This window comes from Lathyrus oleraceus, chromosome 6, assembly GCF_024323335.1.
Source record: "Lathyrus oleraceus cultivar Zhongwan6 chromosome 6, CAAS_Psat_ZW6_1.0, whole genome shotgun sequence".
Lineage (NCBI taxonomy): Eukaryota > Viridiplantae > Streptophyta > Magnoliopsida > Fabales > Fabaceae > Lathyrus > Lathyrus oleraceus.
In genome coordinates, this window is record NC_066584.1 from 54,629,585 (window position 1) to 54,701,673 (window position 72,089).

General features: G+C 37.1%; 2 protein-coding genes and 1 non-coding gene across 3 annotated transcripts; 2 read left to right on the plus strand and 1 right to left on the minus strand.

Moving 5' to 3' along the window:
• Positions 1–11,545: 11,545 nt before the first annotated feature.
• On the minus strand, positions 11,546–13,539 carry LOC127097748 (glycerol-3-phosphate acyltransferase RAM2). The gene is made up of 2 exons (XM_051036240.1): positions 12,768–13,539; positions 11,546–12,634 (listed from the first exon to the last, which is right to left on the minus strand). The coding sequence occupies exons 1-2, from the start codon at positions 13,377–13,379 to the stop codon at positions 11,735–11,737; spliced, it is 1,512 nt and encodes a 503-aa protein (XP_050892197.1). The 5' UTR covers positions 13,380–13,539; the 3' UTR covers positions 11,546–11,734.
• Positions 13,540–27,733: 14,194 nt separating this feature from the next.
• Positions 27,734–29,580, plus strand: LOC127093979 (uncharacterized). Its single transcript, XM_051032864.1, has 3 exons — positions 27,734–27,890; positions 28,080–28,190; positions 28,274–29,580. The coding sequence occupies exons 1-3, from the start codon at positions 27,734–27,736 to the stop codon at positions 29,578–29,580; spliced, it is 1,575 nt and encodes a 524-aa protein (XP_050888821.1).
• A 25,988-nt stretch (positions 29,581–55,568) lies between these two features.
• Positions 55,569–55,675, plus strand: LOC127099203 (small nucleolar RNA R71). Its single transcript, XR_007793739.1, has one exon. It is a non-coding gene; the product is annotated as a small nucleolar RNA R71 (small nucleolar RNA).
• The last annotated feature ends 16,414 nt before the right edge of the window (positions 55,676–72,089 follow it).

Sequence of the window (72,089 nt, forward strand, 5' to 3'; positions counted from 1 at the left end):
GAAATATTGGATATAGTCCGTTGCAAGTCATTAACTTGTTGTCATAATTTCTTGTTTAATCGATTAGCTCTTCTCCAACCGATTGTCTTAATGCTCCAATTGATTGACTGTCTAAGAAATTTTTTGCCAGTCGATTGACACAACTAACCAATCATTTGGTTAGTTAAAAAAATAGTTTGGAAACAGTTTAGACATCTTTTTAATCACTAGGTTTGACTTAGAAAGTAATTTTCAAGATAAAAAAATTTGAAAAAATATTTTTAGACGTGTGTGAGAGTTTCCTTAATACTTCTAAGCTACTTCCTTACTTTACAATACTTAGATTACTCAGACAGACATACCAACATGACCTTCTGAGCTTTCACACTTTATTCAAGACTTCAAGATTATTTGCAAATTTGCTTCTGATCATATAAACACTTTGATATTGAGTATGCTTTTGTTGATAAGACATGGGATGTTTCTTTGGTTATATCACCATCATCAAGGTTGAAAGTTATTGCCACCGATTTTGATCATCGTTATCATCATCAAAACTTCAGATACATATTATGCGGGTTTTCCAACTTTATACTTAATTACAAGCACATAGATCCACATTTTATATATGGGACCACTGTAAGATATTAACACTAACAAGAAACATGAGACTTCATAGTGGTTCTTAAGGTTCCAATGCAAATGAAGTTGAAGAAGAATTTTCTAAATAGATTCTTCAATTAGGTGAGGGTAAACTTTTTGAACCTATTAACGATTATGCAAAAATAAAAATATTCCACAACTATTTATTCTCATGACATATCAACAAATTTTTGCAATCGTGCAAGTACATATCCGGATCTACTTCATACTTCCATAAATATAAAATTCCTTAAATCAAGAGCAATATTAGCTTTAACTATTGAGGCACTTGATGAAATCAATTAATATGTCTTAGCTCTTATCCCTTATATATATATATATATATATATATATATATATATATATATATATATATATATATATATATATATATATATATATATATGAATTTAGATTAGTTGATATCTGATGCAAGTTTAAAAGTCTTACACCAAATCTCAACCATTAATAGTAATAAATCAAACGGTCAGATAAATAAAATATTTTTTAAGAAGAAGATATGATCATATATATTTAATATTTTTTATTTCATTTAATATGACCTTTTCATTCAATTCTATTATTGATTGAAATTTGATGTAAAAGAATCTGGAAACTGGGGAGATATATATATATATATATATATATATATATATATATATATATATATATATATATATATATATATATATATATATATATATATATATATATATATTTGTTAGGAGTAAATGTATTGCTAGGAACCTTAAAGTTTTATTTGTTAAAAACCTGTGAGATATTGGATCGAACACTAGTATGGTCGAAGAGTAGCTTCTTGGTTCGACAATTCAACAGGACCTTAGCATGTCATTGAAGTCCGTTCACATGTATGTTGTAGTCGAAGTATGCTAGGATTATTAGCATGTCGAATTGGGTCTGTTTGTTACGCCCAATTGTTTAAGTTAATTTGTTCTCTAAGTTAACTTGTGTAATTGGCCTGTGTGTAAAAGCCCATTATTTTAGTATGTTAGTTTTCTTATAAATAATATACTAGTCTCTCATCAGAATAATGAAAATCCTAATTAGGGTGAAAGAGATTATTTTCTATTCTATAACACTTGTAATATTGTTTCAAAGAGAAAGTAAAGAATAGTAGTTTATAACCAATTTCATTGTGTTCTTATTATTTTCTTCTTTTCTACCCTTGTGGGATTCTTACCGATCAAGAAACCAATTATACTTTGTAATTCCGACATCATTTTCACAACAAATTGGTGCAGTGAGCATGGAGAAGATGGCGTCAATAAAGTTTGAGATTGAAAAGTTCACCAGAGTGAACATTTTCGATCTGTGGTGCTTTAAGATGAAAGCCCTACTGGTTCAACAAGGTTGCTTAAAAGCTTTGAAGGGAGCCACAACCATGGTTGTTGCGTTAAAGGATAAATAAAAATTGACTATGGTATAGAAAACCCACAACTCTATCATATTGAGCCTTGATGATAAGGTTCTTCGACAAATTTCGAAGGAGACGATGATGTCGGGTCTTTGCGAGAAACTCGAAAGTTTGTACATGAACAAATCATTGGTCAATCGCCTCTACCTAAAGCAAACTTTGTATTAATTTAAGATGAGTGAAGATAAAGTTATGGTTGAGCAGTTGGATATGTTCAACAAGTTGATTCTTGATCTTGAAAATATAGATGTAAAAATCGAGGATGAAGATTAAACGCTATTACTGTTGGTGCTTTGCCCAGAACACATGCTCACTTCAAGGAAACTCTTTTGTATGGAAGAAAGTCTCTGACCTTTGAAAAATTTCAATCAGCCTTGTACTATAAGGATTTGATCAAATGAAAGGAGCACAAGCCATCTTCGACTGGTGAAGGTCTGTCGATTAAGGTGAAATTCACAAAGAGAGATGGCAAGTTTGACAAGAAGAAGGGTAAAAGTTAGTAGAAGTCTTATAGTGGTGATGCATCTGGTATTCAATGTTATCATTGTAAGAAGGAGGCTCACAAGAAAAGTGTGCCCTGAACGCGTGAAAGATCATGGAGGTAAGGATAATGGCAACATAACCATTTTTCAAGATGATTTTGACTCATATGATGTTCTTGTAGTTTCAAGCGGCGACTCAAGTAAAGAGTGGATTATGGATTCAGGTTTCACTTGGCACATGACTCCAAACAAAGACTTGTTCGAGGAACTATGTGATCAAGATGGTGGATCTATATTGCTTGGAAACAATAAAGCTTGCAAGATTGCTAGGTGGTTAAATGTTAAATTAAATGGTAGTTATGAAGAATCAAGGGGTGAGCCATTAGTGCTTTGATTCCTCTCATCAATTCTCACATCTCGGTAACAAGAAATTCAAAGAAAAATTAGAGATGAAGAAATACCTCACTGGAGAAGAAGCTCAGAGTAATGTCTCAGGTAAGTTTTGACCTTCTTTCTCTCCCTCTCTCTACTATATTATTGTGAATTCCTTTTCCTCTTCTATTCCTTCTTCCTTCTTCTTGAAATCTTGAATGAAATCAATGAGCTGAAAGTGAGGATCTATGATGATGAATGAGAGGCTGAGGGATTGAAGGTGATTTTGAGAGATTCAAGAGGTTGCGATTGTTGAAGGTAAATGTTGAATTTGTGAGGTTTGTGGTTTGAGAAGAGTGACGATTTTGATATTGGCAATGATTAGTTTTGAGAAGAAATTCGTGATTTGGATGAGTGATTCAGAGAATGAAATGATTAGCTTGTGATTAGGAAATGATTAGGATTATATAATTGGTTAGGCTTTGGGATATGGGAGGATTCAGTTAGGACCAGTTAAACCGAAATTTATGAATTCGAGAGAGAAGTTTGTTATTTATGGTTTTGGTGATTTGTGGATATCGATACATAATTAGAGGGTTATTGAAATGTTAGTTAGAATCAATTTTGTGATGATGTGGAAATGTTAGTTTGGGTTCAATTAGTTAGTTCAATTTAGGAGATGGATATGGTCAAGTCAATTAATTGTTTTTGTTGGATGTTAGGTTAATAACTTGGCTCGATTTCTGCAGGATGATGCTTAGGTCTTGATTGTAAACTAATGTTGTTGTTTTTGCATATGGCTTATGGTGCAATGGCCGATGATTTTCTATAGATGGTTGCTTGGGTGAAGGTTATGCAAGGTCTGCTATAAGTATTACATGCTTGGCATTTGTTACAGACTGGTTGATCACTGTAGGTTTGCTGGTCTGTAGCAGGTTGTGCCAGGGTGTGAATTGTTGGTAAGGTCCATTATTGTAGGTCTTGTAAGGCGAGTTGCTTAGTTCAGACTGCATGAATGTAGGCCTGCTCATGCCATGATCTTGGTAAGTTGTAGGGTATGCACTTGTTTGTAATGTTTTGGTATCATGGTGTGACTTGCTGCAAGGGTTGTCGTGTTGGTTTGTTCATGATGGTTTTGCTGCGTGCAATTTGCTGTTAATATAAGCCATTTGATGTTTAAATGGTGATGCAAGTTGGGATTGATTTATGCCTTTGGTCATGTTTTCTAGGTTTGCACATGTTAGGCTTATGGCTTGTTGGATGATAGTTGCTTGGATTGTGTCATGAATGTGTATGCTTGGAAATGTTGGATTATTCGAATGGTTTGGATTATTTTAGTCATCTGTGTATTTGCTTGAACTTGTGAGATTGCCTTATTGGTTTTGTAGGGTGGCATGAACATGACATGGTCAATGTGACCTGTAAATGAAGAAATCATGGTAAAAGCAAGCAAACATGGATTTGGATGATGATCAAGACAAGATGAATTGGGTTAGGTCTTAGGGTGGTCAAGGGGGGTCAGTTAACTTTGGTCAACTAGTTGACCAAAAAGTCAATTGTTGACCAAAACTCAACTGTTGTAAAAAGCGGTCAAACTTGTAATTTTTTGTATGGACTTTGAATGATCAATGTATACATGGAATTTGATATTTGGTATTTGTTTATGAATGAATGGATTAAATTGATATTGTATGGAAATGTTGAATTGAATGGACTTGACATGAATTGTATGGGAACATGGACCAATGGAAATGAAATGAATTGTATGGAAATCCAATGATACAAGTGTAAGACCTAAGAACCCTAACACCTTGAATGGGGTAATGAAGTGAATTGAATGTCAAGATTTGAATGAACCAAAGACTAGTGGACAACCCATAATGACACAAATGAGCAATGAATAAAGGACTAATGTACGGGCAATGAGACTTGAATAAAGAATGGACACATGGAAAACCATGAGTGGACCAACCAAGAACTAGCAATGATCATATGAAAAGATCATATGAAATGATCATGAATGAGACAAAGGGAAGTTGTGATGCCATGAGAATGGGATTTGGACCAAAGTATGCCATTAATTAATAGATGAACATGTAAAGCCTTGAATTGAACTTAACCCAAATAATGAGGCCTCATAATGAACCAATAACAAATGACTTGAATGGAGCTTGACCAAGCAAGAGAGCAATGCACAAGGAATGATAGTGAACCATATGAAATTAGGGTTAGATGCATACCTTATGAAGGCTATCCATAATTAGGGTTTGGGCCATAAAGGTACAAATGAAACTCCAAAACAAAACACACACACACAAAGATCAAAAGAAAAAAAATAGGATTTAACTTGTTTGAGCAACTTCAAGTTGCTAGGAAACCATAACTTTCACTAGGTACACACAACAAGGATTTAAATCCAAGATACATGTCCTCTTGTCTTCAATAATGCTTATACATGTGAAATGATTGAATATGAAGATATGCATATAAATTAGGGTTAGAGACCTAGGTGAATATTGTGGAGGATAGGGTAAATTTTAGGGTATGACAATACTTCTCTCTTTTATTCACATCAACACTAAACAAATCATAAACCAACCATCAACTTCTTCACAAACATTGTCACGTATGAATCCAACCAAATAACCTCTTCAGTTTTTCTCATCTTTTTCCCATGAGGCATACAACATCGCACCTCCAACTTTCATTCCATTCTTCAACACTTCATTAAACACTATTTTTATTTTCACTACAACCAAAAGAAGAACCACGCGCACCCAACTAACACCACCACATATTTTCATAAATAGAAAATTCCTTAAATCAAGAGCAATATTAGCTTTAACTATTGACACACTTGATGAAATCAATCAATATGTCTTAGCTCTTATCCCTTATATATTTATATTCATAACAATTCTTTCAAATAACAATTATCATAATCAAACATTTCATCATCATCATCATCATATATTTATAACCCTAATAATTCTTTAAAAGTCTTACACCAAATCTCAACCGTTAATAGTAATAAATCAAATGGTCAGATAAATAACATAGTTTTTAAGAATAAGGAATGATCATATATATTTAATATTTTTTTAAATTTCATTTAATATGATCTTTTAATTCAATTCTATTAACGATTGATATTTGGTGTAAGAGTTTAGACTTCTCTCTCTCTCTCTCTCTCTCTCTCTCTATATATATATATATATATATATATATATATATATATATATATATATATATATATATATATATATATATATATATATATATATATATATATATATATATGCACGTGCATGCATGAGTAAATGTATTGCTAGGAACCTTAAAGTTTTATTTGTTAAAAACCTGTGAGATATTGGATCGAACTCTAGTATGGTCGAAGAGTAGCTTTTTGGTTTGACAATTCAACAGGACCTTAGCATGCCATCGAAGTCTGTTCACATGTTGTAGTTGAAGTATGCTAGGATTGTTAGCATATCGAATTGAGCCTATTTGTTATGCCCAATTGTTTAAGTTAGCTTGTTCTCTAAGTTAACTTGTGTAATGGGCCTGTGCGTAAAAACCCATTATTTTAGTATGTTAGTTTTCTTATAAATAACATACTAGTCTCTCATCATAATAATGCAAATCCTAATTAGGGGGAGAGAGGTTATTTGCTATTCTATAACACTTATAATATTGTTTTAAAGAGAAAGTAAAGAATGACAGTTTATAACCAATTTCATTGCGTTCTTATTATTTTCTTCTTTTCTACCCCTGTGGGTTTGTTACCGATCAAGTAACCAATTATACTTTGTAATTCATGCATCATTTTCACAACAAATTGGTGCGAAAATCATGGAGAAGATGTCGTCAACAAAGTTTGAGATTGAAAAGTTCACCAGAGTGGACGTTTTTGGTCTGTGGTGCTTTAAGATGAAAGCCCTACTGATTCAACAGAGTTGTTTAGAAGCGTTGAAGGGAGCCGCAACCATGGAGGTTGCATTAAAGGATAAATAAAAATTGACTATGGTAGAGAAAGCCCATAACGTCATCTTTATGAGCCTTGGTGATAAGGTTCATCGAAAAATTTCGAAGGAGACGACGACGTTCGGTCTCTGGGGAAACTTGAAAGTTTGTACATGAACAAATCATTGGTCAATCGCCTCTACCTGAAGTAAGCTCTGTATTCATTTAAGATAAGTGAAGACAAAGTTCTGGCTGAGCAATTGGATATGTTTAACAAGCTAATTCTTGATCTTGAAAATATCGATGTAAAAATCGAGGATGAAGATCAAGCATTGTTACTGTTGTGTACTTTGCCCAGAACACATGCTCAGTTCAAAGAAACTCTCTTGTATGGAAGAAAGTCTTTGATCTTTGAAGAAGTTCAATCAGCCTTGTACTATAAGGATTTGAACAAACAAAATGAGCACATGCCATCTTCGACTGGTTAAGGTCTATCGGTTAAGGCAAATTTCACAAAGAGAGATGGCAAGTTCGACAAGAAGAAGGGTAAAAGTCAGTAGAAGTCTTATAGTGGTGATGCATTTGGTATTCAATGTCATTACTGTAAGAAGACATGCCATACAAGAAAAGTGTGCCCTGAATGCCAGAAAGGTCATGAAGGTAAGGATAATGGTAACACAATCATTGTTCAAGATGATTTCGACTCATCTGATGTTCTTGTAGTTTCAAGCGACGACTCAAGTAAAGAGTGGATTATGGATTCAGGTTGCACTTGGCACATGACTCTAAACAAAGACTTGTTCGAGTAACTATGTGATCAAGATGGTGGATCTGTATTTCTTGGAACCAATAAAGCTTACAAGAGTGCAGGTGTTACAGCTGTGAGATTCAAGCTCCATGACGAATCAATAAGGTTGTTGACTGAAGTCAGGTATGTACCTGATTTGAAGAGAAATTTGATTTCTCTTAGTGAATTCGACAAGAAAAGATATGTTTTCTAAGGAGAGAAAGTATTCTAAAAGTGATGAAGGGGTCGAAGGAAGTCTTAAGAGGCGTGAAGAAACAAGGCTTGTATACCCTTGAGGCTAAAGTTTTCAGTGGTTCTGAAGATGTTGCATCCACGAAACCTTTGTCGAAGACAGAAGTTTGGCACATGAGATTGGGCCATGCCAGTGAAAAGGGTCTGGTCAAATTGGGGAAACAAAATCTACTTGGTGGTGACAAAATCGAAAAGTTGAAGTTTGTGAACCCTGTGTACTTGGAAAATCTTGCAGAGTGAAGTTAAATAAAGGAAAGCAAAGAACACACGGATCCCTTGATTACATCCATGCCGATATTTAGGGGCCTGCGAGGTGTCCATCAAATTTAGGAGTAATGTATTTTTTATCTATAGTCGATGATTATTCCATAAAATTATTGGTATTCATCCAGAAGACTAAGGATGAAAGTTTTGAGAACTTCAAAAGTTAGAAGACTCTGGTCAAAAATCAGACTGACAGGAAGGTCAAGAGGATGAGAATCGACAATGGCCTTGAATTTTGCAATGAGGTGTTCCACAATTTTTGTGCAGCCTCTGGTATTGCAAGACACATAACTACTACAAGTACTCCATAACAAAATGGCTTGGCTAAAAGGTTTAATTAAACCATTTTAGAAAGAGTTAGATGCATGTTGACTGGTGCTAGGTTAAAAAAGGTGTTTTGGGCAAAGGCTATTTCGACAACAACATATCTGATAAACATATGTCCTTCGAATGCATTAGATATGAAGACACCTGAAGGAATTTGGTCAGGACATCCACCAAATATCGAAAAACTTAGAGTATTTTCCTGCATAGCCTATGCTCACATTAGGCAGGACAAGGTCGAACCTAGAGCTCTGAGATGCATGTTCATGGGATACCCTGAAGGAGTCAAATCTTATAGGTTATGGTGCCTAGAAGCAGGCCACATAACGTATCACCAGTCGAGAAGTAACTTTCAATGAAGCTGAGATGGTTTTCAAGAAAATGTTGAAGTTAGTCGAAGTGAACAAATATATAAAGAAGAGATGGCACAAGAAGAGATTCCTGTTGAGGTGGAGCACATCGATGCAAATTGTGTATTCCAGATCAAGTTGAAGAAGAAGTAAAAGATGTTGGAGATACTGAGGAAGATGAGGAAACTATCGATGACTACCTATTGGTAAGACATAGTCCGAGAAGAGTCATCAAGAAACCTCAAAGACTTGGGTATGCAGATCGCATAGCTTATACCTTAATATCTGCAAGCGAGGTTCTAGATGAAGAACCCAAAGACTATAAGGAAGTTATGAGGAGTCTAAATAAGACTGAATGGATGAAGGCCATGGATGATAAGATGAAGTCTCTTCATGATAGTCATACTTGGGAACTGATCAAGAAACTTGTCGGAGCCAGGTTAGTCAATTGTAAGTGGATTTTCAAAGTTAAGGAAGGAGTTAAAGGGGTGACATCAAAAAGATAGAAGGCAAGATTGGTCACAAGGGGTTTCACTCAGAAAGAAGGTATCGACTCCAATGATGTGTTCTATTCTATTGTGAAGCACAAGTCCATTTGAATGTTACTTGTCATAGTGACACAATTCGACATAGAACTGGAACAAATGGATGTGAAAACTACTTTCTTGTATGGAGATATAGATGAAACAATCCTGATGAGGTAACTGAAGGGTATGCAGAAAAGGGTAAGGAAGATTATGTGTGCAAGCTGAATAGATCTTTATATGGACTGAAAAAATCTCCTCGATAGTGGAATAGGAGATTCGACAAGTTCATGGCATACATATGTTTCATTAGAAGTCTATTCGACCATTGTGTTTACTTCAAATTTCGAACTGGAAATTCATTTGTTATTTTGTTGCTTTATATGGATGATATTCCCATAGAAAGCAATAATGTCGAGGATGTAATGAAGGTAAAGGCTGATCTCAATAAGGAGTTCGATATCAAGGATCTGGGAGCAGCATTCAGGATTCTTGGGATTGACATCCGAAGAGATAGAAAACAGTCGAAATTATGCTTATCTCAAGAGACATACCTACGGAAGATTCTCGACAAGTTTGGTATGTTGAATTCAAAGCCTATTGTGACTCCGACAAACCCTCAATTCAAGCTATGTACAAATCATTATCCCAATACTGAGGTCGAAAGAGCTTATATGAATAACATTACATATGTTAACGTAGTATGTTCTTTGATGTATGTTATGGTCTGTACTAGACCCGACATAGCATATGCAGTAAGTCTTATAAGCAGGTACATGGAGATCCTAAAAAGACTCACTGGAAAGCATTGAAGTGGATTCTAAGGTACATAAATGAGTCTCTGAACAGAGTCCTAATTTATGGTGGAGCATGTGGTGAAAATAGTAAAGTAGAAATCGAAGGGTATGTCGACTATGATTATGAAGGTTGTATGGATTCCAGAAAATCTATTTCTGGATATGTGTTCACTATGTTTGGCACAACAATCAGTTGGAAAACAACACTTCAGAAGGTTGTTGCCTTATCAACCACTGAAGCGGAATATATCGCCCTCATTGAAGCTGTGAAGAAGCATTGTGGCTTGAAGGTTTTGCCAAGGAACTAAAACTTCAAGGTCGAGTAATCATTGTTAAATGTGATAGTCAAAGTGCTATACACCCGTCGAAGAATTCAGACTATCATGAGTGAACCAAGAACATCGATGTGAGGTTGCATTTCGTCAGAGGGGTAATCGAGCGTGGAGAAGTCCAAGTGCTTTCGACATATCACAATGTTGTTGATATGATCATCAAGACTTTACCAAGTTGCAAGTTTTCCCACTGTATGTAGTTGATAAAGCTGCATGAAGAAAGCTAGTTTGTTCCCTTGATGTTATAGAGTTTGTTCCAAGGTGGAGATTTGTGAGATATTAGATCAAACTCTAGTATGGTCGAAGGATAGGTTCTTGGTTCGACAATTCGACAAGACCTTAGCATGTCGTCGAAGTATGTTCATATGTTGTAGTCAAAGTATGTTAGGATTGTTAGCATGTCGAATTGAGCATGTTTATTATGCCCAATTGTTTAAGTTAACTTGTTCTCTAAGTTAACTTGTTTAATGGGTCTGTGTGTAAAAGCTCATTAGTTTAATATGTTAGTTTTTTTTTGTAAATAGCATACTAGTCTCTCATCATAATAATGCAAATCCTAGTTAGGGTGAAATATATTATTTACTATTCTATAACACTTGTAATCTTGTTTCAAAAAGAAAGTAAAGAATATCAGTTTATAACCAATTTCATTGTGTTTTTATTGTTTTTTTCTTTTCTACTCTTGTGAATTTTTTACCGATCAAAAAACGATTATACTTTATAATTCCGACATCGTTTCCACAACAGAATCCTTAAAATAAATCTATTGTTTGGAAGGTGAAAAACAAAGTCTAAAACATATAAAGCCTTATAAAAATATTAGACATCGGATGTAGATGATGCCTCATACAGTAATAATGGTAACTAAGATGATGCATGGTAATTGAAATATTGAACTTATCTTGAATTTCTTTTACTAATGTAAACAAAAATCAGTTAAAATACTATAAATTCTCTACAATATTTTTTGCGTAACCAAAACATACACTAGGAGTATCACCCTAAAATATCTAAACATAATGGCAAAGAAAAAACACACTAATAATCATAAAACTTCTCATTAACATAAAGAGATACACACCAAACCAATCTCATTATTTAAAACATCCATGTAACTTCATATTCTTTCAATTATTTCACTGTGTGCGTATATAAATTAAACTCCATCACTACTTTTACACTTTGAAATATGAAACTAAAATTTTCAAGAAATAGAACATACTGTAGTTATTCAGCAACCCATTACTTTGTTGGCTTTATTGGTCTTCTCCACCACAGTTCCATCATTACCAGCAAGTGCTCTATACTTATCCCTCCTAGTGAAGCTAGTACACTCATAAGACAAAGTTGAAGCTACCACCCTTTGTATATAATTCGCCACTTCATGGCTTGTCTTTCCTGAACCACAAGTTAACTCTTTAGGCAACTTTTTCAAAAATGTAACCTCATAAACTGGACTAGGGTTCATGAAGAAATAAAAAGGGTCCATTCCTTTCCACCCTGTCGCCGTGGTTCCATGAAACATACTCATTCGGTTAACCATAGCCACCGGAACAAGCTCATCGGTTAACTCGGCAAACAAGGCCGAAAACCTAAGAAGAAAAGGCTCTCTGCATGTTGTTCCTTCGGGGCATATAGCCAAGTCACCTTCTTGCAAGAGTTTCTTGATCATGGAAGCGTCTGTGGCGCGGTCGCGGCTTAGCCTGACTGTTTTAATTGGGGAGATGATCTCGGAGAGGCGGGAAACGGAGTAGGTAACGGCCGGAATAGCACGGCCGAGGGCGGTGGAGAGGAAGATAGGGTCTAGTAGGGTTCTGTGGGAGCAAATGAAGAGAACTCCAGATTGGTTGGTTTTGGATTTTTCAACTGGAGGTGGTGGTGTTCCTTTAACAATGACACGAACACCAAGTGCTTTGAAGGCATGATAAACGAATTTCATTGGTAGAAGTGATCCTGCAGCTATTCTTAAGCATGCTAAAGGAAAACCTATAGGGATCCATAGAATTATGAGTAAAGCCATTAATGGTGTTGGTTTTTGTACTAGCCTTCCATCATGAAAGATTATAGGTTTTGGAAGTTTGTCACTTGTAACTGTTGTTACCTTTGGCTTTGCTGGTACTATGTAACCCTCCTGCATGAAAAATAAAAATTGACTTATTAGAAACAAATTTTCTATCACGAACACCAGAAACCTGACACCGACACTACACTGATACTGATACCAGAAACCTGACACCAACACTAACATGTAGTTTAAAGGTTACCTTGCACAAAGCCATGAAGGGAGCATCAGTGACTCTATCACCAAGTCCAATATCAGGCTTTTCATCGCCAAAAGTTTTCTTAAGAACTTGAGCTTTCTTATCTCCAACAAGTATTCCAGGTTTGCAAATCAAACCAGTAGCTCTTCCTTTATAACTAGCAATCTCAGTCCCCAAAACCATATCAGCACCCAAAAACTCCTTCAGAAACGGTTCCACCATGATCCTCGGATTCGCAGTGAGAACACACCGCTTCCCGCACGACGAGAACACGCGCCAGCTCTCGGGGTGAAGATCAGCTGAATAGAATTTAGGAAGAACAGCTCTAGCTACTGATTCTATGCTTGATAGCTTCATTCCAGCCATTGACATGAAGACAAGAACTTGAATTCCGGCCGATTCGGAGATAAAGTAGTAGAGAAAAGCGGCAACCGGGGCAGATAACAGATACATTAAAAGTCTAAGAACACCACCAACTTCAAAGGCTATAAGAGCAAAATAAGGAAAGGAACTGCGACCTATTAGTAAAGTTCCATCCATGTCTGCTACAACTGTATGTTTTTCTCTACCAATTGAGGTGCATTTGTTCACTGTTGGAAAGGTTGAAGAAGCCATGGTAGTGATGATACTCTTCTCTTGTAGCACAAACACACTCTATCTGTTAAAACAGGTACAAGGATGCATGTTTGTGTGACAAGTTGTTGTGTATATATATCTATATATTTACACATGTATACAAGCAAGAAGAGTTATTGCAAAACTTATGTTTTCCTAAAAATTGTAGTCACAATCTTTGATAAATATTTTTATTAAAGAAGAGGAATAGACATATCGTGCAAGACAAATTAGAGTTTGGTACGAGAGAACGATGACATTAATGAATGGGTGGCTCGTTGATATCTAAAAGGGATTGATACCCAACGATGTAACCAATGCTCTATGTGGTGTTTTCATACAAGGTCCTCAATTATTCCATCAAGAATAAGAAATTAAGGTTCTCAATTTTGGTCTAGCTTTAGTATGCTCCGTCACAATTTATGATTACATCATCACCCACATATTTAGGAACCAAATGGATGCTTACCTATTTATTTTAAATAAGAAACTAAACTTCTACTTAAAATGCAGAATAAATGCATAAAATTTTGTCTTTTTGTTATCCTCTCTAAGAATGTTTCTTGAACATTGTACGGATGGAAGACAATTTAAATTCTAAAATTCAAACCTGATATAAATAATCATCATGCTGAAAATTAAAATTTAAAATAAAACTTTCGATATTCTAATATATTTTAGTAGTAAAAATATTTTGAGTATGACTTTTAAACTAAGTACAATGATATTGTTTGTGTCTATTTGTGTATGTCATTTATTTTCAACATATATACAAGTTATTTAATTCAATTGAATTTTTTATAATGTTAATTAAATATAATTTATTAATATATTATAGAAAATTTATATGTAAAAGATTATATATTGTAGCTGGAAAATGATTGTCTAATTTTTAATTTTTTTATAACATGTAATTGTAGATATAATTAAGAATTATATTTTAGAAAGAATTTGAAATATTTGTATGTCTATTTAAAAGTTATAATTAAACTTAAAAATATTGTATGACCATTTTATTTTAAGCATTGTCATAAGATTTTTTTACTATAATTTTAAAACGGTTAAATATGAATTATTATTCATTCACTTAAAAATTTATTTAAAATTTTAGTGGAATATAAAAATATAATTTTTTTATAGATTTTATGAATAGAACGTTACACATTATAGTGAAATAAATATTAAAAGTTTTATATGGTTATATTTTGAATAGTACCACATCATATTTTAATTGAAGTAGCAAGTAAGATGATGATTTGTCAATAAAATAAATTGTGGCTTAAATTTAATATATTTAATAAATTGTGACTTAGATTTAATATATTATAATAGATAATAGATGGTTAATGCAACTCAAATATATAGTTAAGAATAATGTTTTCAACATATTCTCTAACACCTATAATTTAACATTTATGATTTGACGAAATTAGTGAATGAATCACCAAGCTTAAAAGTTTGAGTATTTATTGAGGACCTTTTGGATCAGGAAGAAGGAGAGAAATTGCTTTCCATGTCTTCCCAACAGATATATGAGAGTAGGAAAAGACTCATTCTTCCTCAAGTCTTGAAGTAATGATTTTCCCATTAACTGCCATCACTTATATTATTATCCTTTGGACACCTCATATGTCACGTGTGATAAACAAATGGAATATGGATATGGGTTCGGGCTGGACTGGCCCAAGCCCAATCGAGCAACCCGGAGCGTGTTAGCCCGATAGTCAAACATTGCAAGTGGCTTGCTTTGCCATGGGCTGTCTCTTCAAGGACCTAATAAAATTATTTCAGTCCATAGTTCCTCAAGCACAATACTTGAGAAGGGCGGGGCGTTGACTTAAAATGGGCGACAATCTTAATGATGTGAATCTTTTAGGAATTGCTTTGGACAAATCCCTCAAAAATTGTTGGGGGTAAGTCCCTAAAGCGTTGATTTGGACGAGCCCCTCAAGCATTTCTAGGGACAAGTACCTTTAGCGCTGCTTGGGCGAGTCACTCATGCATTGTTTGAGGCATGTGCAAACATTACCAAGTCATTTTTCTTTATATTAACAAGGTTTTGTTTCTTTCTTCCTCACGTTACTCTTATGCTTCTTCTCAAATAGGAACTTTCCTTTAGAAATTTCTCTCAAGCAAGACCAAATTATCTTCAATCCTTCTTCCATTCAAACTCATGCATTACATGTTCCCCCTTTCCCTTTATCTTTTCCTTTTCTTTTAAGAAAATTATTAGGGATTTAGATTAGAGTAACAATGTGATTGAAATCTCCATTAGTAGATAACTTATGGAGATATGGGAATGTTTAGCTGATGGAACGATGGATTACATGATTTTCGAAATAGGGATGTTTGAAAGTTACAAAAGCACCTCGACTCTAGAACGAATCCATTTTCCTTTATTCATTCCAAGGAAAATTTGGTTGTTGATGGCTTACATGTCTTTCAAGATATTAGGGGTCAATGATTATGATATGGTGTATATAAAGAAAGGGAAGGTGGGCTCCTTTCGTAAGGGAATGAATTTGTCTAGCTTAGGAGATGATGAACACATTATCTTGGAGTCTTGTTCTAAAGGCGAAATGGCTCATATGACGCCCTTTGATGATTTAGAGGGTGACTTTTTCTACACACACCTTCTTATAGTCCAAGATTTAAAGGTGTTAACCTCCTTCATCATGTTTGAGTTTGAAGTACTCAAACACATCAACATCACCCCTTCTCAAATGACGCATAATGGACAAGCCTTTACGAAGGAGTTTGAGATTTTGTGTAGGAATTTGGAGGTATCTCCCACTGTGGGTTTATTCTTATCTTTCTACAACACCAAGACTGCTATCAAGGGCAGTTGGGGCACCTTAGGCACCCTATCCGAAAGGGTTCTCCTATGCCCATATTTTAACAATTATGAAAATTGGAAAGATAGGTTCGTGAGAGTGATAGGGAGAGATGACCAGTTTATGGCAATATTCGATAAGAACACCGAAAAATGGTTTCCATTTTATTGGACGGAAAAACTTGTGGCGCTAAATGGTTTCAATTATGAGTTCTTTACCGAGAGAGAGAGAGAGAGAGAGAGAGAGAGAGAGAGAGATATCTTTGGCATCTTGGACAAATTTCGTATAATGAGCTCTAGAGAGATGCTGGAGTTCGACAAGAGTGATAAAAACGACAGAGAGATTGGTGATTACTTGCGTAAGTCTTGTTATTTAGGTGTTTACCGCATACATATTGTCTTTGGCTAATATTTTTTCATTGTTTTAAGGATGTATGGATTCACTGACTATTGAATAGAAGATGGATCTTCATGCAAAGTAAATGGAAAAAGGAAGACGAGTAATATAGGAATTATCATTTCCACACTCTCTTTGAATATAGTGAAGTTTATTAAGACGGGCTCTGCTTCCCAAAGTATCCTTTCAACTAACGTGCAAATTGCATTCACCATAAACTTAGATGCAAAATGGAATCTGTCAATCTGGATAGAACGCCTAAGAACAAGAAATATTCCTCTACTCCCCTAAGGAACAATATGCAGTCCCTCAGGGACGAGGACTTTTACACCAGGGTATATGCAGTCCCTCAGGGACGAGGACCTTGTAGATTACCCTAATGATCATCGTATGGCGGCTCATATGGGAGTCAGGCAGATGTCAAAAGTCTAGGAGAACCATACGCTTAAGGGGGTTCCTACTGAAGCACATGATATTTAATGCTTACTCTCATCCTGAAAAGTTGGTTGTCAATCTAAAAGTCTAACTGAACACTCAGCTAGAGGTGGCGAATGAGGCTCGAGATTCTCTAAAGTTTATCACTAAAGAACATGACCGGTTGAAGGAATCAAAGAAAAACAAAAATGAGGAGGCCAAAAAGTTTAAGAAAGAGCTCGCGAGAGTAAGGACATAACTGGTAACGCTAAAGGAGTTTGCTAAGTTATAAACTCTCCTTAAAATAGGGCTGGAAAAAAAACTTGGTAGATGCCCAAAATGGAATCGTTACCTCCAAAGATAAAGGTTTTAAGAAAGAGAAAACCCATGTGGCTTTTATCTACCTTGGCCTGTTTCTCAATAAGCATGGCATTTTCAAGGTTATTAAGAATGCTCAACTGGTGGAAGAGAAAGATCCAGTGGATCAGGAGGCAACCCTTCTATTGAAAGGAGAGAGCTCCCCTGCTTTGAAGGCTAACCCTACACTAGGAGAGGAACAAGTTCTAGATGAACATGAACAAACCCAACCCTAGAATTAGGCTTCTTAATTGTCTTTTTTATCTTTTGACAATTGTATGGTGGCCATTGGTGCCCCCCTTCTATAATCACACCCTTCAGGCTTGTTAATGAAAATGTTCATACTTGGTGGTGATTTTCTTTATGTTAGTTTGATTTTTGCTCTAGTAAGTTTCCAATTGATTTCAAAGTCTTTCATGTCACTTTGTCTGACTAAGTTTCTTGCTTGGGGCGAGTCCACAAAGCATTGTGTAGGGTGAATCCCTCATGCATGTTTTTGGTGAGTTCCCTGGGGGCAAGTCCCTCAAGTTTTGCTTGGGGCTAGTCGAGTTTTGATTGGTGTGGATCCTTCAATGAAGGTCCAACATTCATATGCATGGTATGGAGACAATGATCCTTCAGTGAAGATCCAACATTCATATGCCTGATAAGGCGACAAAGATCCTTCAGTTAAGGTCTAGAATTCATATTCCTAATAAAACGACAAGGATATTTCAGTTAAAGTCTATTATTCATATGCTTGATAAGGTGGAAAGGATCCTTCAATAAAGGTCCAATATTGATAATTCTGATAAGGAGACAAGGATCTTTCAATGAAGGATAGGCATAGTAAGATAACCTATACCCCCAGGTACCCACCTGAATCCGCCCTAAATTTAACGTGGAAAACCCACTTTTGACTGGGTTTAGGTTTTCCCCGATTATAAAATATGGGGATGTATCGCGTACTAGGGACACTGGTACCCACCCCGAACCCATCCTCGAACCCGCCCTATTTATTTTATTATGTACTTTATTATTTTAATTTTGATAGTTTAGAATATTAAATATGGGACTAATATTTTGATATTTTGATTTGTATTTATTATTTAAAATACTTGGAATGCATGCATGAAATTTTTTTGAGATTTTTTTATTTTATTATCTGTAATGTAATTTGATTTTAGAAAAACAAATATTTTTTTTAAAAAAATTATTTCATGAAATAGATGGTGACGGGGCGTGGATAATCGAACCCAACCCGAACCCATTTGGAAAGGTTTTGGGTTTTAATTCTCTATCCTTGATCGAGATTAGGGCAGAGAATGAGGCTTGTTTTGGGAATCAAATTTGGTTTTGGGGAGGTAAAAACCGTCTCTGGCCCACTTTGTTGCCATGCCTAGTGAAGGCTCAATATTCATAAGTATGATAAGGCAGCAAGGATCCTTTAGTGAATGTCTTATATTTATATGCCTTATAAGGTGGAAAGGATCCTTCAGTGAAGGTCCAACATTCATATGTTTGATAAGGTGGTAAGGATCCTTTAGTGAAGATCCAACATTCATATGCATAATAAGGATGCATAAATCCTTTAGTGAAGGTCCAATATTTACCTGTATAATTTCATAAAAATCATGGCGCCAATACATAAGTTAAAGAAATAAGGCGCCTCATTAAAAAACAATGTCGTTGCAGAGGAAAAGAGTGTCACCTTATCTCCATCTTCATTAAAAAAAGTGATTGGTAGTTCATAAATTGGTAGAATAAAAGTCAGAGCCTTATTCAATTGAAAAAAACACACCGATTAATTATAAAAGCATCTAAAGTTTACTAAGTTCTAGGTTCTCGAAATGAGTTGTCTATCCAATTCCTCAAGCTCCTATGTGTTATGTGGAAACTTTTGGCGTATACGATATGGTCCTTGCCAATTGGGCAACAACTTCCCAATCTGACTAGGAGCCATAGCCTATTTAAGCATAAGATTTCCCTAATTCATCTCCCTCGGGACAACCCTGGAGTTGTACTGCCTGACACCTATTTGCTTTGCTGTAAACTCGTGGATATGGGCGACCTCTCTAGCTTTTTTGATTATGTTAAAAGTAACTATTGCCCTTGCTTTGTTCCCTTCCTTATTTAAAATCCCACAATGCCATGTGGGCATGTCAATCTCAATTGGAAACATGGCATTGACACTGTAAATCATTTTGAATGACGTTTGATTAGTGGTCGAGTGAGACGTTGTATGATACAACCATAAAAACTTTGTAGATGATATATTAAATATGATTGCACGCCTTGGGGAAAATGTTAGGTTAAATGGAACTAAAGAGAAAAAAATATGCCTTATGCAACTCTTCGGCCCATATACCCTTGACGTCATCCAACTTCTTCTTTAATCGATAAGTAATCTCCTTGTTGGTTGATTCTACCCATCCATTCGCCTACAGATGGATGACTAAAATGAACTTTGCATGAGTTCCAAGTTGATGACATACTTCTACCAGGATTGAGCTGGCGGACTAGGTTCTTTCATTTGAGACAATACTCCTCAGCAAACCAAACCAGGAGATGAGGTGCTTCTAATAGAAACATCACACTCTTTCTATTATGATCATGGGCACGTCTTCAACATCTATCTATTTCGTGAAGTAGTCCATCCCCCTGATAAGAAACTTCAATTGACCCCCCATTAAGGGGAAATGACCCATAATGTCGACGCCTCTCCGGTAAAAGGCCCAAAGGGACATGATAGAATGAAGAATCTCGATCATTGTGTGAAAAAGGTTGGAATGTCTCTAGCATTTATCACATTTTTGACAAACTCAGCATTGTATTTCATCAGGGTTGGCCAATAGTAAGCAGCCAATAGTAAGTAGCCAATAGTAAGTAGACCTCAGTAGCTTGTGGGTGAATGCTCGCCCACCAATGTGACTTCTACACACCCCTTTGTGGACCTTAGTGAGAATTAGGGCGATCTCATCCTCACTCAAACATCTCAGCATTTGAGAGACTCCTCCTATCTTGTACAACTTTCCTCCTACCATGGTATACTACACAACTAATCTCTTAATCTTCTTTGTTTTTACTTCTTATGAATAAAGATCTTTTGTTATCAAGTAGGAAACTATATGGTTCATCCAATTTTGGGCATTGTTAACTTTTTTGGTGTTGCCCTTGGTTTTGTAGCAGTAAATTCATGACCATCAAGCTATGGATAAGCTTAGCGTTAATAAAATCAGAGTCACCACCGTGCTTTTATTGTTTCCAAAAAAAAGGGGAAAAGTACGAACAAAACCCAAAGATAATAAGTTTTCAAATCAAAACTAATAAAACGCCAGAGATTATAGGTAAGGGGGTTGGTTACACAGAGGGAAGGTGTTAGCACCCAAAGTGTCCTAGGTACTCACTCCTAGGGAGCCCTTTTTTATGGGTGCATATGTGTTTGGTATAAAAGATGTTTGAGAAAAATAGAGTGTGGGGATGAGAAAAGAATTCATTGATTATTTTTTTATGTTTAACAAGACCTTTGGACTTATGCCTACGTACCAATATAAAAATGAGGGATCAAAATCCCGTAGTTCATGGTAACAATTTCAAAGTGAGTGAGTTGTTTTAAACAAAAGTTTAATAAGAAAGGCATAAAAGGCTGATCGCGACTTAGTAAGTCTATGTGAATCGTGACTACAATTGCGCAGTCCTATCGCGTAGTTTTAAAGATTATCGAACCCAGAAGGACTAACAATCGAACGTATCGTGATCTAATATTGCTATATAAATCTAAGGCTGATGATTGTTCTATGATTTGAGGGATGAAGGGAAATAATTATAACGTAAATAGAAATAAGATATAGATATAAGATATAGGGGATATCGGTATGTAATACATTAAACTTCGGGGATTCGATAGATAGTTGGTGTAATCTTATTGGTTAAAATATTCTTCAGTAGAAATTATTTATAGAAAGGACTTAGTCTCACACTCTCGTTTTTAATGACTCTGACCATACTCCTAAACCAGAATGCTTGGCTCTCGCAGTCTCATTTTGAATTTCAAAGTATATTTTGAATATAGATAAAGTCTAATTAATCCTAAAGCGCTCTCGCTGTGTTTAGGATTAATGCCTAGTTTCAGCTATCTCGTTAAAATCTCAAACTCTCGTTCTTGTTGACCGTAACCTTAGTTTGTTTTGTACTCTCGTACGAAAAACAGTTTGATTAAAATAAGAAACTAGAACAAAAAAAATAAGTTTTATAAAAACTAACACAAATTATTTATTGAATCTCGTCGTCTCAACAGTCTTTACATACTGATACCTAAGGTTTTAGCCGGACATAGATCCGGTAACATACATGGCAATATGGGAATTTAACATACAGTAAAGCATAAGTAAATAAAACAGTAATCAATAACAAATCTGGGTTGCAATTTAAGAACTGGAATTGAATCTTGAATCTTCGATTAAATAATTCTGGCAGGGTTTGACAATGAATACCTTACAATTGAATCCCAAATGCGTAAAAAAATAGTAAACTGTAATAGTCCCAGATGTGGAGAAACTATCACTTTTACAATGGTAAGAAACTGCCTAGAAACTAAAAGAAAAATAAAGCAGAACAAAAATTAATCGTAGACTGAAAACTGGAAGAAGAGAGAGAGAGCCCTCGTGCGAGTCTGAGAGGTCTTTTTTATATCCTTTCATGATGAGTGGCGAGTGCCACTCTTGTAGCAACCGTTTTCAACTTCTCAAGGGTTGGTGGCGGGCGCCATCTCCCTATTGGCCTAATGTGGCGGGCACCACACTCTTTGGATAATGGGCGCCACAAGCCCATTTGCTTTGGTGGCCCATTATCCCTTTGGAAACCTCATTTTCTTCTCTTTTCTTGCCTTTTTCTTTCCTTTTTGCTACTTTCCATTTTTCTTGCGGTAAACCTTTTAATTGATAAATACATGCAATAAGCATAAAATATTGTGTAATAATGAGTGTTAATCGAGTAAAAAGCAATGCATATGGAGCCAAAAATACGATACATTTTCGCGTTATCAAACTCCCCCATACTTAAACCTTTGCTTGTCCTCAAGCAAATGTCGCGTACATAAAAAGTTTTGTAAACTATTTGTAGCATACATTATCTAGACTCGTAGAAAACACAACTACATTCGGATACTCATTCTAGTCTATAAACTTTACTTTTGTTCAAGATTGTATTAACAGGTACTCACTTCCACACTAAGGGTATCATTAGAACACACAATCGCAATGTTACAATCATAAGTCTCCCTCCTATACAAACCAATCCGAATCATGTTGTCATGCCTAAGCCTACCTTACTAAACCTTCTTTTTATCCTTTTTCATTCTGGCACAATCACATTAAGCCTGTTATCCTTTCACATTCATAGCAAGATAGTCTGTTAGTGACTATGATCTCATCATTATTTATTTTTTTATTTTTCGCACTTTGGCTCAAATAACATTTGAAGATGGTTATATCGTTGTGCTAAATGACAGGGTGAGGATCACATAACTTAGAGGGAACAACGTTTTTCATACATTTTGTAATCTTTTCTTCTTTTAAGCCTGAAATCATACACTTATTTGCATCGGCTTCTTCCGTAGCGTGTGCTTAGGATGGTGTTGACTGCTAGATAAACTACTTAAGGAAATATTAAAGGATAGAATTTAAGGCTATGGCATGACAAGTACTCAAATCGATCTTATACTTGGGAGATTTAAGGTGTTAAAGCGATACCGATCTTATAAAGCTTTTCCAAATCTCTACAATGCAACCTCAGTTTGATTTATAGTTCAAAATTTTTAAAAGATGCACTGTATCTCTAAGTCTAGAATTTTGCAAAAATTTTGTATGGCTCAAGTAAACAGGAGAATCAGTAAATAACGGAAACCACGCATAAAGACTCGACAACACATTGATATTTAACTTGACTGACACTTTAACAAAAATTAAAATAACCATAAAAATTATAAAATAACAAAAAGAAATAACAATAATTTAAATCTAACTAGAAAGCGATAAATAAAAAGCGGTAAAGCTTCCTCCCCATACTTAAATCTTGCATTGTCCCTAATGCAATGATGTAAGATAGGAAAGAAAGGTAGAACCTGGTTATGCTGCTACTGACGCCTTCTGCCACGTGTACGTGGACGTCCACCGTTCCCTGGCTGGTGAGGTGGCATATAGTTCTGGAGATCTTCCATACGAATTGTCAGTGTTTCCATTTCATCGATCAAGCCAGACATGTTCTGTTCGATCCTGAAGGCATAGTCGTGCTGATCATGCTGTATTTGGAGAAGGATTTGCATCATATCAGTTTGATGAGCTCATGTGGTTTGGATCTGGAGGTCTCGCTGAGCGTCTAATTCTCTATGCCGCAACAGTTCAGCATAGATCTCATCAAGAATGGATGGTGTCACATTTCCTTTTGGTCTTTGACTGGAAGATGTACCCGCAACATTTTCAAATGAAGTGTGTGTGGTGTATGGGTCAGTAGCGGGAGCAGTTTGCTTCGGAATGTGATCCTCGTCGGTGTCCCCGCATGCAGCTACATTCTTAGGAATGTGCGCGGGGATTTGGTTACGCACCGGATCATTTGTATAACAATAACTATCCGGGTTGCGCACATCTGTGCGATTTGGATTTGGGAGGATAAATTCTTGTAACACATTATTAGCAATTATTAGATTAAATTTACCGTCAGTCCTTCGTTTTTTACTAGTTTCATTCTCCTTGCCATGTCAATGTCAATGGCATGATGCGGGAGCGGGGTTAGTTTGGAGAATATTTCTTTGAGTCCTAGGACTCTGGCTATGGAGGTTATTAAACCTCCAAAAGTAATTAGGCCTCGCTTCCCATTGACAATGGCCTGCATGTGAGATAGCATAAACGGGGCGGTATTCACCTTTTGTGGCAAAAATGTGGTGAACAAATAAAAGAGTTCTTTTTTGTTCACCTTGTTAGAATTTGCTCGTCCAAAAATGGTGTGCGCTAATATTTGGAGGAAATATCGAATAGCCGGACTTTGAATTAAAGTGGCTTTGTTTCCCTCAAAACTATGGGTTACTGTATCGATTATTGCCCTCCAAAATGGTTGGAAGGCGCGTTGCCAACCCTCAGTATTTGGGACCTCACTTACTACACCATCCCCATGGGGAAAATGTAGCAGGTCCACTAGTTGGGAAAATGTAAGGGCGTATTCAACGTTAATTAAACGAAACTGGACAGTCCCACTGGAGCAGTTTGTGTTGGGTGTGGGACTAAAAATTAATGAGCTTAGGAATTATAATGTTAGTTGATCATAGACAGGGTCTTTGAGAGAGAGAAAATAATTCAGATTTAAAATATCTAGCATATAGTTAACACTATCTTGAATTCCTAAGGCATATAAACAGTGTTCATCGGCGTACCTTGTCGATTCGATCTTTCTGGCGCTTAGAGACGTGTACGTCTCCTCCTGTAATTCGCCTGGCTCACCGTTTTTGAACACTATTTCGTATTCCCTCATCTGTGCCATAATGGATTTCACACTCCTTGTGTAATATAGTAAGAATAGAGCAAGAGAGGAGATAAATATGTAAATGAGAGTTGTGGTTTGTTGGGGTAATGTTGGTGGTCTATATAGAGGTGAAGGTGGTTGGAAAATTAATTGGTAAATAAATAGCATTTACCATAGTCAATGTCTTGGTCCAAGAGTTCTGAAATTGGTTGAATGACATTAAGGCATTGTATGCATGCAAGGAACATCACAATAAAGGTGAGTTGAATGGACCAAAGTACACAGTCTGCGCGTGCAGGCTTGTGTAGTGGCTTGCGCTACTTTTGGTGTTGGTGGCGGGCGCCACTAGGGCCCTGTGACGGGCGTCACAACCCTCACATGGGCGCCACAATTGTGTGTGGCAGGCGCCACATGCAGTGTGGTTTCCCATGCGTGTGCTTTTATTTTGCTTTGACCATGCAATTCTTAATTTACCAATAATATAGTGTATGAGAATAGTAAACATGAAACATTGGAATGGAATTTAATCGCAATATTGACGAATAAAAGAATCGGATAGACGGGAAAAGATGAAATAATCTGTCTACTGGAATAAAAGGTAATAAAGTAATTAAATAAATTCCAATGTGTAAAAGTAAACAACAATAAAAATCCCAATAAGAAAATAAAATAAAATAAAAGTCAGTAAATCGTTAATCACTATAATAAATCAGCCATTACGGCGACTACTGGAAGGAGGAACGAATGAGTAGAAGTGCTGGTAAATGTGATTCAGGTTCTCTGTCACTGATCGTTGTATTCGTAAGTGCACGGATCACGTCAGAGTAATATAAAAGAATATCGATCCCACAGAGACCAAATCGTCAATCTATCGATTACTATTGTTACGATGTTTGTCTAAGGCGGTACAAATGAGATAATGATGTCGCAAAATAACAGTAAATAAAGGAAATGATAAATACAGTGCAAATAAAGATAAGCTTGAATGTAATTCACGTCAATTAAACGATGTTTCAATTGTCTAAATAGAACTACTTATGGGGCAATATTTTCTACTCTTGAAAAGAATCCATTTAACAGGAACTGTCGCTTTCGCGTATTCAGAACCGAGTTTACCCTTAAATTAAGGCCTTTTATTGTCACTTATAAAAGGTGCGCAGAATGCTAAAGTAGTAAACTTATTTTTAAGAAATAAGACTCGTAAACTTAGTTGAAAAGTGATTTTGATTTGGAAAGTTTACCCAAGGAGTTTCCTGATTTTAAATCTATCAACGCGTCTGAAAACAGTTTCAAAAATTAATTTTTTTTAAAGTGGTAAAAAGTTCCTAGTTAACTAAGCCAGGGTGCTTTCGCACTCCTTAAGTAGTTAAAACTAACCAAGTTTGTTTCAGAAAACTCGAATTAAAAATCAAAACAGCCTTTAAAGCATTTCTACAGATTCAATATGTGAAAATCTCTTTAACCGCGATCCTTACATTCTAACCTTTGAAAGATTTAGCCAGACATGGTAATACAAACAAATACAACGATGTTGAACATGATGAAAAGAAGTTTAAAATGTAAGGCGTGAAGAACAAGTAAAGCGTGTAAAATGATTAAAACGAGTAATAAAGGTAATGGTGAGAAAATTAAATAATGTAAAGACGATGACAAAGAATTAAATAAAGTAGAGCATGGCAAGAAATCAAATAAAGTAAAGCGTGGCAAAAAATTAAATAAAGTAAAGCATGACAAGTAAAATAAATAAAAGCGATTAAATTAGAACCTACTCCAAACGGATCTTTAAATCTGGTACAAGGAAAATAAACCTTTGACTTTGAAGATAAAGACGACAGCAAAATCAAAGTGCTCCAACTCAATTACACTACGGTGCGATAACCCCTCGATGTGACAGATTACCGCTTTTACATATGATAATATATTCTTAGTGTTGTAAACTAAGTTGGATGATTTGGAAATGAACTAGAACGACCTATTTATAGAGGAACTCACCAGCATGCAAAGACCATGACGCCCTTCAACTTCTCCTTAGTGGAAACGCGAAATGCAAAGGTGGCACCCGCCACCCCTTCATGGCGCCCGCCATGTGTGTGAATGGGAAAGTTCATGGGATCGTGGTGGTTTCCTCCTGGTTGAGGGCTGATGTGTCATGGCTTCTCCTATAGCGGTTGTCATGCATAACGTCATGTGTACAATATTTGCCGAAAAACCCTAATTTTTGGTCTTTTTGCTTCGTTTCTTCTAAAAAGGTCCCGAAAGAGCTAAATACCTGAAAACAACATAAAAGAGAGCATAACACAAGCAAAATAATACTCCCTCTGTTTTTTTTATAAGTCATTTTAGACTTTTTACAGATACCAATGAAGTTATTAACTTTTGCTAATTTTGTAAATATATTATAGGATATTCCAATATTATCCTTTTTAAAAATACTCAAAATCACTTCTTTCAAAATATACCAGATTAATCATTATGGTTTGTTGATGGAATATCTAGATTGCATTTATTCCAATGTATTCCATGAATAAAACATTAAATTAATTAAATTTATACGTGTCTTTTTCTATCCTACACTAATTCCTTATTTTTCTCCCTCCCAAACTAAAATCCATCATTTTTCCATCACTCACCAAAAGGATACGCTAAAGCACTCTGGGAGAAAAAATTAAGAAATGTTTTTTTGTTAAAATTTTTCCTCCAAATTCTTATGGCTCTTCATTAATTTTTTTTTTCAAATTTCCCTCTAAATATTTCATTGTACTTCTTTTTTTTTATTATTCATTTTCTATAAATTTAGACTAACCCACCTTGTATTATGATATTAAAATAGCTTTAAATCACATTGATCTCAATATTATTGCAATGGAACAGGAAGAATATGTTCATCAGCAAAATGCAAATATAGTGCCTAATCTACCCGATTTAAATATCAACATTGTAGAAAGTATTGATCTTAACACCATTCCAAATATGCACATATCTCAGATATCTTTGGAAGAAGATACTCATGACCCCATTGGTAAGTAACAAAATTATCATGCTCTTTATACCTTATTTGTTTGTTTCTTCATGACCCTTAAAAAAAATCTCTAGAATTTAATTGGTTTATTTTTTTCTTACTTATCATGTGAGTTTTGTGTGTTTTTTCACCCTTTTCATTTTTTTTCTAATGGTATATGGCTTTTCTATTTTCTCTGTGTTATTATAGAAAACAACAACATACAAAATGCTGATGATGATGATGTGGAAAACAACAACGTACAAAATGAAGAAAATGATGTGGAAAATAACATTCATGTCAACATTGAATCTGAATTTGGTATCATAATTTCTCTTTTAATATTTTTAAATTTATTCTTTTTAATCAATGTAATTAATATGTTAGTTTTCTCATATGTACAGATTCAGAAGTAATCACACAGAGAAGGATGTTGTCGAATTCTGAGAGAAGGATTATATATGAGGCTTTATTAGAGAAAAATGTTGATGGAAAATTAAAAAAAGGGGTGACCAAATTAGTGTCTTCTCTATTTTCAGTTAATATACGCACAGTACAACGTATTTGGAAACTTGCTGAGAACAGAGGAGTGCATGCTGATGTGACTCATAAAAATGTAGGAAATTGTGGACGCAAAAGAGTCCATATAGACCTTAATCTAGTGCGTGACATTCCTTTAAAGCAAAGAACCTCTATTCGGTCTCTTTCTCACGCATTAGAAGTAAGTAGAAGCACATTGGTAAGATCTTTAAAGTTGAGAGAAATAAGAAGACATTCAAATTCTATCAAACCTTATTTAACAAAAGAAAATAAGAGAGCTAGATTACAGTTTTGCATTGATATGCTAGATAGTGATAGCATACATAATAATGATCCCAGTTTTAAAGGAATGTATAACATTGTTCACATTGACGAAAAATGGTTTTATATGAAAGAAAAGTCAAGAAATTTTTATTTGGTACAGGATGAAGAAGATCCCAATCGTACTTGTAAAAGTAAAAATTTTATACCAAAAGTTATGTTTCTAGTTGCCATAGCTAGGCCAAGATTTAATTTGCAACAAAACGTAACATTCAGCGGATTAATTGGTGTATATCCTTTTGTCATACAAGAGCCCGCTAGAAGATCTAGTGTAAATAGACCTGCAGGTACACTTGAGACCAAAGCAATGACGTCAATTACTAAAGATGTTATGAGAACATTTTTGATTCAGAAAGTGTTACCCGCTATTAAAGAAAAATGGCCAAGAGAAGAAATCGGTCATCCGATATTCATTCAGCAAGATAACGCAAGAACACACCTTCATTGTGAAGATGAAGAATTTCGTCTAGCAGCCACACAAGATGGATTTGACATTCGATTAATGTGTCAACCTCCAAATTCACCCGATTTAAATGTTTTAGATCTTGGTTTTTTCAGTTCAATACAAGCCTTACAACATAGAGAGTCTCCTAATTCTATTGATGAACTTGTGAGTGCAGTTGATAAGTCTTTTCAAGAATTTGAAGTTACCAAATCAAATCATATATTTTTAACACTTCAATCATGTATGATTGAAAATATGAAAGCAAGAGGTTTCCACAACTATAAAATTCCACATATGAAGAAAAAAATGTTGGAAGCTAGAAATCAATTGTCAACACGGTTAAAATGTGATAACCAATTGGTGCGAGATGTTATGGGATATTTAGATATTGTTGCTGATGATTAACCATTTTAAAATTTCTCTATTTGTAATGGGTTATTCAGAAAAAAGTAAGTAAAGGGTTATGTTCATTCCTTTTAAAATTGCTTTATAATGGGATATTTTAAACCAAACAGTAAATTATTACGTACTTCTAATTCACTTGATTAACTAAAACAATGGAATAAAGACTTACAGAAATGTAACTATAGTAAATAAGGATTTTAAAAATCTCTTCAAATGAAAATAATCATTTCAAATCAAAGGTAATTATAACAATATTAAATTTTAATAAAATTTTGAAAGATATATCTTGCGTAACTTCTTCCATTCTTCTTTGCGTTCTGCTTCATCTGAAGTTTCATCTTCCTCGCCTAGAAATTTATTTAAATCTATCAATCCATTATTCGGAAGGATATTTAAATCAATGGGATCTTCTTCGTCTTGTTCATCCTCGGAGTCTTGTATGATTTCTTGAAAAATTGGATCTTCATCATTTTCTTTATCGGTAACCTTATCAGAAACTATAAAATCTTCTACTATTTCTATCGATGGATTTTTGGAATATTCCATTGCCAATTTTTTTAAGGATTTTTTTGTTATGATAGGAAGAAGGATTAAAAAATGAAAAATATATAAAACTTGAGAATTCACGTTGAGGAGAGATATTTCTGAGTTTTATTTGGGAGTTATATTCTTAAGAGAGAGGAATTTTGAAAAAATCACAAATTAATAGAGTTTTATGAGAGGAAGACTTTTTCTATAAAAATTGGACTGATGCATTGAAAAACAATATTCATAATGTCACTCTGCATTGGAATACAAGGTTCACTGAATTATGAAAATTATAGAAAAAAGAGATGAATTAGGGGTATTTTAGGAAGAGAAAAATTAATTCTACATAGAAATTACAAAACGACTTATATTTTGGCACAATTTTTTTTCCAAAACGACATATAATTAAAAACGGAGGGAGTAATAAAGACCTAATAAAAATGTGAAATCTGAGTCAAAAACGCGGTGTAATTCAGTGTGATCAGTCACTACATCCATAAAGCCGTGGAATTCCACACGGAGGGTGCTCATCTCGCCTCTCAGATTGGCGACATCTGTCTTAATAGCTTCGATGGCAGCAGCATGATCGGTAAGAGGTGCAGCAGGTATAACTGGGGCATGTGATTCAGCATCAAAGAGATAATTGTCATGGTGATCATGGATTTGGGGTGGTGGTCCGTCCAAATCATAAAGCCAGTTGTTCCTATCATGTACACTCGTCCTAGGGTCTGGCAGGATAAACAGGTGTACTGATTGGCTGTTAATGAAGAATTCAAACACATTCGGGCCTAGGTTTCTAATGATACCGGTGTTGACACAAAATCGGATGTTCATAGGTCGTATAACCCTGACTACTGGGTAATGTAGTCCCATTGCATGCGCTATCATGGTCACTAAGCCTCCCACTAAGATTGGTCCATAGTCTTCCTGTGCTATACGGTATAGATTAGCTATCATGAATGTAGCCGCGTTAACAGGTTGGCCCTGTGATGCACAATACATTATAAATAGTTCATCTTTGGACACAAGGGTTCTGTTCTTTTCCTTTCCAAATAGGGTGTGGGCTAGGATCTTATGAAAGTAACGAATGGCAGGGTTATGGATGTTCTCTGATTGCATAAGGTCCGACTCGAGATGGTTGTTTCCAGTGATGCTACCCCAAAAGAGGTCTAATTGATTGTCCACAAGTATGTCCTCCTAGGTGATGGTAAAGGTATCAGGGCCATTAGGACATCCTAGGAGTTCAGTCATTTCTCTTTGGGTGTAGCAATAGTCTTTGTCAAACAACCTAAAGGTGATTAGGTCTTTGTTAAATCCCATACCATGGTTTGGTAGGTACACTAGGGAGCTTAGAAATTCTAGAGTCAACCTAGTGATGGAACTAAACTTTCTCTTGATAGCAAAGGTGTCCCAACCTAGTTGGTTATTTAGGAACATAACACTGTCTATTATACCTAATTTGGTCATGGTTGGTTCATCTGGGTATATGGTTATTTTCATTTCTCTCTGAAATAGAGTCTCAAAATGTCTCCTTTGAGCTCTGCCTCTGAAGACTATATCCATGTAATATACTTGCTGCATTGTGATAGTCAGTAGCTAGATAAAATCAAGTAGATAATAACATTAAGTTAGTAATGGTCAATAATACATAAATTTACTGATTAACTTTATGAAAGATAAATAAATAGAATAACAAAGAAATGAAAATTAAGCAATAGTAATAATTATAAAATTTATGATGAAATTAAATAGTTAAAGACAGAGTGTGGGTTGTCTCCCACCAAGCGCTTTATTTATTGTCGTAAGCTCGACAGAAATAGGATAGGTGTTATTCTTTCGAATGAGCCCGAGGCTCTGCAAGCTTAAGATTTGCAATGAAATCATTATTATCAATGTTGTGGTAATGTTTCAAACATTGGCCATTTACTATGAATGGTTCGCTCGTTTTTCCTTTTATCTGTATTGCTCCATTCGGAAAGATATTAGTAATTTCAAAGGACCAAACCATCTAGAATGAAGTTTTCGGGAAAGAGTCTGAGGCGGGAGTTAAACAGGAGTACTTTGTCTCCTTCCTTAAACTCTTTCCTTAATATGCGATTGTCGTGCCATTTTTTTGTTCTTTCTTTATAGATTCGGGCATTCTCATACGCGTCTAGCCTAAGTTCTTCTAGTTCGTGGATATCTAATATTCTTTTCTCGCCTGCGGCAGTATAATTGAGATTAAGGGTCTTAATGGCCCAGTATGCTTTATGTTCTAATTTTACCGGCAGGTGACATGATTTTCCATAAACTAGCTTAAAAGGCGTGGTTCCTATTGGGGTCTTATAATCTGTCCTATATGCCCACAAGGCTTCTGGTAATTTCGAGGACCAATCTTTCCTAGAGGTGGCAACTGTCTTTTCTAAGATTTGTTTAATTTCTCGGTTTGAGACTTTTACTTGCCCACTCGTCTGTGGGTGGTAGGGTGTTGCTACATGGTATCGGACTCCATATTTCAGTAATAGCTTTTCAAAAATCCTTGAAATAAAATGGGATCCACCATCACTGATGACAAGTCTCGACACTCCGAATCTAGGGATGATTATTCGCTTAAAGAGTCTAATTACCACACGTGTGTCGTTCGTTGGAGAGGCTATGGCCTCAATCCATTTTGATATGCAATCGACTGCAACAAGGATATACTTGTTACCAAAAGAAGATGGGAAAGGTCCCATAAAATCGATTCCCCAAACATCGAAGACTTCTACTTCCAAAATGCCTTTAAGCGGCATTTCGTCGCGTCTAGATATGTTGCCAGTGCGTTGACACCGGTCGTAGTTTGTGATTGCGATGTGGACATATTACCACAGAGTAGGACAAAAAAGTCCGGCTTGCAAGATCTTAGTGCAAGTCTTCGAGGTGCTTGCATGTCCTCCATAGGGAGCAGAATGACAGTGGGAAATCACGTTTTCTACCTCATCTTCTGGGACACATCGACGGAAAATGTCGTCGCCGCCTCTCTTGAAAAGTATAGGCTCATCCCAATAGTAGTGTTTAAGATCGTGGAATAATTTCTTCTTTTGTTGGTAGGTCAAGTCTGGCGGAAGCATCCTAGCTGCTAAGTAATTGACGAAGTCAGCGTACCATGGTAATGTGTGTCGCATTACGCGAAAAACCGGCAGGAAAATGAAACAACAGAGCCGCCACCGTGCGTTATTTATCCCAAAGGGGGGAAAGGAAACGCTCGAAGTAAACCTGGAAAAGACATGGTCTCGCGACCAGAGATAGATGGGATCGGGAGTCGGTTATGCGAAGGGAAGGTATTAGCACCCCTACGCATCCGTCGTACTCGACGGGATCCACGCACAAAAGGAAGAATAAAGGTTGCTAAAACTGCTCAAACATCACGCACCGGCTGAAAAGAGACACAGGAAAACAAGAGAAACTAACTCGGCAGGATATCGCATCCTGGGCCTACGTAGTCTGTCAGGCACAGACATCAGAGTCGACGTAGTTCGGGACGGGGGAAATGTGCTCGCTAGGATATCGCATCCTATGCATACGTATCTTCTCGGACTAAAGAAGAATCAGAGCACTCGTAGCTCGGCTAACGCACGCCAAACAAGACCACACAGGAAACCGACTGCCAATCGCTGGACTTATGTCAGACTCCACACAAACATCTAAACATGGAAACCGAAGGCCAATCGCTGGACTTACATCAGACTCCGAACCAACAAACACACACAGGAAACCAACTGCCAATCGCTGGACTTACGTCAGACTCCAACAAGCAAACAAGACACAGGAAACCAACTGCCGATCGCTGGACTTACGTCAGACTCCTACACACACAAAGGGGTTGAAAAAAAAAAGGGCGCCCAGAGAGATCAGCTCATCTCCTGCCTACGTACCTCATCTGGTATGAGGATCAGGGCGACGTAGTTCCCCTACGCAGGGACAAAGGACCTCTAACCTAACCAGAGACTGGGAAATGATATACTAGAAGGGAGACTAACTCGAGCCTAATAGTTATCATGCAAATTCACCATGGTCCTAGGTTAAGGTTTCTATCTAACTTGCACAGGGAGCAAGCTAAACCTAAACAGCACAAGCAAAGTAAACAATCACACAAATAGCACACACTATATACAAACAAAGTGGGCTCACACAAGGCTAGGATGTGAAACACAAGCCAACTGGAATCGGGTGTAGTTAGCTCTTAACCCTAACATTGAGAGTTAGGGTGAAGCAGATGAAATGGGAAGTGAGGGGTGTGCCTCACAGCTCTTATCCCTGGCTTGGGAGAGCTTGACTCAAATAGAAGGTGTGGGAGTTCAGAAAGCAAGAACTCTTCTATCCACATGTGACTGACTCAACAATGATCTTAGGTTAATATCCACAATGCATCAACATGTAATGTGAGCAAAGGGATGACACACTGACTAGCAGGAGATGGATTACACATCTCTTTTATCTGCCAATTGCCTTATCAAAGGTCTTTTCCTGCTTGGCACAAAGATAAACAAACACAAGCATTGCCTCTTAAGGAGGACTTCAGACAGGTGCCTGCCCAAGTAACAGGACATGTCTTCTAGACTACATGAAGTCAGTGAGTTATACCTTAATGCTTAAGCAACCAAGCAAAGCAAAAACAAGTTCACAATGAACTTAAGCAACTAGTGTACCTGAAAACAATCCAACTCAATCAGTATACAACTCAAAAAATCAAACAGACAGTTAATAGTCCACAGTCAACTGTACACAATCAAACAAGCAATGCAACAAGATGCAAGGCATAAGCTCAACTCAAATGAGCTAAGAGCCACCTACAAAACAAATCAAGATTAGTCAACATCAACCAAATAATCCAACTCAAGCAAATGAATCAATCCTCTTATGGCCATGTGCTTCTTAACCTGAAAACAAAACTCAAACATAAGCACAAACCACTAGGACAAGGCCTAGGGTCAAAGATGGAGAAATAATCCAAAATAGAACATGAAATTTGACATGAATCAAACTTCAATCAATTAAGAACATCATCCAAAAGGTCTCATGTCCATAGCATCAACCAAATTCATTTCACAAATCAATCATGGCAAGGCATGCAAATTGAAACCACATTGAGGCAACAAAATGAACAAATCCACATTAATTCCAAAATGATTCAATAAATCACAAGAAAAATCATGGCTAAACAGAACACATCACATGATCAACACACCAAAAATCAAGGCATTTGGACAAGTTTAAGCATGGCAATAAAATTCCATAAGGCAAGGCAAGCACAAACAAGCTCAATTGAGACACAAAATGCTACATCAACTTAGCACAAGCCTAAAACAGAATTGGTACATGGTAAAGACCTCAAACTAAAGCCACAATAAACTTCAATGTGTCTAGAAACAATGTGCAAAATTTCACATTCATAGGATACACAACCAGCATTTCACAAAGCATGAAAGTTCATGACTATTCAAAAGTCCACAAATGGCAATCCAGAAAGAGAAATCTCAAACAAATCAGAAATGAATCTAAAAATTCCACAAAAATTCATGATCATTCATAGCATGCATAGAAAGCATCATACAAAAAATCACATCATTTAGAGTTCATTTGGCAAGGCAAAGAAAATCATCAAATTGAGCAAGCAATGGTGTGACACACATTGTCACACCTACATTAACCAGATCATATCTCAACAACCATAAATGCTAAAAATGCAAACTCAACACTAAAATGACCAGCAAGATGTCTAATTTAAGCATACCAAATTTCACAATCATTGGACGAAAACTCATCATTTCACAAAGCATATGGCAAGGTAAGTCAAGAAAACACACATGTGAACAATCCCTAGGCCAAAACATTTTTCATCCAGGCACAAATTGTGTAAAAATAGTCAAAACAAAACTAGACATCATGAGGAGAACAATGCAAAAATTCCCATGCCATTTGGATCATCCATTATTTATTTATGAATTTTCAAAGTGAAGAAAAAAAATTAGAAACACATGAAATGGCATGTATGAACATGGATGAAGGAAATGAAATAAAAGGCAAGGCATATTTGGAAAAGTCACGAGCCAGGGATCGAACAGAGTTAACATTTGAAAGTGGCGCGTTTCCTAATGAAACGCACCGTTTCATTTAATCTGCGTGGCATGGTAAAGCAACGTGAACCTATCATTCTGCCATGTAACTGCCAGCGTGGACCAATGCATGCTCACTAACAACCAAACTCATGCAAACTGCGCCGGGAAAGATCTACAGCATTCTGGAAACAAAAGCCCTAGCTTCTTCATCAACATTCATCGTGTTCTTGAGCTCAAGAACACATGTGCACAGAAATTCAAACTACTTATATCATTGGACTCATCTTTCAACATACATCAACATGCCACACTTAATTTGTTCTAAATCAACATGTATCAAAAGATTCGAAGCCATACATTTTCATGTGTCAAACTTAGAATCAACATAACTACTTCATTTCTTCATGAAAATCATGGATCTAAAGCTCAGCATGCTCCACGTTCAAAGATATATCATAAGCACACAACAATTTCATGAATCATGACATTCGAATTCTAACCTTCAAAGAGATGCAGAAGTGAAATCAATGGATTCAGGTCTTCAAAGGCAGAAACAGTCGATCCTTAGCTCTTATATGATGGAATGGAGGAATGCTCGATGCTTAACCTTGCACGATTTGGCCAGAAACTCCAACTGCCATGGATGAGTTTGAACTTCAACAGCTTCGAATCTTGATGAAACTTGATGAATCTTGCTTCCAAAGTGCTCAATTATGCTTGTGTATGATGAACCAATCAAGAACAAAGCAATGTATGTGAAAGAAATTGATGAAAAGTGAGAGAAAAAGTTTGAAGAGATTTTTCAGATCTGGAAATTATGATGTGTTAATCTCATTTTCTGTTATGATTTTCCTTATATATCATCTGCTAATCAAGTTTGTTAATCACAATTAAGCAATGCAAATGGATTAGTGAAATTGAAGGTGTAATGCCAATTTGCAAATTCACCCCTTATGCATGCATGCCAATGGAACAGTGCACGATTCTGGTTTGAAAATCCTTTCAAATGTTGTTTTAGAGCCAAGGCAAGTGTTAAAATGTAAAAACAATGCACCATTTTCAAATTGGAAATTTCCCTCCAAAATTCAAATGAAAATGCAAAAAAATTTGTGATCAAAATGCATGGCTTATGATGCATGAATTGGATAGTTCATGTCAAGAGAGAAATGTTGCAAAAAGAACCATCTCATTTGGCCTTATGGTTTGAAAGTTATGCATTCTTGAAGTTCAAATTCCATTGACCATGATTGATCCATATCTTCTCAACCATACATGAGAAATTCATGTTCTTGGACTTTTTGGAAAGGGGAGAACAAGATATTCAACTTTAATGTTGGACAAAATTTCATTTGAAGCTTGCTTGATGATGTAATCTTGAGGAGAAAACCTTTCCATTTTTGGCAATTTCAAATTACAGGTCACTTACTATTTTTGGAAACTTTTCATCTGACCTCAAATTCTTCAATGTTGATGTTTGAAATGTCAAATGAGACTTGTATGGACATGAATGAGGCCTCTCTAACCATCTCCCACCTTCAAATCCATGATTGAATTGACAGTTGACTTTGGTTGACTTTCTAGGGTTTCAGATGAATTGCATCTTGACTGATGATCTCTGAACATCCAACCTTTGGCCAAACCACTTCAAAATGATCCCTAGGTCCCATGAACACAATATCCCAACCCTAGGGATTTGCTTCAATAGGAAATGCACTTGCTTGCTTGCACAACTGGATCTCCTGACCAGTCTTGACTGATGACTTGGTAGACTATGCAATGAACAATGCAAATGTTAATGACCTAAAATGAAAATGTATGTACAAAATGGGAGGTGAAAATTTGAGGTGCTACAGCTGCCCCTATTCAATCAACTGGGAACCCGAATGGATGAGAGCAACGGCTGTCAGACCTTCAGGGTAAACAGGGATTGAATACCAAAGAACCGTAGAAATTTGCACTCTGAGGGGATCCAAGAAAGTAAAATTCACCAACGGACGCTTCCACTGGGATCTGATGTTTATTACTGGGGATTTTGATTTTTCTCAAAGGTACAGTCACATCCAGACATCTAAAGACGATGAATGGGAATAGAAATCACAACTAGACGTCAACGGACGACCAGGAAAAACTCGACGTTTATCGAAACCAACGGAGAGGTAACAGACATCAACGGATGACTGGGGAAAATACATCTAAATGTCAACGGACAACTAGGAAAAACTCGATGTTTACCAAAACCAACGGAGAGGTGAACAGACATCAACGGATGAATGGAAAGAAAGGGATACAACCAGACGTCATTGGACGAAATGGGAAAAACTCAACGTTTATCGAAACCAACGGAGAGGTGAACAGACATCAACGGATGAATGGAAGACTCGACCAGACGTCAACGGACGAAAGGGAGAAGCTCGACGTTTATCGACACCAACGGAGAAGGAGAAGCTCGACGTTTATCGACACCAACGGAGAAGGAGAAGCTCGACGTTTATCTACACCAACGGAGAAGGAGACCAGACATCAACGGATGAATGGGAAAGACTCGACCAGACGTCAACGGACGAACGGGAGAAGCTCGACGTTTATCGACACCAACGGAGAAGGAGAAGCTCGACGTTTATCGACACCAACGGAGAAGGAGAAGCTCGACATTTATCGACACCAACGTAGAAGGAGACCAGACATCAACGGATGAATGGGAAAGACTCGACCAGACGTCAACGGACGAACGGGAGAAGCTCGACGTTTATCGACACCAACGGAGAAGGAGACCCTACTGGGGAAGATACAACTAGATGTCAACGGACAACTAGGAAAAACTCGACGTTTATCGAAACCAACGGAGAGGTAACCCTACTGGGGAGGGATAAGGGTATTACGAACATCGAAAGATGATGTTTACCGACATCAAAAGAAGACCACACATTTACCGATGACTGGGTGGGACTCGATTGTTTATCGCCACCGAAAGAATGGTGTTTACCGACACCAAAGAAATAACACACGCGGGTGCTGACATGACACTTACCAGTATCACAAGATGACATCTACATATGTCAAGACAAGGCTAAACTCTTGCTGGGGATCTCACTGGGGAGTCAAACTTTCCTTTCACTGTGGGAACGGAAATGAACTTCTCTGGGGGAAATATCAATCCTGAATGCTGTCAGAAGCAACTGTAGCAAACGTGTTGTACAGATGTTTGAACAACGACCTGCCTCTGCCAGGGATATGGTCTGATTGGGTTTCAACACATGAATGCATATGTTTGAATTTTCTATGGCGTAATGCTCCATATTGAATGGAAATGCTACGCGATTTGAGGATGCAATGATTACTACATGCCAAATGCAAAATGATGAACTCCGGCTGGGGAGCCAACTGATCATATACTACAACTCTGTGGGGAGACCCTGCTTGGGGAATGCTTTGCGGGGAGAGCACCGACTTCTCACTCAGCTGGAGAAATAAAACTGTTGCTGGGGACAGGATCCCAATCCACTCGGGGACTCCGCTCGGGGAACAAACAATGCGACTTTGCTGAGGAACTACACAAGGCGACTTCACTGGGGAGAGCTGCCAATCCACAGGTAGGATAAAACTCTGCTGGAGATAAATCATCGAACCTGATCCACTTGGGGAACCTGCTGGGGAAAACCATCAACACAAACCTCTGCTCGGGAGATCTTCTAGGGAAAAACTTCACAATCCTGACAGGGACAGGCATTCACTATTCTGCTGAGGAAAAATAAAACTCTGGTAGGGAAAGTAATATGTCATACCATACTGGATATAGACATCCATAACCCTGCTGGGGATAAGCACTCGCGACCACGCTGGGGATATCAATACTTCAAAACCAGACTGCTGGGGAATAGAGCGACTCCATTGATACCTCCGCTGGAGATACAACATCCTTCCGACTCAGTGGGGAACTCAACTGGGGAAACATCTGCTGGGGAATCCTCACAGATGACAACCTGCAAAACAGCACAACATACATGCCCCCAGGGGTTGCATGGACAAGATACGCTCAAGTGTCCTCAACATTCAAAATGATTTTCAAATGTTGTATCTTTCTGCACGTTATTGTTTAGCCTTCATGCTTTTATATGCAATGTTTATCAAAAATTCGGACGTTTTTGCCAACAAAACAGTAAAATAAAAACAAGAGAGCTATTTATCTGAATAACAACTTTTATTGATTGAAAATGGGCCTGAAAAGGCGAATACACGGGGAAGCAATTCCTAGAAAGAGGTAATTGCGCACAAAAGGAAAAATCTATCCTAATGGCAATGTGAACACGGCATCCATTATTTCCCAATTCTGTTATAACTCACAGATCATCAGTTTTCCTCCAAACTTCCTTGCTTTCTAAGAAGAATGACTGGACCGATCACATCTTTAGAGATGGCAGACGACGAAGCGCGGTGAAGTACAAATAACTCAGACTGTAGTCTTCGCTTTAATCCCTCTTTTGCCTGGATCGCCCTTTCGGGTTTTCAATCCACCGGGATACCCATTTTTGCCTAAGCCGCCCTTACGGGTTTTCGACTTACCGGGTGTACAAATTCTTTTCATTTTTTATCCCTAATTTTTGCCTGAACCTTTTCTTTCTGTTTTTTGGTTCGCCGGGATGCCCTTTTTTGCCTGGACTCTTTTATTCTTTTTGTCCAGCGGGTCAATTTACGCGAAGTATTTTTTGACTACATCTGAGTTAACAGGGGACGGAAAATCTTCACCATCCATAGTTGTAAGCATCAAGGCTCCACCGGAGAAGACCTTCTTCACAACATATGGACCTTCATAATTAGGGGTCCACTTGCCTCTGTTATCTGTACCGGGAGGAAGGATCCTCTTCAAAACTAGATCACCGATCTGATAGCTTTGAGGACGCACTTTCTGATCAAAGGCTCTCTTCATCCTTCTCTGATACAACTGCCCATGGCAAACAGCTGCTAGCCGTCTCTCTTCGATAAGGCTTAACTCGTTAAACCTTGTTCGAATCCACTCGGCTTCGTCAAGCTTGACATCTAACAAAACCCTCAGAGAAGGGATCTCCACTTCAACAGGTAGGACAGCTTCCATACCATACACGAGGGAGTACGGGGTTGCCCCGGTCGACGTACGTACCGAAGTACGGTACCCATGCAAAGCGAAAGGCAGCATCTCATGCCAATCTTTGTACGTCACGACCATCTTCTGCACAATCTTCTTGATATTCTTGTTTGCCGCCTCTACAGCACCATTCATCTTCGGTCTGTAAGGGGAAGAATTGTGATGTTCAATCTTGAAATCTTTACAAAGCTCTTTCATCATCTTGTTATTGAGATTCGAACCATTATCAGTGATGATTCTCTCAGGAACCCCATAACGACAGATGATTTCCTTCTTGATGAACCGGGCAACCACTTGTTTGGTCACGTTAGCATAGGAAGCTGCTTCCACCCACTTGGTGAAGTAGTCAATCGCAACCAGGATGAAGCGATGTCCATTGGAAGCGGTGGGCTCAATCTTCCCAATCATGTCAATGCCCCACATGGCAAACGGCCAAGGCGAGTTCATGACATTCAGAGGGCTTGGTGGTACATGCACCTTATCAGCATAGATCTGACACTTATGGCACTTCCGAGCGTACTTGAAACAATCGGATTCCATAGTCATCAAGTAATAACCGACTCTCAACAATTTCTTCGACATTGCATGACCACCAGCATGGGTACCAAACGAACCTTCATGCACTTCTTGCATCAACATGTCTGCTTCGTGTCTATCCACGCATCTGAGCAGAACCATGTCGAAATTCCTCTTATACAGCACATCATCCTGATTCAAATAAAAGCTTCCAGCTAGCCTTCTCAGGGTTTTCTTGTCATTCTTTGACGCACCTTCAGGATACTCCTGGCTCTTGTGGAAGTTCTTGATATCATAGTACCACGGCTTCTCATCAACAACAGACTCAGCTGCAAACACATACGCAGGCCTCTCGAGTCGATTCACCGCAACATGTGGCACATGATTCCACCAATGAACTTTGATCATAGACGACAAAGTAGCCAAAGCATCAGCCATTTGATTCTCATCCCGGGGGACATGATACAACTTCACCTTTTTGAAGAACGTCAGTATTCTTATGGTGTAATCTCTATACGGAATCAAATGCGGCTGGTTCGTATTCCAATCTCCATTGACCTGATTGATTACTAGAGCGGAATCTCCGAAAATGTCAAGCGTTTTGATCCTTAAATCAATGGCTTCTTCTATCCCCATGATACAAGCCTCATACTCAGCTTCGTTGTTGGTGACGTCAAAAGTCAATCTAGCAGAAAAAGGTATATGAGCCCCTTTTGGATTGATAAGCACTGCACCAACACCATTGCCATTCATATTCACAGCCCCATCAAACATCAGTGTCCATTTGTCATCAGGATCCGGTCCTTCCTCGACAAGAGGCTCTTCACAATCTTTCATCTTAAGATACATGATGTCTTCATCAGGGAATTCAAACATCATCGGCTGATAATCATCGATCGGTTGCTCGGCAAGGTAGTCTGACAGAATACTACCTTTGATGGCCTTCTGTGACGTGTACTGGATATCATACTCAGTTAAAATCATCTGCCAACGGGCAACACGTCCGGTGAGAGCCGGCTTCTCAAAGATGTATTTCACTGGATCCATCTTAGAAATCAACAAGGTAGTACGGTTCAACATATACTGCCTCAGTCGGCGAGCAGCCCAGGCCAAAGCACAGCAAGTTTTCTCAAGCTGTGAATATTTGATTTCACAGTCGGTAAACTTTTTGCTAAGGTAGTATATGGCATGCTCTTTTCGACCAGACTCGTCATGCTGTCCCAATACACACCCCATCGAATTCTCAGTCACTGACAGGTACATTATCAGTGGTCTCCCAGGAACTGGAGGAATAAGGATTGGAGGTTTCTGTAAGTACTCTTTTATCTTGTCAAAAGCTTTCTAACAGTCATCATTCCACCTGATTGCTTGGTTCTTTCTGAGCAATTTGAATATCGGTTCACACGTGGCAGTTAGGTGAGACACAAACCGTGCAATGTAGTTCAATCTCCCTAAAAACCCACGAACCTGCTTTTCTGTTTTCGGTTCAGGCATTTCTTGAATATCTTTGACTTTCGCTGGATCAACCTCAATCCCTTTCTCACTGACAATGAAGCCTAACAGCTTCCCAGATCTCACCCCAAACGTACACTTGTTCGGGTTCAGCCTCAGTTTAAACTTTCTCAACCTGTCAAACAACTTCTGCAAATTAACCAAGTGCTCCTCTTCTGTCTGCGACTTCGCAATCATATCATCCACGTACACTTCAATCTCTTTGTGCATCATGTCATGAAAGAGAGTCGTCATAGCCCTCTGATAGGTAGCATCGGCGTTCTTCAGCCCAAATAGCATCACCTTATAGCAGAACGTGCCCCAAGGTGTAATGAATGTCGTCTTTTCCATGTCCTCTGGCGCCATCTTAATCTGATTATAGCCCGAGAAACCATCCATGAAAGAGAAAACCGAGGATTGAGCCGTATTATCCACCAATACATCAATGTGAGGTAATGGGAAATCATCTTTTGGACTTGCTCTGTTCAAATCCCGGTAATCGACACACATTCTGACTTTGCCATCTTTCTTCGGCACGGGAACGATGTTGGCCACCCACGGGGGATAAGTCGTCACTGACAAGAAACCAGCATCGAATTGCTTCTGAACCTCTTCTTTGATCTTAACAGCCATATCGGGACTGGTTCTGCGAAGCTTCTGCTTGACCGAAGGACAATCTTCTCTGAGAGGTAGTCTATGCACCACAATATCAGTATCCAACCCAGGCATATCTTGATAAGACCAGGCGAATATCTCCACATACTCTCTCAGCATCTCAATCAACCTGCTCTTGACCTCTGTCTTCAAAGCAGACCCGATCTTGATATCTCTTCTGGCGTCCTCAGTACCAAGATTCACAATCTCCAACTCCTCCTGATGAGGTTGGATGACCCTTTCCTCTTGCTTCAGCAATCTAACCAATTCTTTAGGGAGTTCACAGTCTTCCTCACTCTCCTCTTCAGCTTGGTAGATGGGATTATTGAAATCATACTGAGCCATAACAGAACTGTTCATAGTGGATTCGGTGAGATCACTTCTGCATGTTTAATGCTTTGTTTTAGAAAAAGAGTTCAAGAAAGTCACAAAAAACAAAAACATTGCCATTTTTTATTTTTTTGAAAAATGAAAACAAAAATAGAAAGACAGGGATCACAAAATTGTTTGCAAAACGTCCTTTATTAATGATAATCATTGAAAAACACATGATGAGGCCCTACAATGAACCACTACGTCTTGGGCAGAACGTAGGGTTTTGTGCAGAATGAAAAAAACAAAAGAAAATTACTTTGTTTGAAGAGTAACTTGTGTAACACCCAAAAATTTGCCCTCCTCATTCATGCATTCATTTAGCATTTCATATTGCATTTCATCATGTCAATCAGAATTAGATCCGAAAAAAAAATTTTACAAAAAAAATAATAATAAAAATAAATAATAAAAAATCCTGGACTTGGACCTTTCTCAAAAGCCCACTAAGCTACCAATATTAGCCTATAAATACTAGAGTTTCATTGAAACAAAAGCCACACAGAGGAGGAGAAGAAGGAAGAGAAGCAAAATACTCTGAGGTTTCCTTGGAACAAAACCCTGAGGAAAAAGATAGTGAGAGAAGACCTAACGGAGTTCAGTGCAGCCTCCAAACCCCGAAGGGAACTCAACTACACAGAATCACCTCTGCCTCACATAAACCCTGAAGATTGTTTTGTAAACCTCACGGGTGCAACTCAATTTCAATCAAGCTCTCCAATCAGGTTTGCCTTTATTCCCATTACCTTTTGCTTTGAAGTTGAATACTCTGAATGTATGAGGTATGATGGATGAATTTCATTAGGTTTTTCGCCCATGGGTTTAATATGTATATGAATGTATAAACAATGCCTTGAATGTTTAACCTTTTAATTTTTGAGTGTATGCCACAGGGTTTGAGGTTTCTGAAACCATACTGTTATTCATGAAAAAAATGCTTATGGTGTTTCACTAACCCTTTTGTTGAGTTTTTGTGAGGGCTCACATGACTTTTGCAGGGATAACTTGCGCGGTTTCCCACTTTATTTGTGGGATAACCCCTGGAGGTTCATTCCGATTACCTGTAATGACTCACTTTTCTTTGATGGCATTAGCTTGGAAGGATCTCAGGGTTTCCCATTCCTCTAATTGCTGTTACTTCAGATCTTTATCCGCGTGGTATTTTTACATTTTTCCCGCATTTTACTACTTTCCTAGCTGGAAGACCTCGATAGGAGGCAATGTTTTGTGTTTACCTCAAGATACATGTTTTGTGTTTTGTGTTCGTATCCCTGCAGGTAGCGCGGTTCCTTCATCAAGAACTGCCTTTTTTCCCTCGAGCATCCCAAACCCTAAAACCCAAAGCAACACGTTAACTCCTTCTACTACAGGCGAGTAAGTCTCCAAAGGTCGAGCATCCGGTAGATTGCGTAGTGACGTCGTTCGTCCAAAACCCAATCCATAACCCCGTAGTTAGCCGAACTACGTTTTGCTCTGATTCTCAGGCCAGATGAGATACGTAGGCATAAGACGCGATGTCTTAGCGAGCACACATCCCCAACCCATAGGTCAGTCGAGCTACGAAGACTCTGATTCTCATATTCAGATGAGATACGTATGCAGTGGATGCGACATCCGTGCGAGTCATTTTCATTTAACCCTTTTTTTTGGCAAACAGCACAAGATAAACCCACACCCTTTAGACAAGAACTACAAAAGTGGATCCCGTAGAGTACTACGGATGCGTAGGGGTGCTAATACCTTCCCTTCGCATAACCGACTCCCGAACCCAAGATTTGGTTGCGAGACCCCGTCTTGTCCTTTCCTTTTTTCAGGTTTACTTCGAGCGTTTCCTTTCCCTCCTTTGGGATGAATAACGCACGGTGGCGACCCTTCTGTTTTTTTCTTTCGCCGGTTGTTTTTTTTCGCACCGTATTTTTCAGGTTGCGACAGCTGGCGACTCTGCTGGGGACTGAAAGAAGTTGACCTCTTGCTGGTCCATCTGCCCTAAGCGAGTCCCTCCTAGCTTTTGTAGTTTGTTTGTTTATTGGGTGTTCATGCTTTTGTGCAGTTATTTATTTACCTGCTTTACCTTATTGCATTGTGTATATATCATTGTTGTTTCTGTTGGCTGGCTGCTTGGTGATCTTTGTGAGATGAGTTCTATACCCGAGCTCGAGTGCACTTAGGATAGGAGAATGGCATAGTCCTGTCGACTTGTGTGGAGTTATTCCTTAACGAGTCGACTTGCAAGCCCATTCACTTGGTGGAGGTCATGTTGAGATCAATAATGTCACACAAGTAAGTTGTGGTTAGACATTACTTGTTCCAATATAGACCTAAGAAGCCGAGGACCTTAGTTTACCAAACCCATCTTGGCCTATTCGTAGGACGTAGTGCGAAAGTCGTTCAAGTGTGAGATTTGATACGATTGTTACGCGATACTACACTCATAAGAGTCTCTCTTGAGAATATTGTTGGAATACGAGTAGTCGTTCCTCTGATAATATTCGAAAGATGGGATTATGACTATGGGAACCTTTTGTAGAACATGTTTGGCAGGTTTAAACCTTAGTACACTCCTTTTGGGTGGTTCTTAACCTAAACTCCATGCTCGTGACTTGCAACAAACCCTTGATTCATGGTTAATCCGATCAGGTATCCTTAATATCAATGAAACTCGGGTGTTGATAAGGTGTAAACCATAATCCACCAAAATGGGTGGTTGATATTAAGGATAACATGATCCATCCCATGACCTTTGTTTGGTGTGCTCTTAATTTCTCTCCAGGCAGTGCAACCTGACAGATGTTCAAGCGGATCCATCAATTCTGATTGACATGCCTTTGCATTGCATAACATCATTTGCATATTTGCATCCAACATCTCATGCTTATTCATTTGCAGGGTATTCCCTTTCAAAACGGGGGTGCCTTAAAACTGAACAAGTAGTGCATCGCATACCATGCATATTAACCCTTGTCTGTTTTGCAGGTGTCACCGCAGTGTCTAATGTTTGTTCCCTGTATCAGGCAGTTATTGGTCCCAAGCGAGTTCACAGATACCCGACAAAGGAAAACCGTCCACGACTAGCGATGGACCAAGTACAGAAAGAGCTGGCTGATATGCGTGAAAGGATGGATCAGTTCATGACATTGATGACTGGTATGGCAGCAGGCCAAGAAAAGCTGAGGGAATTGGTTGAGCAACCGAGGCCCGATCCAGAGGTGGAAATACCAAGTGCTAAGGGGAACCCTGGTAACCCTGGGAACGCTGATAACCCTGTGAACACTGGAAACGCGGGTAACGCAAATGTTGATGGAAACCCGGGTAATGTTGGCAACACAGGGAATGTTGGAAATGGTATTGGCGGAAGGTACAATGTGAATCAAGGAATTCAGATTAACGGACACCCCGTTACTGAAGATTATCAGTGTGATCAATTTTCTTTGCACGACGAGGCCCTCGAGACCACTCGCCGTATGGATGAGCTTGCTGAGAAGCTCAAATCTTTGGAGTCTCAAAATTCCTTAGGCTTTGATGTCACAAATCTTGGTCTGGTTCAGGGAGTAAGGATTCCTCACAAGTTCAAACCCCCTACTTTTGAGAAATACAACGGGGCTTCTTGCCCACGCACTCATCTCCAATCTTATCTGGGAAGGTTGGGAGCTCACACGGAAGATGAAAAGCTGTGGATGTACTATTTTGAAGACAGTCTAACTGGAGCTTCTCGTGAATGGTATTCTCATTTGTCTCGTACTACCATCAAGAGCTGGAAAGACTTGGCAGAGGCTTTTATCAAGCAATATCAATACAACTTGGACATGGCTCCAAATCGGACCTTGTTGCAAGGTATGTCTCAGACTGCCAAGGAAACCTTTAGAGAGTATGCTCAGCGTTGGAGACAGATTGCTGCGTCCGTCCAACCCCCTATGTCTGAAAGGGAGATGGCGAACATGTTCATGAACACTCTTCAAGGCAATTATATTGAGAGATTGGCTGATTGCCCGTCAATCAGCTTTGCAGAGATAGTAATTGCTGGAGAAAGAATCGAGAGTCTGTTGAAGATGGGCCGAATTCAAGACAATAGTGCTTCTAAGAAACCGTTTGCTGGTAACGGTCAGCGAAGAAAAGAAGGCGAGACAAGCGTTGTGTATGCCAGCAAAGGCAGGGGCAGAGGACGCCCTAATTACTATCAAGATCAAGTGGCCGCAGTCACCATTCCAACACCTGTTCCTCAACCGTAATATCATCCGCAACAACAACCCAGGTACAACAATCAACAACAAGGAGGTAATCCGGGTCAGCAGAGACATTATCAACAACGTCCAAGGCAGACGGACCGGGTCATCGAGCCAATCCCAATGCCTTATTCAGTATTACTTCCCAAGCTGATTGACATGAATCTGGTTACATTGAGAACTCTGGCCCCACCAATCGATCCCAATAATTTTCCTAGAGGTTATGATGTCAACGCTAGATGTGCTTTTCACTCCAACGCACTTGGCCATACTACAGATAATTGCAAGGCTCTCCAGTTAAAGGTACAAGATTTGAGAGATGCCCAGGCTATCAATTTTGCTCCGGTGCCTAATGTTATCCAGAACCCGATGCCGGCTCACGACGGACAGGGGATTAATGCTGTCGAAGTGGTTGAAGCTGGTAATGCCCAAGGCCGGGGCAAATTTGTGGAGCCAGTCATCAAAGAAGACAAGTTTGGATTGGGGTATGCTCCGGGATCTCAGAAGAATGAAACTGGTACTCTCTCCAGCGGGGGTTTGGTTTCTCCCCACATCGTCAATGCTGTAGATGAAGACAAGGCTGACAGCGACTGTGACTTAGATAGCTGGATTCGCCCGTGTGTCCCGGGAGAAAAGCTCGACAATTGGTCGTCTGAAAAAACCGTCCGGGTTACTCTGCTGAAAGAGTGATTTTTATTATTTTCCTTTATTACATGCATAATAAAGTCTTACACTTTGCCCAAGGTGTAACGGCTCATTTGTAGGGCCATCCATTTAGTTACGTTTCGCAATTATTTTTATCATCAATAAAGGACGGCTTTTGCAAACAATTTTGTGTTCTCTTTCTTTCAGTTTTTTTACTTTTACAAAAAAAATGGCAATGTTTCTTTTTTCGTTTTTCCTTTCTTTCAAAAAAAATCTCTCTCATTCTAAGGTAAAGCATGATCCTCCATCATGCAAAGTCGACCACTCGGATCTCACTGCTAATGACACTGCTATGGCCAAGTATGACTTCGACAATCCTATCTATCAAGCCGAAGAAGGGGCTGAGGAAGTTTGTGAATTGCCTGAAGGGTTAGCCAGATTCCAAAAAAATTCATGATCATTCACAACATGCATAGAAAGCATCATACAAAAAATCACATCATTTAGAGTTCATTTGGCAAGGCAAAGAAAATCATCAAATTGAGCAAACAATGGTGTGACACACATTGTCACACCTACATTAACCAGATCATATCTCAACAACTATAAATGCTAAAAATGCAAACTCAACACTAAAATGACCAGCAAGATGTCTAGTTTAAGCATACCAAATTTCACAATCATTGGACGAAAACGCATCATTTCACAAAGCATATGGCAAGGTAAGTCAAGAAAACACACATGTGAACAATCCCTAGGCCAAAACATTTTTCATCCAGGCACAAATTGTGTAAAAATAGTAAAAACAAACTAGACATCATGAGGAGAACAATGCAAAAATTCCCATGCCATTTGGATCATCCATTATTTATTTATGAATTTTCAAAGTGAAGAAAAAAATTAAAAACACATGAAATGGCATGTATGAACATGGATGAAGGAAATGAAATAAAAGGCAAGGCATATTTGGAAAAGTCACGAGCCAGGGATCGAACAGAGTTAACATTTGAAAGTGGCGTGTTTCCTAATGAAACGCACCGTTTCATTTAATCTGCGTGGCACGGCAAAGCAACGTGAACCTATCATTCTGCCATGTAACTGCCAGCGTGGACCAATGCATGCTCACTAACAACCAAACTCATGCAAACTGCGCTGGGAAAGATCTACAGCATTCTGGAAACAAAAGCCCTAGCTTCTTCATCAACATTCATCGTGTTCTTGAGCTCAAGAACACATGTGCACAGAAATTCAAACTACTTATATCATTGGACTCATCTTTCAACATACATCAACATGCCACGCTTAATTTGTTCTAAATCAACATGTATCAAAAGATTCGAAGCCATACATTTTCATGTGTCAAACTTAGAATCAACATAACTACTTCATTTCTTCATGAAAATCATGGATCTAAAGCTCAGCATGCTCCACGTTCAAAGATCTATCATAAGCACACAACAATTTCATGAATCATGACATTCGAATTCTAACCTTCAAAGAGATGCAGAAGTGAAATCAATGGATTCAGGTCTTCAAAGGCAGAAACAGTCGATCCTTAGCTCTTATATGATGGAATGGAGGAATGCTCGATGCTTAACCTTGCACGATTTGGCCAGAAACTCCAACTGCCATGGATGAGTTTGAACTTCAACAGCTTCGAATCTTGATGAAACTTGATGAATCTTGCTTCCAAAGTGCTCAATTATGCTTGTGTATGATGAACCAATCAAGAACAAAGCAATGTATGTGAAAGAAATTGATGAAAAGTGAGAGAAAAAGTTTGAAGAGATTTTTCAGATCTCGAAATTATGATGTGTTAATCTCATTTTCTGTTATGATTTTCCTTATATATCATCTGCTAATCAAGTTTGTTAATCACAATTAAGCAATGCAAATGGATTAGTGAAATTGAAGGTGTAATGCCAATTTGCAAATTCACCCCTTATGCATGCATGCCAATGGAACAGTGCACGATTCTGGTTTGAAAATCCTTTCAAATGTTGTTTTAGAGCCAAGGCAAGTGTTAAAATGTAAAAACAATGCACCATTTTCAAATTGGAAATTTCCCTCCAAAATTCAAATGAAAATGCAAAAAAAATTGTGATCAAAATGCATGGCTTATGATGCATGAATCGGATAGTGCATGTCAAGAGATAAATGTTGCAAAAAGAACCATCTCATTTGGCCTTATGGTTTAAAAGTTATGCATTCTTGAAGTTCAAATTCCATTGACCATGATTGATCCATATCTTCTCAACCATACATGAGAAATTCATGTTCTTGGACTTTTTGGAAAGGGGAGAACAAGATCTTCAACTTTAATGTTGGACAAAATTTCATTTGAAGCTTGCTTGATGATGTAATATTGAGGAGAAAACCTTTCCATTTTTGGCAATTTCAAATTACAGGTCACTTACTATTTTTGGAAACTTTTCATCTGACCTCAAATTCTTCAATGTTGATGTTTGAAATGTCAAATGAGACTTGTATGGACATGAATGAGGCCTCTCTAACCATCTCCCACCTTCAAATCCATGATTGAATTGACAGTTGACTTTGGTTGACTTTCTAGGGTTTCAGATGAATTGCATCTTGACTGATGATCTCTGAACATCCAACCTTTGGCCAAACCACTTCAAAATGATCCCTAGGTCCCATGAACACAATATCCCAACCCTAGGGCTTTGCTTCAATAGGAAATGCACTTGCTTGCTTGCACAACTGGATCTCCTGACCAGTCTTGACTGATGACTTGGTAGACTATGCAATGAACAATGCAAATGTTAATGACCTAAAATGAAAATGTATGTACAAAATGGGAGGTGCAAATTTGAGGTGCTACAATGTGGTTTGGGTGTAAATTGCTTCCACTACTTCGTTTGTTTTAGTATCCTTATGGGTTAACGCATATTTAGATGTATTGCTTTCCAATTGGGCTATGAGTCTTTCGTACGGAAAATCATCGTTTATAGGCACTTTTTCAGGTTCAATACCTTCCATTCTTGACAAGTGATCGACCACGACGTTTTTCGTGCCTCTTTTATGCTTGATTTCTAGGTCAAACTCTTGTAATAGTAAGATCCACCTTAGGAGTCTTGGTTTGGCGTCTTTTTTGTTTAACAGGTACCTAATTGCAGCATGATCGGTATAGATAATTATCTTTGCTCTTACTAGGTAGGAAAAGAATTTATCCAGAGCAAACACTACGGCTAAAAGTTCCTTTTCTGTGGTGGCGTAGTTCATCTGTGTAGGGTCTAGGGTTCTACTTGCATAGTATATTGCATGAAGTTTCTTGTCCCTTCTTTGTCCTAAGACTGCGCCTACATCATAGTCACTAGCATCACACATGATTTCAAAAGGTAATCTCCAATCGGGTGGTTGCATGATAGGCGCGGTAATAAAAGAGTTGTTTTCAGTTGTTCAAACGTCGCTAGGAATTCATCGTTAAAGATGAATTTGGCGTCTTTAATCAATAAACCAGTCAGTGGTTTTGTGATTTTTGAGAAATCTTCAATGAATCGCCGGTAGAAACCGGCGTGTCCTAAGAAGCTTCGTATTTCTCTTACGGTTTTCGGAGGCTGGAGGTTTTCTATAACTTCTATTTTGGCCTTGTCGACTTCAATCCCCTTGTTGGATACTATGTGTCAAAGCACGATTCCTTGTCGGACCATGAAATGTCATTTTTCCCAGTTTAGCACCAGGTTCACTTTTACGCATCTCTTTAGTACCATTTCAAGATTCGATAAGCAGCCTTCAAAGCTCTATCCGCATACAGAGAAATCGTCCATGAAGACTTCCATGATGTCATTTATGAAATCTGCGAAAATTGCCATCATGCATCTTTGGAATGTTGCGGGAGCGTTACACAGTCTGAATGACATTCGTCGGTAGGCGAATGTACCATAGAGGCATGTGAAGGTCGTTTTCTCTTGGTCGTCGGGATGAATAGGAATTTGGAAAAATCCTGAATAACCGTGTAGGTAGCGGAAGTGAGAATGCTTAGCCAATCTTTCAAGCATTTGATCGATAAACGACAAAGGAAAATGATCCTTCCGAGTGGCTTTGTTTAATTTTCTATAATCAATACACATTCTACTTCTAGTAACTACTCTTTGTGCTATTGATTCTCCTTTTTCATTGTTAACAACTGTGACGCCTCCCTTCTTTGGTACGACATGTACTGGGCTAACCCATTGACTATCGGATATCAGGTAGATAATACCTGCTTCTAACAGCTTTTGCACTTCTTTCTTTACCATATCACTCAGAATGGGATTTATCCTTCTTTGATGTTCTCTAGAGGTCATACTTTCTTCCTCTAGCATTGTGCGATGCATGCATATGGAAGGGCTTATTCCTTTTAGGTCTGAGATATTGTAGCCTAAAGCAGTGGTATTTTCCCAAAACATGTAGAAGCTTTTCGGTTTCTATCTGACCTAAGTCTGCATTTACGATTACGGGTCGCTCAAGTTCGGTGTCTAGGAATTCGTACCTTAGATTTTTGGGTAACGTCTAAAGTTCTAGGGCTGGTTTCTTTGGGCAAGGCATATGATCAGGCGTTAGTGCTAGATATTCGCTTAGGTTGTCATCTCGGTATTCCTTACTCAAATTTTCATCTTCAATAGTAGGAGGCCTTGGAATTTTCAGTATTTCGGAGTATGATGCTTGTTCATTCTCCATTTCTCTTATGCATTCTCGATGACATCTTGGAGACAACAGGTGTCATCTATAGCTGGTGCCTTTAGGAATTGCGTCAAAATGAATTTGACTTTTTCCTCACCAACTTCGAAGGTTAGCTTGCCTTTCTTAACATCTATGATAGCTCCGGCTGTGGCTAGGAATGGTCTTCCTAATATGATAGGGATGTTGGAATCCTCTTTTATATCCATGATTATAAAATCAGTAGGAATATAGAATTGTCATATGCGCACCGAAATGTTTTCTAGCATACCTACGGGAAATTTAACAGAACGATCTACAAGTTGTACATACATCCTCGTAGGTCTTAGTTCTCCCATTTTTAGCCTTTCGCATATGGAAAAGAGCACTAAACTAATACTGGCTCCTAAGTCGCATAGTGCTTTGTCGATGACAAACTTTCTGATTACGCAGGGTATGGAGAAACTATTTGGGTCTTTCAGCTTAGGAGGCATATTGTTTTGTATTATGGCGCTACACTCAGCAATAAGTGTAACAGTTTCGTTATCCTCTATCTTCTTCTTGTTAGATGAGATTTCTTTGAGAAACTTAGCATATGAGGGCATCTGAGTTATGGCTTCTGTAAAGGGTATTGTGATATTCAATTGTTTTAGAAGCTCTACGAATTTTTTAAACTGCCCTACACTTTTAGATTTAACAAGTCTTTGAGGATAAGGGATAGGGGGTTTATATGGTGGTGGAGGCACGTATGGTTCTTCTTTCTCTATGGCCTCTTCGTCTTTATCTTCCTCTTTTTCACCTTCCTTCTCAGTTACCTTACCTGGGTCTTGATGTATGAATGGGTTTTGAGTTCTAGGATCGGCCGGTCTGTCTAGTTCTGTCCCATTTCGTAGTATAATAGCATTTGCATGACCTTTCGGGTTTGGTTGTGGCTATCCAGGAAATGTGCCTGCAGGAGCAGCAGTAGGTGCTTGTTGTTGAGCCACTTGTGAGATTTGTGTTTCCAACATTTTATTGTGGGTGGCTAATGCGTCTACCTTGTTTGCTAACTGCTTGATTTGCTCACTAGTGTGTATGTTTTGATTTAAGAAATCTTTATTTTTTTGGGCTTGGGCAGCTATAAAGTTTTCCATCATTATTTCTAAGTTTGATTTCCTAGGAGCATTTTGAGTGTTTGTGGCATCTTTTTGATATCCTGGTGGTACAACAGGTGCTTGATTAGGTGCATACAATGCATTATTGTTTTTGTATGAGAAGTTAGGATGGTTCTTCCAACCTGGGTTATAGGTATTTGAGTAGGGGTTTCCTTGAGCATAGTTCACCTGGTCTGTGGAAGTTCCTGTCAAGAGTTGACATTCTGGGGCAATATGCCCTTGAACTCCACATATCTCGCAGTTTGGTGCTACGGAAGCCACGGTGGCTACTGGTGTTATGGTCAAGTTGTCTATCTTATGAGTCAGGGCATCTACCTTGGCGTTGACATGGTCAAGACTGCTCAATTCGTACGTGCCGCCCTTCGGTTGAGGTTTTCCTACAGAGGTTCTTTCGCTTCCCCATTGTTAATGATTTTGGGCCATACTTTCAATGAGTTGATAGGCCTCGTTGTATGGTTTATCCATCAATGCGCCGCCTGTGGCGGCGTCTATGGTCAATCTTGTATTGTACAAGAGACCATTATAAAAGGTGTGGATTATCATCCATTCTTATAGACTGTAATGCGGACATAGCCTCATTATGTCTTTGTATCTCTCCCAAGCTTTAAAAAGTGATTCATTATCCTTTTGTTTAAACCCGTTTATTTGGGCTCTTAGCATAGCCGTCTTGTTAGGTGGGAAATATCAGGCTAAGAAGACTTCCTTCAACTCGTTCCACGTAGTGACAGAGTTGGATGGTAGAGACTGGAGCCAAGCTCTAGCTCTATCTCTTAATGAAAATGGGAAAAGACAGAGTCTTATAGCTTCTGGGCTGACACCATTCGCTTTCACCGTGTCTGCGTACTGCAAAAATACTGACAAGTGTAGGTTTGGGTCCTCAGTGGGACTACCTGAAAACTGGTTTTGTTGTACGACTAACAACAATGAGGGTTTTAGCTCGAAATTGTTGGCTTTGATCAAAGGGGCAGCGATAATGTTATGTGGTTCATCCTGTGAAGGGATTGCATAATACTTAAGAGGACGGTTTTGCACTGGTTCGACCATCTCTAGTTGAACAACTGATTCAGAAGTAGGAATGTTAAGGTCAGGAAGATTTAGCTTGATACGATGTTCCCGTATCAAGTCTCGTATCCGGCGTTCTAATCTAAGATAACGCTTGGGTTTGTCGAATTGTAGCTTTAATATCTCGCCTTGAGAGCGAGTACTTGGCATACACACGACAAATTTAGAAAAGGAAAAAAGAATTGTTTGCCTTAGTCTATACTGGGTAACGCTAGAGTTACGATATCGACTAAATTAATCCCCGACAACGGCGCCAAAAACTTGATCACGACTTAGTAAGTCTATGTGAATCGTGACTGCAAGTGCACAGTCCTATCACGTAGTTTTAAAGATTATCGAACCCACAAGGATTAATAATCGAACGTATCATGGTCTAATGTTGCTATGTAAATCTAAGGCTGGTGATTGTTCTATGATTGGAGGGATGAAGGGAAATAATTATAACGTAAATAGAAATAAGATATAAATATAAGAAATATGGGATATCGATATGTAATACATCAAACTTCGGGGATTCGATAGATAGTTGGTGTAATCTTATTGGTTAAAATATTCTTCAATAGAAATTATTTATAGAAAGGACTTAGTCTCACATTCTCGTTTTTATTGACTCTGACCATACTCCTAAACCAGAATGCTTGGCTCTCGCGGTCTCATTTTGAATTTAAAAGTATTCTTTGAATATAGATAAAGTCTAATTAATCCTAAAGCGCTCTCGCTGTGTTTAGGATTAATGCCTAGTTTCAGCTATCTGGTTAAAATCTCAAACTCTCGTTCTTGTTGACCGTAACCTTAGTTTTTTTTGTACTCTCGTATGAAAAACAGTTTGATTAAAATAAGAAACTAAAACCGAAAAAATAAGTTTTATAAAAACTAACACCAATTATTTATTGAATCTCGTCATTTCGACGGTCTTTACATACCGATACCTAAGGTTTTAGCCGGACATAGATTCGGTAACAGACATGGAAATTATGGAATTAAACATACAGTAAGGCATAAATAAATAAAATAGTAATCAATAATAAACCTGGATTGCAATTTAAGAACTGGAATTGAATCTTGAATCTTCGATTAAATAATTCCGACAAACTTTGTCAATGAATACCTTACAATAGAATCCCAAATGCGTAAAAAAATAGTAAACCGTAATAGTCCTCGATGTGGAGAAACTATCACTTTTACAGTGGTAAGAAACTGCCTAGAAACTAAAAGAAAAATAAAGCAGAACAAAAATTAATCGTAGACTGAAAACTGGAAGAAGAGAGAGAAAGCCCTCGTGCGAGTCTGAGAGGTCTTTTTTATATCCTTTCTATATTCCTAATGTGTAGCAAAAGTAGTGGAAATCGTGGCTAAAAAATGGAGGAAAAATAGGAAGACTAGGTTGTGGCGGTTGCCACAACCCTAGCTTTATGATGAGTGGCGAGCGCCACTCTTGTAGCAATCGTTTTCCACTTCTCAAGGGTTGGTGGCGGACACCACCTCCCTCTTGGCCCAATGTGGCGGGCGCCACACTCTTTGGATAATGGGCTCCACAAGCCCATTTGCTTTGGTGGCCCATTATCCCTTTGGAAACCTCGTTTTCTTCTCTTTTCTTGCCTTTTTCTTTCCTTTTTGCTATTTTCCATTTTTCTTGCTGTAAACCTTTTAATCGATAAATACCTGCAATAAACATAAAATATTGTGTAATAATGAGTGTTAATCGAGTAAAAAGTAATGCATATGGAGCCAAAAATACGATACGTATTCGCGTTATCAAAGGCCAAAATTTGGAATGAAGTTTGTTAGTTCTTTTTGGCTTTTTAAATTTTAAGTCAATATGATTAGATTTATTTAGAAGTTTGATTTAAGAAAAAGGAGTTTGAAAATTCAATGGCATAAGGTCAAAGTTTCTACTTGAAATAAGGTCTAAGTTTGAAATCGCAAGCAAAGAAAAGTTTTTGAAAAGGGGAACATATTCTGAAATTTAAGAACTGGGAGGAGATGAAGAGACTAATCCTAAGCATAAAGTTAAAAGTTAAGAGTTGAAAAGATCTGACCAATGGGATGCAATTTAGCAGACAAGAATGTCATATAGAAAACCCATTTTCCCTTTGGACTTTGAATCAAGCAATAATCAGTAAGCAATTAGCAATATCAGACATCATGAAGATCAAGACATCAAATAAATATGGCCACATCCAAGCAAGCAAACCCATAGTTAACAATCCTTTTTGTCTTCCAATGTATCAGATGAAATGCTCCTTGGTCAACTCAGAATAAAGCATTAGGCACAAGATCAAAATAACAGTTTGCATCAAGACAATGTAGCAGATGAGTTCAAATGAATCCCAAGACTTGCATCAGATGAAGGCTCAACTCACAATAACTTGATCTTAGAATGTTGGCATTGGCCAAGTCCTTTTTGCACAGGGAATGTTGCCTAGTTCTAAGTCCAAAAGTTCAGATCAAGATCAACAGTCCATCAAACATCTTTTTGGGTTTTTGTTGTTTATTAATTATTTTAAGGTCCTAAGAACACAAACACAATCAAAATAGACAAATAAATATATACAATCATAATATATGGCTCAAATGAGCAAAGTGAAAATGGCATAAGCATAAACAATTTAAATGAGATGTAATTGGCAATGAATGATAAATGACTGAAAATTAAATTGCATAAAGTAAATGACTTGAAAGTAAAATAATGTTAATAAGAGTTAGTCAAGTGTTAGTCAAAGTTAATTGAATGTTAGTGGTGTTTTTCTTATTAATTGATTAAGTCATTCTTTGGAGAACACTCAACCATCTATTCACAAGCATGAATCCTTGAACCAAGACATCTATGCCAAGTTTCCACACAATACCATGAAAGATGGGAGACTTGCAATCATACTTACTAGAATGCTATGCCTTTTAGGGTCAAATTTAGCTATATGTTAAGCAATCGTAATTGGACTTATGTAGAAGTCACAACTATCTGAGGTCGGGCAATAAAAATTTAGGTGTTAAGGCATGTTAGAGATTTGGTATGATGAACCAAACTCCTAAAACATACCACACACTAAAAGAAAAGATCAAAAAGGATAGACCAATCTCATCCATACTTGTATTCGTTCATCTGACACAAGGTCGTTGATGAACCAATTAGCAAATGAAAGGACTTGCCAACGCACCACCGGAGCCCTAGCTCCGGTCATCTTCTTCGGTGATCACCACCGGACTGGTCCAGCCTCAACTTCATGAAAAATGAAAAACAAGGACACTATTCAAAGAGAAAATGCTCAGGAGCTCGAATCTGGCCTAAATTTTCTCTAATCCCAAGTATATAAAAATATACATGGATTTGAATTTTGAGGATCGTGAACTGAGTTGCTTCGATTTGACCTCAAAGCAACTCAATCTTGTTGCCTACATTGATAGGACTTCAGCCAACCAAAAATCACAAAGAATAGTGAAGAATTGAGAGAGAATCAAAGAGATGAAGTTTCTGAAATTTCACCTTCGAGTAGCTTCAATTCAGCATGATCTTGATCTGGATTTGCTTGATTCTTTCTCCTCTTGCTTGCAGTGATTAATTGAGATGAAAAAGGCAATGATATCTTGGAGTTTGAACTTCAGAACAGAAGGTGAAATTCAAACTCGATTTCAATGAAATCCTCAATAAATTCTATGGTGTGAGGGTTTGAATTCTCTTGGCAAAGCTTGGGCAAGGTGTTGATGTCATTTCTGAAGCCATGAGCTTGTTTAAATAGGCAATGTAATTGAATTTTGCACCAATTGAAATTTTGCCAAAATTGGAAACCAAGTTGCATGGATGCATTGGCAATGATTTGAGCCTAAGGAATGATGCAATCCATCTCTGATTCTTGTGGAATTGATGCTAAAGTCATTACACGGAAGCATGCAAAAAGGAATGATCACTTGAATTCAAAACTTGCCAAAACAAATCCCACAATGGAGCCATGTGAAAGTACCTCAATTTTGATCCAAATAAGATGATCTTGGACTTTTAGGAAAGGTGAGATCAAGGGGAACAACTTTCATGTTGAACACTTTTCATTTGAAGCTTAGAGCATGATGAATTTTGAGGTGGAAGTTTAGGAAATCAAATATAATTGAAAAAAATTCTAAGTACCAAGTCAAATGTTCATTTCTTCCACCTTGAATAACTTTTAATATGGGTTTCAAATAGAAAAAGTTCCTTCATCGAAGTTGTATCTCTTTCAAACCTCTTCAATTTGGTAAAAAAAATTTACCTCATTTGGATTTGGCATGAAGAAGTTATGCATTTTAGAAGTTGAGGAAAATCACTTGTTCAATGGTAATGGCCCAAAATGACCTATAACGTTTCCTCTTGGCACATGCATTTTCAAGTTGAATTTGAACTTCTTCCAAAAATAAAAGTTGAAAAGGGGATATTTATTTTGATCATGGAACTTAAATGGCTTTCATATTATAAAAATGGAGCAAGTTATGGTCCTTGGAAGATGACCTCCTAACTAGGATTCAGACAAAATGACCTATAATCTTTCCCTATAAAAATGAATTTAAAAGCAAAACTAACTCTTGACTTCAACATGAAAGTTGTTTGGAATGTCATAAGGAGTAACGTTTCTCTTAGAATCATTTTCATATTACACAAATCGTAGGAGGTAGGGTCTAGGGAACCCCAGTTTTGACAAGTTGACTTTTGTGGTCAACTTCCTTGAACCAACTTGCATACTTGAAGTTCCTTTGCTCTTAGAAAATCATGGAGGATTGTATATGTGTAAGATGATATAATATGAATTATCCCTTGAAGTATTTGATCAAATGATGAATTAGGGCTTCCAAGGAAAACAAGCTTCAAACTCTTGATGATTTCTTGATTAAAATGATATGTGAAAGCCATGGGGATCCATATATGATGTTTAGAGCCAATGTGAACCATCTCTTGATTGATCTCCTTGCCTTGAGGGTCTTAAACCCTATATATGAGCTTGATGGACATGGGTGAACACACACACTACCTACAAAAGTTACAAACTATACATAGACCTATTTTTGGCATTTTGGTTAGTAAATAATGAAAAACAAAGTATGATACAATCAAATGTGCTTGGTGATCTCTCCCAATGCAAACCCAATGAATGAGGGGTAAGGAGGATGTCAAGGTGTTATCCCAAAGACAATTCATATTATAAGATAGCATGAGGGATCTTAGGGTCAAAATTAAGGTCTTACAGCTGCCCCTATTTAATAACATTCTAACTGAGGACTCCGTTGAGTACAACGAACGCGATGGGTCTTAACACCTCCCCCTTGCGTAATCGACTCCCGGACCCAAATTTGGTTGCGAAGATCATATTTATTTTCTTTTTAAGAGTTTTATTGATATTTTATCTTTCCTTCTTTTAGAATAAATAAAGTTCGGTGACGACTCTGTTCGATATCATTTTTCGCGAGCGCGTGAACACTTTACGAATGATCGTATTTTTCAAGATGTGACGTTAGCTTTGCTAAAATATTTTTTTGTAACTTATAATTCATTATTTCCTCAAATTATAATTAATTATTTCTTCAAATTTTTTCAAATTAATTCATACCGCATAATGCCTAAAACGTCAGTCGAAATAAATTTTCAGATCTACAGGCAAACTGGTTGAATCAATTATCAAATGTGTGTCAAAACAGCGGATGAAAAATTTCAAAGTCAAGCTTGCAGACATCAATATTTTTATTTTACGTTTCACGTAGTTTAACCTGGTGCGTTCGATTTATTTTTCGGCTAAACTTTCGGTCACACACACACACACACACACACACACACACACACACACACACACATATATATATATATATATATATATATACATATATATATATATATATATATATATATATATATATATATATATATATATATATATATATATATATATTCATTTTTTAAACTCTATTTCGATTCCGTAACAATGTGGGTTCATTGCAGATAACACGTGCGTGTTGTGTTTAATTTTTTAATTATTTTGAGTTGATGTAAAAAATTGTAACACTGTTATAATAATGTTTTGTTTGTTGCCTCGATTTCATTGTGATGCGACCTCGAAGTTAAAATCCAATTTAGCTTCTGAAAATCGTTTGAACGCATAGATTATTGCTCGACTTCTTATAGAGTGATTCTTACATTAATCCACTCTAAATTAGCTTAGAGCTAAATTCAGTTGACTTTCAATTTCGGTTGGGTTTTGGTCCCGTGACTTACTCTTAGGTCTTCTTACAATGAGCTATTGATCAATATCGAGATAGTTTTCAAAGAAATTCAAACTATTTTTAAAACCATTTTCAAAACCAAATCAAACATAATATTAAAAAAAAATCTAAATAAACCCGAAAGAAAATGACTGTTGGAATCTAGCACTCCGACAAGAATCCTCGAATGATCGGTCCCGAGTGTAAGACCCCAATTTTGACCCTAAGATCCTTCATGCTATCAACATCATATGCATTGGCATTGGGATCACACCTTGGCATCCTCTTTACCCCTCATTCATTGGGTTTGTATTGGGAGAGATCACTAAGCACTATTGGATTGTATCATACTTTGTATTTCATCACTTTTACTAACCAAAATATCAAAAATATGTCTTTACATTTGTCTAACTCTTTTATAGGTAGGGCACATGCTCACCTTTGATATATCAAGTTGATATCTAGGGTTTAAGACCCTTATTGCTAAGAGCTCAATCAAGAATGATCTATAATGGCTATAGGCATCATATATGGATCCCCATGATCTCCACATGTTATTTTGATCAAGAATTCATCAAGAGTTTGGAATTGGTTTGTCTTGGAAACCCTAGTTCATCTGGGTATCTTGTGTAACTTCTTCAACAAGCTTCTTCAAATATTGATCAAATATTTCAAGGTATACTTAAAATTTCATCATCTTATGCATATATGATCTCCCATGAGTCCCAAAAGTCAAGAGAATTGCAAGCTAGCAAGTTGGTTGATGGTGGTTGACCAGAGGAATTCATCTGATCAAAACTGGGGTTCCCTAGACCTTATATCCTACAATTTTTGTCATATGAGAATGATTCCAAGAGAAACGTTTCTCTAAATTACATTCCAAACAACTTTCATGTTGAGGCCTAGAGCTAGTTTTGCTTTGAAAGTCACTTTTTATGGTGAACGATTATAGGTCATTTTGTTTAAACCCTAATTTGAAGTTCAACTTCCCAAGACCATAACTTTCTCAATTTTTATGAGATGAAGTATTTCCAAGTTGCACAATCAAATTCAAGATGTCTAATTCAACTTTTATGTTTGGAGTAAGATCTAATTCAACTTTTATGAGCATGTGATATGAGGATATATTATAGGTCATTTTGGACCAATGCCATTGAATAAGTGATTTTCCTCAACTTCAAAAATGCATAACTCCTTCATATTAAATCCAAATGAGGTCAAATTTGTGACTATTTTGAAGGACTTTGATATATCTACAACTTTAATGAGGGAAATTTTCTCATTTGAAGCTCACATAAAAAGTTAGCCAATGTGGAATAAGTTAACATATGGCTTGACACTTAGAATTTTTTTTTGACATGTTTGATTTTTCAAACTTCCACCTCAAAATTGACCATGATACAAGCTTTAAATTAAAAATTGTTCAAGATGAAAGTTGTTCCTCTTGATCTAACCTTTCTAAAAAGTCCAATTTCATTCATTTTGAACAAGATTTGAATAGGCTGCGCATGGCTTGAACATTGCATCATCATTTGGCAATATTGAACTTCAAACTTCCGTGCACATTAGCCTAGCATTCCAACATGGCCTCGGCCTTGCTTCTACTCAATTATGGATCAGATGAAGTGATTTTATGGGCTTGTACATGCCCATGCACCCATGCATCAGACATTGCTATTTTTGGATTCCATGTTCAAGTGTGCAAATATCAATTGAATTGGTTATAAATAGAGACCTCTAGGCTTAGAACAAAGGACCCTGTGCGCCAGCTTTGAATCCACACCTTCAAACTCTTCCATTTGAGAGGACAACCTAGATAATTTCCATTGGAAATTGAGTTTGAATCTCACTGTTTTGATATTCAAATCTCCAAGGATCCAAAGCCTTTTGATCATTCTATTCTACTCCTGCAAGCATCCTGAGCAAGATCAAGCACAAGCAAAAGCAAGAACAATCAAATTCAGACCTGTATTGAAGGTATTTTCCAGAAATTTTCATCTCTTCGATTCTCACTCAATTCTCCATAATTCTCTTGGATCTTTGGTTGTCTGAAGTCCTACCAATGTAGGCAAAAAGATTGAGTTGCTTTGAGGTTAAATCGAAGCAACTTATATCGTGAACCTCAAATTTCAACTTCTTGTATCTCTCAATATACTTGGAGTTATGATGAATTGAGGCCATATTCGAGCTCAGTGCCATTTTTACTTTAAAATCATGTCCTTATTTTTAATTTTAGTGATGGTTGTGACTAAACCGGTCCGGTGAGGCTCACCGGAGAAAGAGACCGGAGCTTTGGCTCCGGTGGTGAGTTGGCAGTCATCAGAGCCACATGATCCTTTTGAAATGTTCTAATCTCGCGCGTTGGTTTAAATTACCATGGTTGTGGTGCGCTGACTTAAGTCCATTGTGGATTGCGCGCTTGTGATCACTTGATCTGCCACCTCAATTAATGAGGGAGATCAAGTGGTCCACGTTTTTTTCTCTTTTTCTGATTTTTACTTTATTTATTTTATTTTCATTAATTCATATTAATTTTAACATTGATCCAAAAAATATGAGAGTTTCACCAAAAAAAAAAATCCTCTTTCATTTTCTGAATTAAAATTATTTTTTTGATCATTATTAATATTTTTCATGATTTAAGTGATTTTGTGAATATTTTTAATTGTTTAAAAATAGTTTTAAGTTTCCAAAAATTATGATTTTTTTTCTCCAAGGTACTTTGACCTTGTTTGACCTATGATAAATCTCATGGCCATTTATTTGGTGTTTTGACGAGGTTTTAGGAATTTGAAAAACCATAATTTAATTTAATATATATATTAGTTGATTTAAATTATTTAAATGCCAAATAAATTGTGTGGAGATTCTAGTATTGACTTGTTGAGTTTAACTTGTGTTGTTGGGGCTTGGTCAAGGTTGATTTGACTTTATTGAGTTAAGATCATTGGATTTAGGGGATTGATGAAATGTACATTTCATCTCCCAAAATGAATGAATGATCTTAATTTGGTAAAAGTCCTCCTTTGACCAATTTGTGTTGATTCTATTTCCCCTCCCTCTTCATCTCATTCCCATTCTTCATTCATTCATGTCATGAACCTATGATATCTCTATATCCTAAGGCTACTTGATTGCAAAATCAACATGAGTATGGATGAGATTAGGTCCACACTTTTGCATATTCTTTTTGTGTGTGGTATGTTTTAGGAGCATAGTTCATATACTATGTCTCTAACATGCATTAACACCAAAATTTCTATTGCCCGACCTCAAATAGTTGTGACTTCTACATAAGTCCAATTACGATTGCTTAACATAACGCTAAATTGGTGACACAAAAGGCATAACATTCTAGTAAGTGAGATTGTAAGTCTCCCCTCTTTCATGGTATTGTCTGGAAACTTGGTCTTTTTTCCTTCCTTTGGAAGATGTCTTGATTCAAGGATCCATGCTTGTGAATAGTGGGTTGAGTGTTCTCCAAAGAATGACTTAAACAAAAGCAAAAGCAATACTAACTTCTAATCAATTAACAACTAACATTTAATTTCAAGTCATTTACTCATATGCACTTTAATTTCAAGCTTTATTCATTTGCCATTATTCATACCATTCAATTTGTTTACTTTAATGTCATTTTCACTTTGCTCTCTTGAGCCATACTTTATGAATATATTGTGTTTGTATATACTTGCTTGTGTTTATGGTCTTTTGACCTTAATGTACATAATAAGAACAAAAACCCTAAAAAACATTTTGTATGGACTGTTGGGTTTGATCTGAGACATTGGACTTAGAATTAGGCAACACTCCCTATGCAAAGGACTTTGCCAATGCCAACTTTCATGAAACCAAGCACTTGTGAAGTAAACTTTCATCTGATGCAAATATTGAAGATCCATTTGAGTTCATCTACAACATGATCTTATTGAAGTTGATACTTTGAACCTGTGTCTAATGCTTATCTTTGAAGTCATCTGATACATAGGAAATTTTAAAGAAGATCATGGAGTGGCTAAGCTTGGATGTGGCTATCTTTATTTGATGACTTGATCTTCATCTTGCTATTTGTGTATTGATATTGATTGATTCTAAAGTCCAAGGCAAATTTGGGTTTCTATATGACATTCTTGTCTATTGGATTGCAGCTCATTGGTCAGATCTTTTCAACTCTCAACTTTTAAATTTGTGCTTAGGATTAGTCTCTTCATATCCTCCCCACTTATTTAATCTCAAATCTCTCCCTCTTTTAAAATCTTATTTGTTTGTGATTCCCAAACTTTGACTACATTGAAAATTAGAAACTTTGGCCTTATGTCATTGCATTTTCAAACTCTTTTTCTTAAACAAACTTGTAAATAAACTTAACTATGCTTGACTTAAAATTTCAAAAGCCAAAAAGAATTAACACTCATCCAAACCTTTTTAGGCCTCTTATGCCTTTTTTAAACTTAAAATTTTGTTAAAAGAAACTTACTCACTTTGAAATTGATACCACGAACTACGAGGTTTTGATCCCTCATTTTATGTTGGTACGTAGGCACAAGTCCGAAGGTCTTGTCAAACACAAAAATACAATTAATGAATTCTTTTCCCATCCCTCCACTCTATTTATTGCAAACATAATTTGTACAAAAATACATATGCACACAAAAAAGGGCTCCCTAGGAGTACCTATGACACTTTGGGTGCTAACACCTTCCCTCTGTGTAACCAACCCCATTACATGTAATCTCTGGCATTTTATTAGTTTTGATTTGAAAACTTCTTATCTTTGGATTTTGTTTGTACTTTTCCCTTTTCCCTTGGAAACAATAAAAGCGCGGTGGTGACTCTGGTTTTATTGACGTCTAGCTTATCCATAGCTTGATGGTCATGAATTTAGCGCTACACCGAGCCACGCATTTTGGGTTAACCGTTCATTCTTTTCTTTCATCCCTAAAACACTTTAATTAACTTGGTCAAAATAAGGGCCATTAGGATCAAGCATTTTGGTGTAACTCTTTGAATAATTGATTCTTATAAAGTATTCGTCATCCATCAAACAATTTTCTTAAATAACTTGAATGAAAAAGGACCGTTAGAATCTAGCATTCCGGTGGAACCCCGAATAATTAATCCCGAGGCTTGGGTTTTGTTCTCATCAAACATTCGTCATTCATTTAAAATACATTTAACCAATCAAACTATTTACTCGTCGCCATGTGATTAATCTTCAAAATCTTTTCATAAATGAAAGGCATCATGCCTTAAGATGATGCAAATCAATGCTTCATCCATAATTGTTGAGTTGAGATAAGTGGCGTTTTTCCGAAGGTTGATTTGTAAATCCATTCGATGTGATGTATACATTCGCTCCTCATCTGTTTTGGATAAAACAATGTTTCTTGTTGATTAATACAAGATATCTTTCGCTAAAATTGACCAATAAACAAACATTTTCTTCTCATAACTACGTAAGCCTTGAGTTCTCTATTGCACCGGGAGATACGTAGGAATAAGATTTGTAAATATTGTCAGGCCCATTAATAAAAAAATTAAGTTTAGTTCCTTTCATCAGGCCCCCTAATAATAATAAAAAGTTAGGTCCTCTCTCATTAACAAAAATTCAAAAACTTTTCTCTTATCTCTTTTTCTATTCCAAATAAGTAGAAGATCGCAAACTAACATAAGTAACATTCAAATTGAAACTAACTAAACGGTTCCCGTTGAGTACAATGGACGTGAGAGGTGTTAATACCTTCCCCTTGTGTAACCGACTCCCAAACCCTGATATTGGTTGTGATGATCATATCTTATCCTTTCTTTTAGGGGTTTTATCGATTTTTTCCATTTCCCTCTTTGGGAATAAATAATGTTCGGTGGCAACTATGTTAAGTCCATCCTACAAGAGTTTGATCATGCTTAGCGAGCATCGTGTTCTTATTTTTCGAGGTACGACATATGTATCCATATTTTTGGTCCCTAATACTAAAGTCATCGCTAAAAGTATCGCTAAGTAATAAATTTTGCTAAAATCAACGTTAATTATGTCGCTAAGTTGTAAAAACCGTCGCTAAATTGCAGGAGAGACCAAAAGTGTAGATGAAATTTTTTATAAGGATCATTCTTTGAAGAAAATATTTTAAGGGACTAAAAACAAAATATGAGATATTTAGAAGGACCACAAATATATTTAACCTTTCAAGCATTTTATTTGTAAAAAAGAGGGAAGAGCTACAAGTCCATTTAATTCCATTATTAATAAATACTTCATGTTGACATGTGTCTTATCTTCTAAAAACCTTTTCAGCGATTCCATTTTTTTAAAATAAGTAATTTCATTTTTCATCCAAATATCTTTGTTAATTTCATTTTTAGCAATAACTTTATACTTCATTTTAATTCCAACTTTTATTTTTAAGAATTCTTTTTCACATAATCCTATAGTGGTAAATTCATGATCACCAAGTTATGGATAAGCAAGACATCAAATAACAAGAGTCGTCACCGCACTTTTATTGTTTCCAGGGGAAAAGCGAAAAGTACGAACAAAACCCAAAAGTAAGTAGTTTTCAAATCAAAACTAATAAAATATTAGAGATTACACGTAAGAGGGTTGGTTACACAGAGGGAAGGTGTTAGCACTCAAAGTATCCTAGGTACTCCTAGGGAACCCTTTTTTATGTGCATATGTATTTTGTACAAAGTGATATTTACAAACAAATAGAATGGGGGGATGAGAAAAGAATTCATTAATTATATTTTTGTGTTTGACAAGACCTTCGGACTTGTGCCTACGTACCAACATAAATATGAGGGATCAAAACCTCATAGTTCGTGATACAAATTTCAAAGTGGGTGCATTGTTTTTAATCAAAAATTAAGTTTGAAAGGCATAAGAGCCTAGAAAATGGTTTGAATGGGTTAGTTCTTTTTAGCTTTTGAAAATTTTAAGTCAAGTATAGTTAAGTTTATTTACAAGTTTAATTTAAGAAAAAGGAGTTTGAAAATGCAATGGCATAAGGCCAAAGTTTCTAGTTTGCAAAGTGGTATAAGTTTAGAAAATAACAAGTTTAAACAAAGAAGTTTTTAAAAGGGGAGACTAATCCTAAGCACAAATTTAAAAGTTAAGAGTTGAAAAGATATGACCGATGGGTAGCAATCCAATAGGCAAGAATGCCATATAGAAACCCCAAATTCCCTTGGATATTAGAATCAAGCAACAAACAATGCATACAATATCAACTTGAAGAGAAAGGCATCAAATAAAGATTGCCACATCCAAGCTTTAGCCATTCCATAATCTTCTTCAAATTGGCTTATGTAGCAGATGAATTCCACAAGTCACAGGTTTAAAATAACAGCTTCACAATGATCATGTTGCAAATGAACTCAATAGGATCTTCAATGATGTATCAGATGAAATTTCAAATTGCAAGCACTTTGTTATATGAAAGTTGGCATTGGCCAAGTCCTTTAGCATAGGAATGTTTCCTAAATTCTAAGTCCAATTGTCCAAGATCAAGTCAATAGTCCACACAAAAGTTTTTTAGGGTTTTGGTTGTTATTATGTACATTAATGGTCAAAGACCACACAAACAAACAAAATATACACAAGCAAGATATATCACACAATATGGTCCAAGTGGACAAAGTGAAAAGGCATTAATATAAACAATTAGACTGGTATGAATAATGGCAAATGAATAGAACTTCAAAATTAAAGTGCATTAAAATAAAAGACTTGAAATTAAATGTTAGTTGTTAATGAGTTTGAAGTTAGTATTGTTTTGCTTTTGCTTTCTTAAGTCATTCTTTGGAGAACACTCAACCCACTTATCACAAGCATGGATCCTTGATCCAAGACATCTTCCAAAGGAAGGAAAAAAGACCAAGTTTCCACATAATACCATGAAAGAGGGGAGACTTACAATCTCACTAACTAGAATGTTATGCCTTTTTGTGTCAAAAATTTAGCGCTATGTTAAGCAATCGTAATTGGAATTATGTAGAAGTCATAACTATTTGAGGTCGGGCAATAGAATTTTGGTGTTAATGCATGTTAGAGACATAATATAATGGATTATGCTCATGAAACATACCACACACAAAACGAATATGCAAAAGAGGTGGCCTAATCTCATCCATACTCATGTTGATTTTTCAATCAACTAGCTTTAGAATTTTGAGATATCACAGGCCAAATGAAATGGATGCATAAAGAAGCGGAATTAGATGAAGAGGGAGGGGAATGGATCATAACTCAAATTGGTCAAAGGGGGACTTTTACCAAGTTAATATCATTCATTTATTTTGGGAGATGAAATATACATTCCATCAATCCCCTAAACCCAATGATATTAACTTAACAAAGTCAAATCAACCTTGACCAAGGCTCAACAACACAAGTCAAACTTACACAAACCATCACAAGAGTTCAACACAACTATTTGGCATTTATTCAATTTAAAAAATACTAAAATAATGCATTTTAATTTAATATGGTTTATCAAATTCCTAAAACCTCATCAAAACACCAAAGAAATGGCCATGAGATTTATCATAGGTCAAACAAGGTCAAAGGACCTTAGAGAAAAAATTTCAGAATTTTTAAAGACTTAAAAGTATTTTTTAACAATTAAAAATAAACACAAAATCAATTAAATCATGAAAAATATTAATAATGATCCAAAAATAATTTTAATTCAAAATATGAAAGAGGAAATTTTTTGAATTTTTTTGGTGAAACTCTCATACTTTTTGGATCAATATTAAAATTATTATGAATTAATGAAAATTAAATGAATTAAATCAAAAATCATAAAATCAAAAAAACGTGAGCCACTTGATCTCCCTCATTAATTGAGGTGGCAGATCAAGTGGATGGAAACGCGCGTTCCATGGTGGAACTTAGTCAACGCGCCACACGCGTGGTAATCAAAACCAATGCCTAAGATTAAAACATTTCAAATGGATCCTGTGGCTGAGAGACGTGCCAACACACTGTCGGAGCCAAAGCTCCGGTCTTCTTCTCCGGTGGACCTCACCGGACTGGTCCACCCTCAACCATCACCAAAATAAAAAAGAGGACATGATCTGAAAGAAAAAATGGCGTAAAGAACGAATCTGATCTCAATTTCAACTAACTCCAAATATATAAAAAAGATACGAGGAGTTGAATTTTGAGGTGTGACAATTGAGTTACTTCGATTTGACCTCAAAACAACTCAACCTTCTTGCCTACATTGATAGCACTTCAGACAACCAAAAATCCAAGAGAATTGATGAGAATTGAGTGAGAATCGAAGAGATGAAGTTTTCTGAAATTTATCTTCAATGTTGTGCAGAAATGGATCTTTCTTGCTTCAACCTTGATCTGATCACACTTGAGAAGCTTGCAGGAGAGGTTTGGCAATGGTACAAAGCTTTAAATCCTGGAGTTTTTGAATCTCCAAACAGTGAGATTCAAACTCAATTTTCAAGTTGAAAATTCTCAGGTTTTCCTTTGAATGGTGAGGGTTTGAATTGGGGGGTAAAGCTGGCGCGCAAGGGGTGTTTGAAATGAGCTCAGAGGCCTTGTATTTATAGCAATTGGGAATGATATTTGCACACTTGAAAATTGCTAAATTTGGACATTTCATGCACAAGCTTGCATGGGCGCGTACAGGCCCTTGAAACAATCCAATTTGATCCATGTACAATCATTCTGAAGTTCAAATGAGGCTTGTATGTCAAGGCAATGTGAAATGTGATTTTTGGCATTTGATTTCTTCCAATCATGTAGACTTGTTAAAGCCATGCGTAGCCCTAGCAG

Coding starts and splice junctions, on each gene's coding strand:
- LOC127097748 (XM_051036240.1), bottom strand. CDS start 13,379: ATGGCTTCTTCAACCTTTCCAACAGTGAACAAATGCACCTCAATTGGT. Junction 12,635..12,767: donor CCTTCATGGCTTTGTGCAAG/GTAACCTTTAAA, acceptor TTTTTCATGCAG/GAGGGTTACATAGTACCAGC.
- LOC127093979 (XM_051032864.1), top strand. CDS start 27,734: ATGGAACAGGAAGAATATGTTCATCAGCAAAATGCAAATATAGTGCCT. Junction 27,891..28,079: donor AGATACTCATGACCCCATTG/GTAAGTAACAAA, acceptor GTGTTATTATAG/AAAACAACAACATACAAAAT. Junction 28,191..28,273: donor CAACATTGAATCTGAATTTG/GTATCATAATTT, acceptor TCATATGTACAG/ATTCAGAAGTAATCACACAG.